This window comes from Haliotis rubra, unplaced genomic scaffold (assembly GCF_003918875.1).
Source record: "Haliotis rubra isolate DU_JTF1 unplaced genomic scaffold, ASM391887v1 Scf142, whole genome shotgun sequence".
In the NCBI taxonomy this organism is placed as follows: domain Eukaryota; kingdom Metazoa; phylum Mollusca; class Gastropoda; order Lepetellida; family Haliotidae; genus Haliotis; species Haliotis rubra.
This window is the reverse complement of record NW_025765359.1, coordinates 1,618,407-1,690,495: the sequence shown is the minus strand read 5'-3', so window position 1 is coordinate 1,690,495 and position 72,089 is coordinate 1,618,407. Positions and strand designations below refer to the sequence as shown.

Below are 72,089 nucleotides of genomic sequence, written 5' to 3'. Positions count from 1 at the left end.
TACATACATACATACATACATACATACATACATACATACATACATACATACATACATACATACATACATACATACATACATACATACATACATACATACATACATAAAGCTCAAAAGCGCTATCTGAGTCCACTGAATAGGTGAGTCTTAAGTCCACTTTTAAAATTTGACAGTTCTATTTCGGAACGAAGGATGGATGGTAGATTGTTCTCCTGTTCTAGAGAATGACCTGTCCCCATATGACTTAGTTCTAGTTTGTGGTATTTCAAGGAGAGACTGGTCTCTTGAGCGGAGTGATCTAGTTGTGGTGTCAGGAGATCCGAGAGGTATTTTGGAGCTAGACCGTTTAAACACTTGAAAACAAGGAGCAGGATTTTGTAGTCGATTCTGAAGCGAATTGGAAGCCAGTGTAGGGTTTTGAGGGCTAGAGAGATGTGTTCAGTCCAGTTAGTCTGACCGATCAATCGTGCGGCTGACTGTTGTGCCTTCTGTAGCCTGTAGAGGACATGTTTTGGTACACCAGACAGCAAAGTAGTCCATGTATTGTCCGTGCGTTATCTACAACACTGGTTATTCATAGGCCTGATGTTCACGAAGCCGTTTCATCACCTGGGTTAGAATTGGTCTTCAGCAACCCATGCTTCTCGTAGGGGGCGGCTAGCAGGATCGGATGACCTTGTTGGCACACGTCATCGTATCCCAATTGCGTAGATCGATGCTCTTGCTGTTGATCTCTGGATTGCCTTGTCCAGACTCGATTATTTAAAACACGGTCGCCATATTGCAGAGGGCGGCGTTAAACAACAAACTAGCCAACCATCTTCCTTCAACCTTGCACCTATTGTTTGGAAAAGTCGTTGTCCAGTTTAATAGTTTCAACACAATGCGTCATAGGCATTAACAATAATAAAAATGGGATATTGTCAGAGCTTGAAAATAACGTAAACTGGCAGTGCAACATTTGACCGGTGTAAACACAAAAATGCTGCAGTATATGTGTATTTGTGTTCTCATTAGCAATGAATTGTCCATATACACCAAATATACATAAAATAATTAATTATATGAGACGCGAGAAATAATTAAACACGAGAAATGGGCTTCGCGCATTGTGCTCATGTGGGGACTCGAACCCGAGTCTTCGGCGAGATGAGCGAACGCTTCAACCACTAGACTAGGCTCCCCCACCGCCCCTCGCAGCAGTTGGAACAGTAGGATCCATTACTCTCAATGTACAGGTTTTAAAAGACTGATAAGTGTCGGGACCAACTTTACACTCTGCTGATTCTTAAGTTGAAACCAATGCAGTAATTTATCGGGAATCAGTCCATAATTGCACTAAGCAATATTTCATGCATATTTGATGACGGTCTCTAGACAATTAGGTCTGGACCAGAGAAACCAGTGATTTTACATCATGAGCATCGATTGTCTACGAGGTGAGGTGAGGTGAAATTGGGTTTATATATTTCGCTCAAATGACGACGTGCATGCGTATGTGCGGCTGATTGTACTAGCCCAGACTTAAGCTGGTTTTATAGTGCCAGCCCACTGAGATACAATGCCGCAGTGAAGCATGAATACCCCACTCAGACACATTATACTGACTCCGAGCCGACCAGGCCTTGTTGTACCCATTAATGCCGAGCGCCAGGCAGGGACCAACAAGTACCATATTTTAATGACTGTTGGTATGACGCGGTCGGGGACCGAACCCTGACGCTGATTGTCTACGATAGATACAGGTACAGATTAGTTGAACACAAACCAGACTAGGTAGAACTACTGATATGTGTACAGTTGTCAAATACGTTTTTACATTATGTGTTTACTGCTCAAGTGCATAGGCGTTGATTGTTCATGCACTCGGTGTAAATATTATCGTCTCTCTGACTTTTGAAGACCGTTACAGACTTCACACTCGCTTGGGCGGTGGGGTAGCCTAGTGGGTAAGGCGTTTGCTCGTCACGCCAAAGACCCGGGATCAATAGCCCACATGAGCACAATGTGTGAAGTCCATTTCTAGTGATGCTGCTTGAGTAGTGCTAAAGCTAAACTCATTCATTCGCTCACTCTCCGCCGACTCTATAGAATACTAAGCCGTTACCAGTGTTCTTAGGACACGAAAATGTTTATTTTCGGAGAAACGGATGGGTATATGTTCTACAATACAAGTTGCTCTGAAACCCCAAATTGTATTCAGATAGAATGTTGATTCTAAAGTAATTTGAGGTCCTAGCTGATTCTAAAAGAATGAGCCAGTACTCTCTAAGAGCGAGCGAGTGAGTGAGTGAGTGAGTGAGTGAGTGAGTGAGTGAGTGAGTGAGTGAGTGAGTGAGTGAGTGAGTGAGTGAGTGAGTGAGTGAGTGAGTGAGTGAGTGAGTGAGTGAGTGAGTGAGTGAGTGAGTGAGTGAGTGAGTTAAGATTAAGAGTCGTATCGGCAATATTGCAGCCAAATCGTGACTATAACAATATATACTTTAATAACGAATACACTTATTTCGTTGAACCTGTCTGTCAACAAAGGACAGTAAAACAAATAGGTTATCACAGATAGAAATTCAAAACTATCATGTACACAGTAAAACATTTATTACAATACAGGACAATACAATTCAAAAACCAGGTAGGTAGATCACCATATGGTACTAGAGACCATGGGGACTTACAGTACCTCTTCTACCTGCATGGACACTAGCTGATTTTTGCTTCTCTCTACGAAGGCTGTTGTGTGTCAACAGTTCCAACAGAATGTGCTATCACTCCCAGTATACAGCTAGAAAAGTTTACCTGTCAAGTGTTGATTCCCACGTTGAAACCAATGAAGTCAACAACCAGGTATCAGTCAGTTAAAATCGCCGTGGGAATAAACATAACACAACACTACGCCTTCCGTCCCTGCTCATCGAGCTTAGCAATATTCCACACAGAGATGATAAACCTACTACTAGTTTTTATCGTAGCATATATGTTATTTTAATTTATGGTGAGATTATCTAAACTTGCCAGTAGCTGAAGGGATGGTGTAAATCCAGCTAGGGTCCATGCAGGAAGAAGATGTGCTGTAAGGCCCCATGGTTCTGAGAATGGTGATCTACCTTCTGTTGTTCGTAGTCTTTGGCCTGCTTTTTTTCATCCTGTATCATCTTGTATAGTTAAAATGTTTTAAGTTTTGTTACTATTTTTTAAATTAACATCCAAGTCAAAACATTGATTACAATGTTGAGTGGGTTCCGTCCTATTGCGCAACTTAGTACAATAACCAGTCCAGAATTTCGAGACCAATTCATTTAACTGGATACATAAATATTAATCAGTATTATTTGATACATCTAAGCACTTGTATATTGCAACACTACGCTCCTTATAATCCTTGCAAACATGTCGAGCAGCGTTCTCTGTCGTACAGCGAGCACTGACAAACAGAAACCTGGAAGTCGTGGAAATCTCAAAAAAGAAATGTTTGGCGGTCTGGTACGGACATGATATTATATCAATCACATTGTGCGTTACAGAACTACACTGAATAAGCGCAACAGAACGCATGACAGGTGTAACCAGTGAGCCAGATGCATTGGGAATCATTTTACGTCCTCATCAAACAGGGGCAGTCTGTGACGTTTTAGTTAAGGTCATGCTGCCTACACCTCGCCATAACATATAGAAATACGATGTTATTAAAGTTTATAATTTATTTGTAACTACAGTTTTCTTATGAAACAAGAAATTGGAATTCAGTGTAATCATAGTTGTTTGTGATGTCTATTTTCACTTTCACACGAGCAAATTCGGCTGAAAAGTAGGTCATTGTCTGAATAGGTTAATGAGACTCCTGTTTCGGTTTGGTGATAAACTAGTTGTTTTACTGTTCTTAGCTAACAGGTTTTTTTTAATTTACCTACAATTATTATATTATATATAACTTGATATAGTCACAATATGGCTGAAATACTGACTTAAAAGTTTACAGAGATATATTGTGTGGATGATATGAGTGTGGCTGTCTATACTTCTCTATGCTAGCGACGTGGTCATTTAGCCCCAACAGAATAGCTGCAGCGAATGTTGGAAGTACTTGCAACCTGGTTTTCAAAATGGCGTCTAAATGTTAATGAAAAGAAACCGAAAGTTCAGTTTAGAAATACATCTGCACTATGTACAGTCAATATATACTTTAACCTGTGATATTGAGACTCTAGACTATGCCAATACTTATAAATATATTGGTTTGTCCAAGCCCCCATGGTCCCTAGTATGGATATCAGCCTTCCGTTGCTGGTGATCTATAGCCCGATTTTATTTTGTGCTGTTGTGATTTATTTTTATGATAGCGTACTAGTTTTAAAGTGAAAACTGTGATACTCTAGTATTTCACTGTCCTTCGATGACAGGTTTTTATGTTCTCAATTTATTGATTTTAATATTGAAATGAATTACATTTTTCTCGTCATGATATGGCTGAAATAGTGCCGATGATACGCTAAATATTAACTCACTCACTCACTAAATGTGAAATACACGATTCGTGAAATCCCTAAAGGTGCTGACCGTGCTTTATCCCTCCTGATCTTCAAATGCTACAAGTGTGGTGACATGGCTTACAGTGTATTCACTTAACTCTACGAATCTACAGTCCAAGCGATTTTACACTATGGAGCGCCAGTCTGGGGAATTTGCAATCAGAGTGAGATTAATAGGTTACAGAACAAGGCCTACAGATTCTCCTGTAGTGTCTCCAATACTACGTCAAACTGTGCAGTTAGAGACGACATGGGATGGTCCTCGTGTTCAACTTAACAATGAATTACAGACTGATTACAGAAGATTACAGGCTGTTTCACAGAGTTTTAGAGTATAGCAAAAGGAGAAAAAGATCGTTTATTAATATTGTTGATCAAAATTGCAAGTATAATATACATATTTATCTTGCCTCACACATAAATGTCGTTTTCTGTCTGACTGAGCGCTGTTCTATTATTTTCAATGTACCCCGCTTACAAGCGAGTAACATTTTCTATGTACCCCGGTGGGAATGCCGAACTCATTTGGTACTTCGTAGTAGTAATTCTTTATCTCGAATAACATTGAATCATGTATGATGTACGGAAATTACCGATGTTTTGCGAATGCATGTCGATGAAAGGGAGATAAATCTAAATTTGTTTTTCTTGCCATCGTGATCTGATCTGATACCCGTACGTTAAACAGTTCCAAATTACCCTTGAGGTGTTCGGTAAGATAAATACGTTGTTCACTGGTCTCGAGGGGCACATGGGCTGATGTACCCTCGATGTTTGTTTATGTTCCCTGAGCCAGAAGAGGTGAGTGAGTTCAGATTTAAAGTCACATCGGCAATATTTCAGCCATATCGTGACTAAAACTAGTTCTAAATTCGTAATACATACATATAATATATAATACCTTGTCAACGAAGGACAGTAAAATTACTAGATTATCACAAAATGAGGCAAAACAAGCTAGCATATATCTTTAAAATTAAAAAAAATAAATCTTTGGACAATACGATGTAAAAATAGGCTATCGATCGCCAACAACTGAAGGCAGATCACCATACTTGGGACCATGGGGACTTACAGTACTTTTGCTACCTGTATGGGCCCTAGCTGGATTTATATCATCCCTTCAGCCACTGGCGACTGTAGAAGAATTTAGTCATACGTTAAAATCACAAAGATACTATGCTTAAAGAATCTGGTAAGTTGAGATTGACTTTAAATGTTTAGGGACTTACGTACCCTCTCAGGAGGACAATACTTTTAAAGTACTGTAAACCCCTTTGAGGGTACAGCCACTAACAATCTAAGTTACTAATCTAAACTACCAATCATTAAAATACATCTATCTACAGAACATATTATTCAAAATTCATCTATTAAATCAATTTCTTTTAAAAAAACAATAATCAAATGAAAATTAAGAGTGTAATAAGATCCTTAACTGTTTTCACATTGAAATATTTATCTCTTATGATGGATCGGGACCAGTGAACAACTTATAATATTATAACCTGGGGCATTATAACCAGGGTGCACTGTACGGGATTTAATACTCTCCCAGGACACAGTGCAAAACATTACCTCAACTTCAGCTGGGTTTCAGATATTCGGAACGACAGCCAACACCCCTACGTGGAAATATACTACGGCATTACTGTTTGTTTAAGAAAGATATGGTTTCTGAACTGTATGTAGAAACTATTATATCCAGAAAACTAAGAAAGTACCATGCTCGTATGTGATGTGGAAGCCTCCTCTTACATTGCTTTTACAATGACTACTTAACTTGTGACACTGCCATAAACTATATCCGTCTGTCTGTATTTTACATTACCGACTTGCACCAACCGCTTTCTATTTTCTAAAGGCTGCCCTTGAAACAACAACAACATGTAACTAGGTATTTCCAGTGCTCACAAACGTCAAAGAGAGGTAAAATATATTCAGTCTGACCTTTGATGGCCATTGAGATTAGAAGGCGTGTGTCTGTACTAATTGTTTGATCAGTGTTCCTGAAGTTGCGGAGTATTAATACGACATTATGGATAACAAGTTCTTGTTATTGCAAAGAACGACGTTTATATTGATTTAACATTCAGATCATCAAGTGAAAAGGTTAATAATGCACAGGGACAACGCATTACCATAGTTTGGTCATCCATAGCAGGTCCCTTGAGGTTGAACTTTTCTTTTGAAGTCCGGCTTTATCGCGTTTTCTGTAAACCAACACTCAACACTCAAACCAGAAACAATAGTCGCTGAAACATGATCACCCTCATCGGTGTTCAGTTTACACAGTCAACAGATAGCCATTCCATATGGTGTATTCAGTGGTGTAAATCCACAAGTAAGGCAACCGAATGGTAAAGCTCAAGTTTCAACCTCACGATCGTATCCCCAAAGAAGTGGAGTCTTACAGTCTTAATATTGATGAATGTAATATTAAACACTCGGCAAACTTTACGAGTACATTTCAAGACAATAGGATTTTCCTGGGTGAGTTTGGCAGCAAACAAATAAATATATTAGACATTTAATACATAACAGGCGTTGATGTCTCACTCAATATCGTCGTTACTTTCATCAGAAGAAACACTATAACCTTAGGTAAAAAGGTTTGGCTATATCCGTCAGTTGACAAGATCCCTTGACGTTTACTTGGTGTGCAAGAAGATAGAAGGACTGATATGTGTTCAATAGTCAAACACATTTTTTTCGTTACGTGTTTACTGCTCAAATCCATAGGCGTTGATTGTTCATGCACTCAATGTAAAGATTATCGTCTCTCTGAATTCGACGGGAAGGCCGTTACAGACTTCCAGCTTGATACGTTCCTTCATGTGGAGATGGCTGGGTTATGCACCCAAAGGTGTTCAGAGGACCACAGATGTAGGTCCTACAGGTACAACACCAGGACGAAGACATGCTATACCTACGGTGGTGGCTTCTCCATTCCTACAAAGACTCTGAACAACGTAACTGAAGATGATGGATCAAGACTATATGCGTTATGTGGAAGTGAGTAAAGCAAGAAAAGGTTGTGTTACAATGTTATGTAATTGAAACATTGTGGACATTTGACAGTACTTATAATCTAGAAAAGTCATTGGTGTTCCTTTGGAAATCGTTATTGATTCAGTCATCTTCAGCCATACCTTACATGGTATTATGTCCCAAACTAAACAATTTGATCAGGACCGTTCGTATGTTGTTTTGTGTTTCTTATCTTCAGCCAGAACGAGAAAAGTAGGGTGATTGATCAAATATATAAAGATAAGAGTGATTTTCACTAATTATTTTATTTATTTAAAACTGTATGAAGTTTTGAAAATTTAGATCATTTGGTTAAATACTTAAAATTGATTTATCATGCAGATTCAGTCACATTGTTTCTGAAGCATTTGAAAAAAAATTAAATGTAACTTTTTATTTATATTTTATTGTCTCGTATCATAACTGTTCAGTGGTGGGAGAAACTGATATATTTTCTTACATTTAACTAATACGTTTATAACGAAATGACGGGCATAACCTACTGTTTCTATTGTCCCGTCCGCTTTTAGCAGGGGCGGTGGGGTAACCTAGTGGTTAAAGCATTAAGTCGTCACGCCAAAGGCCCGGGTTCGATTCCCCACATGGGTACAATGTGTGAAGGCCATTTCTGGTGTCCCCTGTAATGATATTGCTGCAGTATTGCTAAAAGCGCCGTAAAACCCAACTCACTTACTCACTCACTCTGGTTACGCGTTGCTTGGTATGATCTGTTTGGTCTGTAGAGATTATCAGCCGCAAAATTCAATGAACCTGGTATATCGCGAACCTTGCCGATCTAAATCCAGACGGTTAATTTCTAGCATCTAACATATTTTTACCATCTCAAAACATAAAAGCATTAAAACCTCTTTATCGTAGAATATTATGCTTAAGTACTTGAAAATAATAATAATAGCCTGCAAATTTTGCTTCTGCCTTCTTTGTCCTGTCATAACCGTACTGAATACAGCGTGTATTCGTTTTAAACATGCTTTATTGAGCAAGAAGACAAAGGGATTGGGCACAACATCCTCGATAATCTCCAGGGTATACGTTACTATCACTCTCCACTATATCCTGGATTCATCCACGGCTTGGCCCGATAATTATATTACCTGCATTTGCTGGCTCCGCATTCTCACAGTAGCCAATCAGCTAAGCCGCCGTTACATCCGAGCTTGCCAGTGTCAACAAAGATAGCGGTCGCAGTCGCGAAGGTTTGTTCGCAGTGCCACTCAGATGTTTGGGGAAATCATACAGACAAATTGACAGATCTGAAACTTTAAAAAAATATATGAAAGAACTCCTTCTACCTCTTTCAGAGTACCTCTGCATCAACTGTGTTGCTAAGTTTAAATGGTCAGATAACTGTATTTCTTTTCTAAGATCACCGATTTAATACCTACTGACGATTAATCGAAGGCAGAAAACAAGCAGGTGAGTGAATGAGTTCATTTTTTATTAATTTATTTTTTGTCGCGTTTAGCAATAGTCCAACAATGTCACAGCATTGCACACCAGATATGGGCTTCACACATTGTACACATGTGGGGAATCGAAACTGGGTTTTCGACCTGACGAGGGAACGCTTTAAGCACTAGACTGTAACACAAAGTAGGAAAACGACAGTGTTGGTGACCTGAGTTTACGTGACAACATTGACGTGCCTGTCCCCTTAAGTCAAGACGCACGTTACCACGAAAACAAATGATACACAGTTTGAAGACGGTTTATGTTAGGGTTAAATATCTTCTCTTCATTATTTTAACTAAATTTAAGATTATATTTAACCATGTGTGGATATATCCCGGCTAACACAACACGTTTATAAAACGATTTCTAGTGGTTTCGCAGGGAAATGTTTCATGAAAACGTTTTAATAATGGTTCTAAAACGTGTTTTTAACGTTATTTTGAAACGTCATGAAAAAGTTCGGAGTGACGTTATTAAAACGTTACCAAGAAACAAAATCCAAACTTCTACACACCAACGTTATTGAAACATTGGCGAAGGTTTCCCTAAAGTTTGATTGAAACCAAATCACAACCTGGTAAAATTGATATTGAATCAATTTGAGGTAAATATTTCCTGATAAGCATGTCTCCGTTCACTGCAGGAATGCATATTAACTTGAAAATAATGGTTATGCAATTACACCTGCACATAAATATTTGTGAGAATTATAAGTTTTTGAAAACTGTTCTGAACATTCTGCAAAGTGGAATAATATGTCATATGTTTCATTACAATGACTCATTTTTGTACTATACTATTTACTATTTACTTTTGATCCAACATTTTATTGTAATCACCTGATTACTGCTGTGCATTTAAGTTCAGCCTTCTCTGCGTGGACAATTTGCTATCTCTTGTATCGGTGTCAGCTCTCAGAAATTTTCCCAGATACTTTATACATCATGTCAGAGCAGGAACCCGTGCATTCAAAATCGTACTCTGTACATAGCCGGCGGGAAGTTCCACCACACGTAGAAATAGTGGACTGTCCATTTTACTCTTGTGACAAGACGACAGTTTTATTAAAGGAGGTATGTATATGCACATTATTGTTCTAAAAACATAAATGTGTACAGTCAAATTGATACATCATCACTTAGACTTTCAGACAAATCCTATGTCTTGCCTTGTGAACGTTCATTCTTTGTTTGTAACAGTACCTATTCCCATGATGTTTTCTCAACATATGTGATATATATATAAATTGTGACATAAAATCAGTGTGACGATTAGTATAAATTTACTCCTAGTGTTAGCATGAGTGTTTTTGTTGACTACATGAGCATCAATGTCCACGAGATCAAAATTGATAGTACAAGCAAATGAGAAAACCTGTTTTTTAGGTTTGTAGAGTTGTAAATTAATAAATGCACATTCATATCCAAACGATGTTACAGTATGTCTGTGTTTGCAAATAATATAATGTAGAGTCATGGTGATATCAATTAAATTGCAAACAAACGTCGACAATTAACCTAACTATGATAGTACCATTTATTAAGTGACCAAAATGTAGACCTGTTTTCAAATGTAGGAATTTTCCGTTTCCTCTGTCCCGTATCCAATCTGCTGACACAAATTTAGTCACGTTGACACTATCATAGACGCTTATGTGATGTACAGGAAATCAGAGGATAATATTACATTCGAGTCTGTGGCTCCAGTAGCGTAAACAATACGTCACTATATAGCGTAAACAATACGTCACTTCCCTAACAACCAGACTATGATTCCTCAACACAAATGTCAGCCCCCTCATAAGTAAATATAGTATGCGACTTTTAAACAAGAAATGAAGATGTGTCAATATATTAAATTTTGAATAAGTGTTGTGCTTTAATACTTTGTTTGGCATGTAGATTTGCATGAACTTTCAGAAATATAAATTAACCTACTACTGTTAAAAGTTATTAGTTTTCACATTCTCCTTGTTTATATGGATTTAATTACTAGCTTTAAATCTATATGTTTGTGATAATTGTCAGTTGTTTAAATATGTCTTTTTAAATAAGCAGGTAATCTAGTTGTTTATATTTTTTAACTTTGTTTTTATTCAATGTACAACGTTTTTAGTCAATATATGCATGAAATACTGCCGATGTGACTTTAAATCTTAACTCACAAACTCACTTGTGTATGATATGTAATGGTAACATTTGCATATATATTATATTGTGTCTGTTACACAGCTTTTTGACTGTGTTAACAATACTACGCTGAGCTTTAATGGATTGCAGTGTCGTAATATCAAGCGCATTTCCACCATTTAAAAGTACCTTGCTAACGTATAGCTCACTAAATCAGCAGCTTCAAGTGATTACAATTAGCTTTCACTGCCTGCGCATTTCACTCCGTTGGTAAATTTGTTTGGCGACAAGGTCATGTTGGTAATCCATGGCGATATACTGTTCAAACCTACAGCTAAGCACATGCAAATTTCAGCACTGATTGTACTATACATGCCACGGCCAGTGCAACCACTCTTGTGTTCTAATCTGCAATGGGCATTGGAACATACAGGTCAATTCACATGCTATGCAAAAGAAAAGTACCAAGCACATCAGTACATCAGTCTATCAGTTACTATCATCGGAAAAGGAGTAAAGGATCCAGCTCATGCAATGTAGTACTCATTGGCAAATTTCAGTTATATCACACGCCTTTGTAGAAAGGCGTAAAAATTAAATTAGCCCATACAGAAAAAATCATATAAACCCACATAACATTACATGCTAGTTATTTCCACTTGTAAATATTTACAGGAGTTTAATTTATGGTAAATTTCATGTTTACAAAATTGTAAATGTCTAGTAAATATCATATTTACTGTATTGGAATCAGTTGTTCAGAGACATTAAGTTGAGTGCAACTCGCTGCTCACAGTAATTTTGGTATCAAGGGGAATAACTCTAATTGGGGACGTTATGAGCGGAGGTTGACGGTTAAAGGAAAGCCGCGCAGTCTGCGTCACGAAGTGATAACTCTGAAGGTTTGTTTTGCAGAAAAAGGCAGGTTAAAGTCTGTATTCGCCAGGAAAATTTCACCTCACGTTTCAAATCACTTTCATCTAGGACTATGCTAGGTTATGCTTGAGTTTCAACGCAGTGACATCTATTTCTCATGAATGTTTCATCAAGTCGGAAGTGACTTTCATCTATGTGTTGGAACCGTGTTGTAACAGTGGATTTCTGGATTAAACAATTCGAGTTGATATTCCATGAATACGAAGACACTTAGCCATACACCCACATCGCAAAACAATACATTTACAAACTTGTAAAAGTCTTGTAACTCTCATATTCACAAATTGTAAATGTCTTGTTAAGAGAAGATTTACAAGACATTTATAATTTTTGTAAATATGATATTTAGAAGACATTTTACAATTACTAGCTTGTAAACCTAGAATTTGTTGGCAGTGCACGGAGTTAGTTGTACTGTAGGAGACTGTACTCGTCATTGAGCATAGCCATGCATTGTGATGTCGGTTACCAAATGTACGTTTGATTACGAGGGGTTAGATTACACTGGTGTAGTGGCGTAATGGAAAAAAGTGTAGTTTATCGCCCGATAAAGGCGGCGAAGTATTGTCGTCGCCTTTATAATCTTTTAGCGAAGCATATTATAATCAAGTGTAAATCTGGACGAACACACTCCGAGCTAAACGAACCGAGGAATCCTTTAGGGAATTCTTTCAAAATTCAGCTGTGGATGCAACAAGGGACAGAAAATGAAGGCGTCTACAAGCATAGATAAGGAAACTGATCCTACTTGGTTTGTGTCCCTGGGCAGTTGTTTCAAAGTTTTAGCTCATAACAATTATCCTCTTTGTTTCTCCAGTCCCAGTGGTTAATTCCGAGTCGATCCGACACTATGTGTGTTTGTAAACACTGAAAGTATTCCTTACTTAATCTTTCATATTTGAATATACATGGCCCTACCGGCTAGTGTGTGTATCTGCTGAGTTTATGATATTCTTGAAGACAGGGTTGGCTGAAACATTACAAACCTTTCTTGAAGGTCCGTCGTTTGGGATGAAGTGCGTGACGTCATCAAATTGCGCCTTCGGAAACTCAACATGCGTAGTCAGCGTCTGTGCATGCGTGATGGGAACCAGTTATGACGTCACAACTGGTGACTGTCTGATTCGTGAGTATTTGGTATTAGCGTGGTGGTTTTGAAGTTGATAATGATATCGAGCACAGAACCCTCCAAGATCCTGTATATGCTGATCCAATTTCGTTTCCCTAAAGCAACTCCTTGGTATGTATTATAGGTATTACTTGTTACCTCTGCTCTGTGAGTATATGTATTGGCCCTTGCTGGCAATGCCCATGACATGTCGTGCAATGAAATTTAAAAACTTCAACTCCAACGAATCACTGGTCTTGGTACCTGATTTTTAAAACGTAGTATTTTTGTTCTTTTAAAGTTGACTAAATAGTTCCTACAATCGCCAGCGGCTGAAGGGATGGTGTAAATCCAAATAGGGTCCATGCAGGTAGCAAAGGTACCCCGTGGTCCCTAGTATGGTGATCTGTAGCCTATTTTTATATTGTATTGTCCTCTATAGTTAAAATGTTTTAGATTTAATAACTAGTTTTACATTTATATCTATGATATTCTAGTTGATTTACTGTCCTTTGTCGACAGCTATTTAACTTGATTACCTTGTTTTCATCTCTATATGGCTTTAGTATTGCCGATGCGATGTAAATTTTTAACTTACTCACTCACTCACGGGTCATGGTTCCACTGAGCTTAAAATACAGTACAGCGATGGAACTTTTAGTCACTGAAAATCTTTAAAAGGTATCTCAGATATACGTTTTTTACATATAGGTCAAGGTGGTGTCTAAACTGTAATACGTGTAGTAATAGTAATATTCCGCTTATATGGCGCTCATATCTAGGCACATTGCCTGCTCACGGCGCTACGTACATTACTATCCCCGGTCATAGTACACTATCGTACTTTCCGATACTCTGTCAACTCCTTGGGGAGCATACATCCATGCTGCCTGTTAGGCACAATGAACTAAACATTCGCATTGCCAGCATATCCTCAGGGGTACCCATTTTACAGCTGGGTGAACTGAGGCAATGTGGATCTAAGTATCTTGTCCAAGGATACTAACCAAATGGACCCGAACATAGGTGCCTCCACCGGGGATCGAACCCGGGCCTTCAGCGTGATAGGCTGACGTCTTACCACTGCACTATTGCGCTCTACGAATACTAATCACAGGAATGTGGCTTTTTACAAGGGTACATGTATTGAAGGAAGTAACATTTGAAGGTAAATGGCCGCAATAACACTCATGCCAAAAGAAAATTAAATTCACTCAATTATTTACAGATGAACTTCCTCGATAATTCTACTTTCTAAATAAGATGAATGGTCTGAATGCTGACATACTACTGTGACCACGTAATCATGACTTTCCATTAAAGATAAACCTACGCTTGAATGGTTGTATTTCAGATTGCACCTCATACGGCAGTGAAAGCAGTACTTATCAGAATTCTTCAATAATCAGCTGCAACGCCGCCATATAGCTGGAATATTGCTGTAAACCTGTACTCACTCACTCGTGGATGTGGAAACGGTTTTGTCGTCTCTATGTATGTTTGTATGGTTGTTTTTCAGGTTGCACCACATACGGCAGTGAAAGCAGTACTTACCCCGATTCTGGAGTAGACGGCTGCAACACCAACATCCTGACAACGTCAACAATGCAGGCGTGCATTGCCGCATGCAAGGCAGAGACTGGCTTTGAGTGCATCAGTGTGGAGTATCACCACGATGATGGCACATGCCACCTCTGTGACACACCCGCTCTAGAGCTCCCTGAGGGGTACGTTATTTCTGGTACCGATCTTGGCTGGTCCCTGGCAGTACGACACTGTGCAGACTAACAATACTGCGCATACTGTGTCGATGGATTAGAACGAACAGCAAGATACTTTACACCAAGTTACAGAGAGGGAGACTATTCACATTTATGTTTTAAATGTCAGTGTCCTGATTTGTCTTTTTTGACAATGGTATTCACTTCCAGGTCATGGGATAAGCGTTTCATAACTTGATAAGATAAAGTTGCTGTTGTGACAATTAGAATCAAAGTCGTAATGAGTATTTCAATTAGTACCAAATCGATTAGGCACTGGGTAAGATGAACGGTTGGTCGCATAATGTGCTATTTCATTGCATCGTTTGTGACTGGGTTGATATAAACACCATGCTCACCGAACTACGGAGAACTGAGCAGGCGTGAATGTTAGGTAGTTGGTTCGATGACCCTTCAACCTTGCACCTGTTGTTTGGAATTTTTAGTAGTTTCACACCAATGCTTTCATAGGCATTAACGTGAACAGTTCGTGAACTGTTGATCAGACCCAAGTAGATATAAATTTCATTCTACAGCACAGACGACTCCTCCTCACATATTCCACAGCACAGACGACTCCTCCTCACATATTCTACAGCACAGACAGCCCCTCATCCCATATTCTACAGCACAGACAGCCCCTCATCCCATATTCTATAGCACAGACGACCCCTCATCCCATATTCTATAGCACAGACGACTCCTCATCCCATATTCTATAGCACAGACAGCTCCTCCTCACATATTCTACAGCACAGACAGCCCCTCCTCACATATTCTACAGCACAGACAGCCCCTCACCCCATATTCTATAGCACAGACGACCCCTCATCCCATATTCTATAGCACAGACGACTCCTCATTCTACAGCACAGACAGCCCCTCATCCCATATTCTATAGCACAGACGGCCCCTCATTCTACAGCACAGACGACCCCTCATTCTACAGCACAGAACATAGATCGAGAGGGATACGCGTATGTTTGAAAGAGGTTTCCGGCTATATTTGAATTACGGTTTGCTTAGTGTCACAAAAATTGGAACAGTTAAGAAAGGGTGGCGTGACTGAATGATACTCAATGCATGGAGTACTCTATATATAGAACAGCTATGAAAGGACAGCGTGACTGGATGATTCTCAGGGGTAAACGTTTGAACAGTGTCATGATTAGTCATCCCTTTACATTCTTTAAAACACCTGATGACTCAGCACGTTTTCAAAATCTACCAATGAGCTATGATGATTATTATCTATTAGCCAATGACATGGTTTGAATTCACCGATAGGTGTGCGCACGCTCGCACCCATCTACTTCCACTGCTTACAGAAATGTTATTTGTACTGACTGCAAGCAACAGATAAGGTGTGCTTTTGCTGAACAGATATCATGGGAACAAGAGTTACAGATCGGTTCGTATTCTTTTATACAAAATCTTCGCCATTTAGTCAACATTATCCTGTTAGGATTGAACTTGATGGTAAAACCTTCAACTGTGCTGAGCAGTATTACATGTACATGAAGGCAATGACGTTTAGTGATGTGGATACAGCTCAAAACATTTTAAAAGCCTCTTCTCCTGTTCAACAGAAGAGATTGGGTAGATGTATCAAAAACTTTATTCAACATAAATGGGATGTGTTGAGCTACAGTGTTGTGAAGAAAGTCACCCTGGCTAAGTTTACTCAGTGTTCCGCTCTTCAACATATGTTAATAAATACCTCTCAAAAAATATTGGCTGAAGCCAGTCCATATGATAGACGGTGGGGTGTTTGACACTCCCTTCACAACCCAAAGCTATTAAATCCATCTAACTCAAAGGGACAAAACTGGTTAGGAAAAGCTTTGATGGAGGTCAGGCAAGAGCTTATGAACAAGACTGTTGTGATTGAAAAGTGTTAATTTTCTGTTTACAGTAAACTGAATGATAAAGCATCTTTCTACTCATGGAAGCAGGTTCTGCATCCATCACACAGCTTGAACGAAACAGTAGTCATGCAGTCTAATGAATGGTTTCAAGATCGCAGTGAATGTGTCAAGGATGCTAAGAGGAAGTTTCAAGATGATTCTAGAACAACTAAAAGAATCATCATCAAAAAGACGAGAAAGTTCTTCTCATCATCAAAAAGGTGAGAAAAATCTTCTCACTTTGTGTTACACTTTGGAACTGTCTAAAATTCTTAGACGGCTGTCCTGTGATTTGTGTTTTGGATGTATGTTCGATTCCGAGGATGAACTGATCCACACATGTAAGGATATGTTAGAACAGGATCAAGTTGATCGTCGTTTCATGACTGCCATGTCTGAACTCCATGATGAACACGTGATTGACAAATGGGTGGAAGTGTTTAGTGGTGATCCATTTCTGAATCATGTGAACATAGTTTCATACCGCTCTAAAGACTATCGGGACACCCATTTTAAAACATCAGACTGGATTAATGAACTGAAGCAACGTGTTGTTAAGATGTTATTGTTAGAAAATCGCTTTCAATAATTGTGAATGTAATCCTATCATTGTATATCTGTGTAGTCTAGAATTCTATTAATTAAAGTATATGTTGTATAATTATTTATACCTTCATGTTATATATTGCTTGATACACCTGGTTTCAATAATTGAGAATGTAACCCTATCATTGTATATCTGTGTAGTCTAGAATTCTATTAATTAAAGTATATGATGTATAATTATTTATACCTTCATGTTATATATATATTGCTTGATACACCCGGTTTCAATAATTGAGAATGTAACCCTATCATTGTATATCTGTGTAGTCTAGAATTCTATTTATTAAAGTATATGTTGTATAATTATTTATACCTTCATGTTATATATTGCTTGATACAGCCAGTTTCAATAATTGTGAATGTATCCCTATCATTGTATATCTGTGTAACCTTGAATCTCTATTAATTAAAGTATATGTTGTATAATTATTTATACCTTCATGTTATATATTGCTTGACACAGCTGGTTCCATTCAGTACATTGTGAGTTCACAAAAGATGAACAGGGTATTGACAGAGAAGCACGAAAAAGCATTAGAAAAGTATTATTATGATCCTCACAATCCAGGAGCCTATTATGGACCATCCAAACTTCGACAGGTATTGAAGACGAAACCTCAACCTGATGTTAAGCTCAGAAAGGTGAAATGGTTTGTCAACAACCAAGATGCTTACAGTTTACACAAGCCAATCAAGCATAGATTTAAAAGGATGAAAGTCAGAGTGAATTCCATTGACGAAATGTGGGATGTGGACCTTGCCGATCTTTCCCGTTACAGCACAGAAAATCAGGGTATACGTTATTTGCTTGTTGTGATTGACATACTGAGTAGATTTACCTTTGTCCTTCCTTTGGAAAATAAGAAGCCAGAGTCCGTGTTGAAAGCCTTTAGAAAAATACTTCAAGAAAGGAAACCAAGAAAGGTACGCGTAGATGGTGGTAGTGAGTTTAAGGGAGTGTTCAAATCTTTTTTGGAAAAACAAAATATTATCATTACTATCGCACGCAACGAAAACATTAAAAGTAATTATGTAGAACGTTTCAACAGAACACTGAAATCGTTGATCACGCGTTACATGACACGCAACAACACCAAACATTATCTCAGTGTTCTACCTGATTTAGTGTACAACTACAACCATACTATACATTCGTCTTTACCCCTTTTATCTCCTGCTCAAGTTAATAAAAGCAATGAATTGGAAGTATGGCAACACTTGTATGTCAAACCTTTGTTAAAACTAAAGAAAGCAAAAAGTTCAGTGATAAAGAAATACAGATATAAAGTAGGTGACCTTGTCCGTATCCCATATCTGAGGAAACCTTTCAGCAAAGAACTTGATCTGAAGTGGACAGAAGAACTCTTTAAAGTAACAGAACGTTTCCAAAAAACAAGATATACCTCTGTACAGAATCAAAGATTTCCACGACGAACTTATTAAAGGGAGTTTTTACACTGCTGAACTGCAGAGGGTTAATAAAGAAGAAGATATTGAGTGGCAAGTGGAAAAGATCTTAAAAAAGAAACACATGAGAGGAAAGACATACGTTTTGGTTCGCTGGTTAGGTTGGCCTAGTTCTTTTGATTCATATGTTGAAGAAAACCAACTGAAAAATCTATGATGGAGAAATATGTTTTTCTCAAGAGCTCTGACACACAAAATTCTTATTTCAAGGATAACACCCCCTATCATTTTCGCATAAAGCTTAGTCAAAGATTGGTGTTTGATGGATTTTGGGTTGTGTCTTTAACTGAGTTAAACTTTGGAAAGCTAGACCTCACTCATGTGAACAATCCTTATGTAGATGTACTGTGTAACTTGTGTGTATAGTTCACAGGTGGGGAATACCCAGTTACCTTTGTTAAGACGCATTTACCTGAGGAATGGTCCCAACTTTTCCTTTGCCAATGAATACAATATCCACGTAATGGTCAAAGAGTCACCCGACATTGAAATCTGTATAAAAGCGAGCAATGGAATACCATTGTCATTCTTGAAAGAGGAGACTCATGCAACACTTCACTTGAGGCGTTATCCCTTTGCTGATTGAACATGGATCCCCTCCCTCTGTATATCCCTGATTATAGCAAATGGCAGAATTACTTCAAAAAACACATGACAGGTACTTCTGGTGTTGTTAACGGAAAAACTGTCCCTAAAGTTATTCCATCTCTCCGACCTGTTGCTCAACCGGGAGAACCCAAAATCGAACTGCAGATAACTTCAGAACCACAAAGTGTGGTGGAGAGAGCGAATGCTAAAGGGAAGCGTCATAGATCTTTAAAAAGAGCTGCAGGTGAACAGGTTATCACAACCAGGAAGATACGTCAGACAGGCAACATTCCCTCCAAGACAGCTAAAGTACTCAAGTGTACCCCTGTGAAAGAAAACGACATCTTCAGTTGAACAACATGTCTTTATTGAATAAGAAAGATTTTGAAGAATTGATTCCGAGGTCATTAAACCTATTTACTCTGCCACCATATCAGTCCAGCATCCAACAACACTATTTTATAGATGTAGGCCCGCTCAGTCAAATTAATGACTCCTCCCCACTGGAATTTCACATATCTAATTCGGACAGCAATTACATCGATTTGAAGCGAACAAGATTGCATATGAAACTCAAAGTCACTCATTCGGATGGTACATTATTGGATAATGATGAACACGTGGCACCTGTCAATCTGTTTGTGCAGGCGTTGTTTTCTCAAGTTTCAGTGTATATGCAGAACCAATTGGTGTCTTCGACTAACAATCATTATGCTTACAGAAGCATGATGAAGACATTGCTTAACTATGGAGCCGATGCCAAAAAGTCCCAAATGACATCACAGCTGTTTTACAAAGATAAGGGTGGAAACAATAGTGCCATTGAATCAACGAATTCTGTCACTGGAACCAATTATGGTTTGACTGCACGTGGTAACTTTATCAAGAAAAGCAAAGAACTGACCATGTCTGGTCCTTTGTATGAAGATGTGTTTGGTATGAATAGACATTTGATCAATGGAGTAGATTTGACTTTGAAATTGTACAGATCATCACCTGCTTTCTGTTTGATGAGTGGTAAAGCTAAACAAGAGTATACCATTGAGCTACTCGATGCATATCTCCAAATATGCAAACTCAAAGTCAACCCGGCACTGATCCTAGCTCACAACACCCTATTCCAAAATAACTCCAATGCACTCTATCCTTTCACTAAGTCTGAGGTCAAGGTCAACAGCATCCCCGTTTCTCAACTGACGCACCCCATTGCTAATTGCAACTGCTACATCGTTGGCTTTGTGGAAAGCAAGAGTTTGAATGGGGCATATGAAGGGAATCCTTTCAACTTTCAATCGAGTATGCTCAAAACTGTCAGCCTCTATGTGAATGGTGTCAGTGTACCTGGTCGTCCAACCCGTGCTGATGATGTGAACAGCTATGTGAACATGTTTGATGGAGCGGGGCTTTGGAGAGAAAATCAAGGAAACTGTATTTCTAGAGAAGAGTTTTTGTTAGGAAATGCACTGTTTGTCTTCGAGCTGGAAGAAGTGTGTGGAGAATCTGAATACCTCAATCTGGTGAAATCTGGAAATGTGCGGTTGGAAATTGAGTTCAAAACTGCACTAACCCAAACCTTGAGTTGTATCATTCTCAGTGAAAGAAACTCCATCATAGAAATCTATCAGGCTCGAAACGTCTTTATCAAGTAAACACAGAGATGAAAGCTTCGCAGTTGATGTGTGCCCTTCAGTGTGATTCAACCCTACAGAGACATGTCTTGGGGGTGTATGCCAGAGATACACTTCCTATTATCACACCTTTCATGCAAAGACAAGGTGTAGGACTTATTGTGAATACTGAGATCAGACAAGACAGCGGCCGTCACTGGATTGCAATGTACTTTAAACACAATAGAGCCGAAATCTTCGATAGCTTAGGAGATCCTGTTAATGTTAAATTTGACCACTATTTAAAGGTTTATGCTGGTTCTTACTTACGTAACAATCACCAGTTACAATCTGTAGATTCAAATGTCTGTGGGTTCTATTGTTTGTACTATGTCTAATGTAAAATTAAAGCACATCAGAGTCTAAACCATATACTTCATCAGTTTGATATACATAACTTCATGTGGAATGACACCTTTGTATCTGAATATGTTTGTAATTATTTCAAATACTGTACTCCTTCTTGTCTAGATTGTAATTGATACTATTTATGTATGCACCAGAAGAAAAGAAAATCAATAAAATTAGTGTAGATGAGATTATGTTTGTGTTGTGTATAAATACCTTTGTATCATGACATTTAGTGTAGTTCCGTGATAAAGGGCAATACGGATACATCATGGAGGAATGTGCGTTACCATTTCAAACCCCCACCACAATATCGGTTGTGGGTGGTTCTTCAAGTGGAAAAACATTTTGGGTTGCACGACTCTTAAAACAAGCTGGTAGCATGTTCGATCCACCACCCAACCTGATTGTGTATTGCTATGCTGTGTGGCAAGATGTCTACAGTGAACTTGAGAGGGTGATTCCCAACATTCGATTTAAAGATGCACTACCTACGGAAGAGGAGTTAAAATCATATTCCTTAGAATCTGATAAACGGTGTGTACTGGTAGTAGATGACTTCATGCAGGACATTTGTAAGAACCCTCTGTTTTTACATCTTTATACCACACTATCTCATCATCTGGGGATCACAGTCAGCCTTTCCTAAAGGCGAATGTAACAGAACCATGTCTTTAAACACCCATTACTTTGTTCTGTTATCTAACCCACGTTCAGCGCATGAATATCAAATTTTGGCATCGCAAATATTTCCAGGACAGAGCAAATATTTTACGGAATCCTTCCAAGATGTAGTGGGGAGAAATAAATATGTGTATCTTGTTTTGGATGCTTCACCCTATGCTGATGAAACCTATGGACGTTTACGCACAAACATATTTCCTGATGAAGCATGTACAGTCTACTTACCGCAGTCATAGAGTTATGTCCAAGATGATATATATCCGTCTCTCTATGGGTGTTTTCATCATTTCACTTTCATCACTTGAACTGAACAGAACCATGGATGAGTGTGGGCGCTTCAATGATGTGTTCCCAGATTGTGTTGAAATAGAGACACACACTGAGAGCTATGGAGAAAAGTTTAGTGACAGACTGAAGTCATTCAGCAAATGGCCTGTTCAAATGGAGCAGTCACCAAAAGCCATGGCTAAGGCAGAATTTATTTACACAGGACAATATGATAAAGTCTACTGCTTCAAATGCAAGCTTCGCCTACATCAATGGTTACATGATGATGATCCCAAGACCGAACACTTCAGACTGTCTCCTCACTGTAGCTATATGCTCATGGTGTCTGAACCCAAGAAAGGATAAAAAGTAATAAAATCCTGTTGACTATCCTATACTTGTACATTCGAAAGTGGTACATCGAACATTAAACATTGCATCATGAGTGAACTACTAGAAAAACATTTGAATTTTCTTCTGATGTTGGAGCAAGCCGGTGTTGGACAAAGAAAGGCTTTGTTAATACATGCGTCACATGGACAGCTTATGTGGGTGATTACTCTTATATTTAACATTCTGAGAGGAATCATACCTCTACCAGACAGTGATAAAATACGACTGACACGCTACAAGAAGTGCATTCGATCTTTAGCCAGCAAGACAGTTAGCAACCACGAGAAACGTGAGCTGATTCTGATGCATCATTCGGTTCTTCCCATTTGCATAAGATCCTATCAAGCATACCTCTCATCGATTCATTATGAGCAAGCCTATGGTTCTTCTAACAAGAGAGACCTACCAGAGGTTGATGAACAATCAAGAAGAAAAGATTCCTCCTCAGACAGTGAATCAGACACCGATTCAGGATCATCTGACAACGAAACAAGATCTGAAGATTATGAACCATAATAATAGATCTAGTAACAGCGGTGAGGAAGAAACACATGCATCTGTTGTGAAGGATAACATAGACATCATGCTTTGTGTACCTGAACAGATCATTAGAGGTATTTCGTCTACAAAAACCATCGGCAAGTTAATGACTTTGTGGATATTTGTGAACGAAAACATTCTAAACAGACAAATAGGACTGACAGAAGATTTACAACTTGTGTTACCTAATGGTGCGGTGTTGCATGGTTCGAACATAGTAGACTTGATCCGTTTTGTTATCATGAAAGCAGGTGTTAAAAGTCGCCGTCCAGTAGGATTTAGTGACTTTTATAAACTTTTAAGACATTCGCATGTTCCTAAACATCTCATGAAAAGCAGACAAAAGAAAGACAAAAAGAAGAAAACTGTAAATACTTTATATTTAAAACGCAAAGCATCTGACGGTGTGCCAGGTACAGCAAAAGTAAGGGCAATTGAGCCTTTTTAATGTACATCCATCATTCTATACATATTATGTACAAGGAAATAAAAAATGGATTACTGAATGATTAGTTTGTCTTGTTTATGGTAAACTCATGTTGAGTTTGGTTAGCATCTCTAGTCTCTCTTTTCCTATGTTGGAAAGCAAACCAGAATTCAAATAATCAATGTTTTCATAACAGACCGTATGTCTGTCATGGAAGTCTAGTCTGAGTTGTGTACGTTGTTGTCGTGCTCTTTCTAAAATGTTCTGATGAGGTATTCCGCTCAGAGCGTCCTCAAAATAGAGGTCCACCTTTTCAGCACTATCCATCATCACACACTGGTGGTGAATTTGAGACTGACTGACTGACTGAGTTTAGTTTTACGCCGCTTTTAGCAATATTCCAGCAATATCACGGCGGGGGACACCAGAAATGGGCTTAACACATTGTGCCCATGTGGGGAATCGAACCCTGGTCTTCGGCGTGACGAGCCAACGCTTTAACCACTAGGCTACCCCACCGCCCCTGGTGAATTTGAGAGGGATGATCAACTTCACATCCATAACAATTGTCTTGACACAGTTTTGTAACACTTCTCTGGAGTTCATTCAGGTAGAGAGTTTCCAGAATAGACTCAAACTTCCGACGATTTTTTCTCAAGTCACGTGCACGCTCAAGAGACTGTCTTGTGGTGGAAATTTCATGCACTTCCATAGGATACACAGTGTTTGCAACACCTCGTTCCATTAATCGTTGTAGAACCCTCTGTGCTGCTTGGTAAGCTGCCATACGTGTTCTTCTTAAGGTTTGACCTTCGCGCAGCGTTTCACCATTGACATTTATCAACCTGTATACATATCTCTTCATATCCATTTTGATGCTGAAAATGGACAAATGAATAAATTAATAATTAAATAAATAGATAGATAAATGAACAAATAAATATATGTCGAATGAGTAAATGAAGTACATACCTGCTGACTACTGTTTTCCAGTGAAGATGTCTTCACATACATAGGGAGTATATACAAAGTTTTAGTTCGGTGAATATCCATATGGGACGCTGTGAATAGCATCATCTAACAGATACCGCTTGTTGTCAACTGGTGTCAATGCCACTTTGCTTTGCCTCTCTGTGTACAAAGTGTTATTGTGTGATCGAATCAAGTGAAAGGAACAACTGAACCTCTTCTGATCAAATAATGATTGTTTATACATATCATGTCTGAGAAATTTCTTGATGACAGATTTCTTAATGCCTTTGGCTGTCTTTTTTTCGATGACGTTTTTTGATTTTTGCATCAGGAAAGAGTACATTTTACTTTTTAACCCTACAAACTCTAATATGATGCTCCCACCTGCTTCATCCTTCATTTTACCAGTCACCTTGCGATTTTTATTCGAATATAACCCTTTGAGGTCATCAGATGCATAGTTTGAAGTGTCAAACAAATGCGAATTGAGTTTCATGAACACATAAGGATCCAAAAGGAGCTCATGTGGAGGTGCATGTACATGCATGAACAAACTGTCCGTGTCTGTCATCAAAAGGTCAAGTCTTTCTGGTCCATACTGTCTTTGCATGACATCATAAAAGAAGGAGTAAATTTCATATTTGGCTAAATCCAAGATGGTGAAACCAACTGCAATGGGCTGGTCTAAATGTACGGATAATTTCTCCAACTCTACCACAGTCACGTCTTCTGAAAATATTTTGACCTGCTTGAAGTTACTTTTAGCTGCACATTTTCGAAGTTTGGACCTCTGTGTCACCAACTGAACTGTTTTATGTTTTCGTTTATTCATGCAGAACCGTCCAAACACACAATTGTTCATAAGTTTATACCGATCTTTATCACATTCATCCTTGGCATTTTTGCGGTTAGCCAAATTAAGATCAATGTAAGGTTTCAGCCATGCTCCTTGTCTAAATTTGAGCACTCTGTGTATTTTTGTACATATCAATCCATGTCTCAGATACAGCTGCAACGTTTTGAAGTGAACCACGTAGTGGGAACGATCTTTCAGAGTAGTGAAAAGTTTTTTACCGGACGATTTCTTGGCTGAGTTCAAATGTGTTAACAGTTCCTGGTGAGCAGGTGAAAACTCATCGTAGGGAATATCATCATGTGTAGGAGCCACTGGAAAAGCGGCATGAGCTTTGTGTAACTGTTTGGGATACAACAAATCCACTTCAAGGATGTAGCCTGTATCTCCTTGTGTATCTACAGTTGACCAGTCAATGCTGCCATACTCCTCAGAACTGATAGTTTCCAATGGGGAGGGGTTGTAACATGACAGTTGCATAGAGGGAGTTAACATCAAAGTAGAGAAGAAAGGAGGTGTCTATCATAGGAACAAAATCTGATAGGTGATGATTGTTAGCAACTGCATATTTCTTGCTAATCATAGACACACCACCACGAATGGAATTTTCAATAAAATTGTAAGTGTCAACATCAGTGAACAAATCAAGTTTGGCATCTGTGATTTTCATGGCAGCATCCAGACAGAACCCAGGCATGGAGTAATAATGACAAATGTCAAGACCATAGTCTGTCAAACACCCTGTTCTGAAAGTCTCTATGATGTCTGTTAATAGCAGCACATCAACACTCACATACAACCGAACAAAGTCTCTCATGGATTCACAGTCAAACTCCTTCCATAATTCATGAGCAAAGGTATAGTTTTCCTGATCAATATTTTCATCAGACAAAGAACTGAAGAAGGATTCTTGGGGAGGTAAACAAACCTCATTCAATTTTTCCCAGTCATCCATGTATTCATAAGGAAAGGGAAGTTTCCTTGTTAACATGTTTGCATGATGAGGAAAGTGTTCTTTCAAATAGGCAAATGAATCTACACCTTTGTTCAATTGGTTTTGAGTCAGTGCATCTAATGAACTTTGCAGAAATTTGTAACTATCCAAAAAGACCAAATTGTTATCTACTGTAAAAGACAGAAACTGTTCTGAATTGTGAGGGATGACTGTAATGTCTCTGTCGCCAAAGTGTTGTGCTACTTCCAGTATTAAGTGAGAATCATAACGTTCAGAGTTATGAAGCATGACAACCACTTTCTTGCGTAACTATAAATTCAGGTTACATCTATTATGCAAGACTTGTCGAAAACGTCCTGTCAGGTGGTCATGGTCTAACACTCGGTCAGTACTCAAAAGTTCTCCACACAAGCCACAATCAGTAGCATTGGCGATGGTTATCCTATCTTGTTCACACAGTTCCATTGGTTTGATAGAATCCAACAAAGTCTGGATGTTATCATATTCCCTTAAAATACTTTCAATAAAATGTTCAGCCGCCTGTTCTCCTACATAGGTTTGTACAGGTTTAGAGTACTGCTCCTCCGTGCACACCACTTTGTATGCATAAGCACAAGGTACATGTTTATTTAGTCGTGAACTACCTGGGTTGCTTTCTGGAATGAGCAATGACTCAAAATCAGCTATGATAACAAACTTGGCTCTTTCTGTTTTGCTTTGGGAACGTAAACCAAACTGATACACAGCATCCTTCGCGTTAGGCATAATGACTCTTTGTGCCTTGTCATAACAGTAGTCTTTATGCTTATCCAAGCATTGTTGTGATGTATAACACCAAAGACATTTGCGACAGATGAACTGAGTGCGGTTATTACATTGCTTGTTTCTGACTAACCCACTTAAACTGGTAATGAGACAGTAATGTGTATTTGGTTTAACGTCTACGTCCATGGGTTCATATTCTTCTAACCCTAAGATTCCTTCAAAATCATCTGATTCACTTTCTTGCGAAAGCAACAACAAATCAATCTTTCTGTTTTCATCTACGTCTAGCAGATTGCTGATGTACATGGGATACAAAGTATTATCTTCAAATCCATACACATTGATACTCATCTCATTGACTTCTCCAAATCGTGGAATTTGTTTTAAAGTCATGGGAAAAATAAATCCTTCTAAATTCAATCTGTTTAAATAAGGTTGATAATGCACTCCACGGTCTTTGTTATGAGAAGCCAGAAACAGTTTTGCTAAAATGCTGTAGACAAAACAAAGGTTATCATCATTTTTGATGTTGATAATACTTTTGGATTTCTTAACAAGAGTTTGTGGGAGTGGAATATAACTTCCGCCTTTAAAAGGCTAAAACTTTACCACAGTGAGTTTCAAAAGTACAATAACGGAGATATTCAAACCAGAATGAACCCCCTCGTAATCATCCAGTGTCTGAAGCATCTTGTGCACGGCTTCAAGATACTGTTCATTTAAGTCCCTTCCCTCTGTAGCTATAGTCATGACACTTCTGAAATTAGCCTCATGGTAACTTGTACTATCATCTTCACGAATAGGTTTAACCATTCTTATATGGAGACACAACCCCCATTTCACTGCTTTTTTCTCACGAATTTCATCCTCAATTGTATCAATAACCTGACTTTGTTCATTGATCATGAAATTCAGTGGATCCGCGTTATTCCGTCCGTCAAAGTCATAGTCTCTAACATCTCCCTGTAAGGACCGTCTCGAACATGATCGTGAGGTATTATCGGATGAAGGAGGGGTGTTAGGTAGAGGAGAAGTTGGAGGAGGAACAGATAATGTGGCTGTTTTAGCCTTTTTCCTACGTTTGCCTTTACCACCACCTGTCATGTCATGGTTAGTTTTATGTTTGTGCATTCTTAATGCTTTAGAAGTTGGGAAAGATTGATGGCAAGTTCGCCATATATGTTCACCAGCGACAGATGTCGCACACTTACATGCATGCCCTTGATAACTGGATTCACTGCTAAAGTGATCAAAGCAATGCGGACATTGATGACAATAGACAACATTTTTGGAGCAACTTTTAACATGGCGTTTTAAATTGTCTTTCCGATTAAAGGTTCGATGGCAATGGTTGCAGGTAAACAATGTGTTCACTTGCCCACAATGTCTCTGATGTCTTAACAAATAACGTTTTTGTTTGAAACAATGCCCGCAAATTTCACATTGGAAGACAGGACATGTTGTTTCCTCAGACATTTTGTTACCCGTAGTTATTCACCTACTAAAAATTTGAATACGATCCGCTATTGCATGTTTTTTCTTGAAAACTTCTACTTTGTTTATCTGAAATAATAAAAGTTATGATAGAACGTTTCTAACAATGATATGGTTTAAAGTTATAAAAGAAAAAGCTAATGATAAAAATGTTCTGATTGTTACTTACGTGTCTGTTGCTTGCACGTCCGCTGTTAGAAAAACAAAACGTCCTAACACTCTTAAGACAAGAATGCTTTCCGAGACTGGCACAACTCTTCTGATGGTCTGTTGAAGTGTGTTTCCAGTTGCGCATAACCCCATCATTTTATTCCTCAAAAAAGAGTGTTGCATCACGGTTACTCGCTTCTTTTCTGTACGTCGGCGTGGGTAGCTCGGTACTTGTAGACGTATTGATAAAACGTGTTTTGGAATGAAAGAGGGGTGTGTCTACGTTCACGTTTGAAAAGTGACGTGTCAACGTTAGTCACGACTCCTTTTCTGCAAGTCAGTGAGGTTGGTTGGTAATAGTGGCTAACTGTGGTTGGGCATGACCAGGTACAGCACATTTTGTGCTAAATCATGATGTGTTATAAATACAGCTTTCACCAGTGAACAGTTACGAAGTCTGCTCACTTCTTTCATTGCAGTTCATTCGACTGACCATGCTGAAATCATGTCTGATTCAGTTAATGTTCAGTTTGCAGACAAACATTTTTTGTCTATCAATTCAACTTACGAACTGGAATGCTAGACACCAGAGAAAGAGCATATCTATGACATTAGATATCTTCAATCAACTTTTGACTGATGCACCTCAGTACGTGCAACAGGCTGAAAATATGGCGCTAACGATGGATGAACTACCAGACATCCCTCCCACCCCAGAAATTGATACACCAGACGAGATTCAACATGCATCAACACCGCTACTGATGCCACCTCCCCCCACGCAGACAACAACACCGGATATAAGAATGATCAGCATCCCCACTACACCAATGAAACAAACTGGGAGAGTTACTCCAATGTTTGTGAAAGCAACCACCATCAGAAGCATGCCATATGTTCGTGGTAAGTGATACATCAGTTTGATAATGTACAAATACTTAAAATCCTGAAAATTATTCTTTACCGGCAAGCTGTCAAGGAAGTGAGGTAAAATATTGTATGCGTAAGCTATCAAATCAATGAAGTGATACATAACTGTACCGCAAGCTACCAACAGAGTGAATTGTTCTAAAATGTTTAATATCGTGAGCTAACAACGGAGTGAAGTGATGTAAAATATTTTGTATCGGAAGCTAACAACTGAAGGAAGTGTCGTAAATTATTTGTATCGTACGCTATCAACACAATGACGTGTTGTAACTGTACCTCAAACTATTCTGTGCTTGGAAGGTTCTTACAGCCTGTTAACGCAATTTTCATTGATGTTGTAAAAATCACTTAACTTTAAGGTGCTAACATCACAGTGGCGCTGGTTGGGGTTAAAAACTAGGTTAAACAATTAATGTTAATGTATGACTTCAAGAGTATGCTTGCAAAATATATCAGTCACTTAGACTTGAACATACCATCACATAGACAACGTGATCAAACCAGGAGACCGAAACGCATGACTTACACGGTTTGGATAATTAGACAGCATATGGGTTGATGTTGTTTTAACAATCACCGCCAATAAAAACCAAAAACAATTTCTGTTTTCCTATTATTATTTTATATTGTTCCAACGTGCTCGCCTGACCCACGTTCACAGAATTTAGAAAAGTGAAAACAACACCATAAGTCCATAGTTCTCAAAAAACACATTACACCGAGGTTGTTGGAACGTTCCTCATCTCCCCCCATCCTCCTCAACCGTGTTATTTCCTCTCGCAGCTGGATAACAGTTTGCAGTGGATCTCTTCGTTCACCGTGGCAGCAGGGGAATTTTCTGCGATAGGCTTGGATGATAATACCTGCGATGAACGCAGTGATGCTTAGCACAAGGAGGGAGAGCACAGCCTTACTCACTCGAGACACTTCTGAAATATTAAATTTATAACAGTTTGAACAGAATATTAATGTTAAGAAATATTGCGATGGAAAGGAACGTGATTAGTCAACATCATCAGGGGTAGTGACGTTGCGCTAGATGTGTGTTTCAAACTGATGTGCGAATACCTTGGAAAAAACCCATGCTTAGACTATACACACTTACATTACAAAGTAATCTATTTATATCACAGACTCCCATAGTGTGAAGTTGGCTTGGTGTACGCGTGAGTAAATTCATCCATAAGTATAACAAAGTTTGAGGAAGGTTTTAGAGAGATCGCTATCACAAGCTAAACGTTAGAGTTTTTAATACTAGTGGGTGTTATGGATATGTTAGGCGTGATGGTAGAGGGGGTGGTGGTGTTATCTATTGCACTAGTAGTAGTAGTAGTAGCAGTAGTAGTAGTAGTAGTAGTAGCGGTAGCAGTGGTGGGTGTTATGGATATGTTAGGTGTGACGGTAGAGGCGACGGTGGTATTATCTATTACAGTAGGGGTAGTAGTAGCAGCAGTAACAGTAGTAGGAGTAGCAGTGGTGGGTGGGAAGACGGTAGTACTAGTTAGACTGTTCGTAGTAGTGGAGGTAAACGCAGATACTGTTTTAGATGAGGAGGGGTAAAATAAGCATTTGTAGAAGTAGTTTTATTTGCATTAATAGAGGTAGGGGACGTTGTAGGAATAGTAGGTGTATCGCTTGGGATAGGAGTAGCACTGTTAGGACTGCTTGTGGTACTAGGGGTTACAGTGGTATTAGCATTAGTGGAGTTAGGAGTGAACATAATTACGTTTGAAGAGGTTGTGTCAACTGAAATTGATCAAAATAAAAATTAAATAAAACACGCACGCACACACACACACACACACGCACACACACACACACACACACACACACTTGCAAGCGACTAACTGCAAGTGAATTTAGTAGTGAAAACGAACATAAAATATTGTTAAACCATGTCAATCCCATAACCAAATAGCGGCTCGTACCTGTCTAGAAGGATTTTATATTGATGCATAACGTTTACTTAAAACATGACAAAAACTTTATAATGACAAATATTTTCACAGAACATATATCGAGAGGGGTACGTGTATGTTTGAAAGAGACGTGCGATAACAAATGTTTAACACAGTGATTGTAAAATACTATACTGCAGAAAACAGTAACGGACAAGGTTATAAGTGGTGTTACATACCTAAGCAAGACTGATCGTTGACAATCACCTTTCGCGATGGTGGAAGGTGAAACAAGTCGCCGCAGCTTGTCTCGCCTCCTCTGATGAGCTGCAAAATAATTTCACATATGTGAGTGTCATCAACGAAACATTCGCTTGCTACATGAAACATACAATCAGTGAAGTTAATTATTCACAAGTGTATCAAAATGAAATAGCATCGTTATTAACTTAAAGTACATTTGATATCACCATCAACAGTAAGGTAAATTTGATACGTACTTGCAACAAGGGGAACAATGTCACATCAAGAACGATATGTCCTTCTCGTCCATGGAGGACAATCGTTTTAACGGTTGGATAAGGGTCTCCGTGGATGTGTGTCAAGGTGCTTTTCCCGATAGGACCGCAGTCCAACACATCATGATATCGAACATGACACCGGTTGACAACTTCGGTGCTAGATACAATTCTGCTCAACGCAAACAGCATCAAACAAATCATTTTTTGTTGTTGCTTGAATGAAAGGATAATTCGAGTTATTACCTATTATACCATAAACATTTTGATTGACTGATTTCAATCAACCAATGAAATACGACCCACGTACACGCGCGAGAATAATGCACGTGAAAACAGCAACAATGTAACACATGATGTTCAAAGATCAAAGACAGTGGCGACACACCGTCTCGTGTCGGCGACAAGAAAGGAATGTGAGTGAGGGATATTGCACGTACACATTCTGGTTAAACACAAAACGATTTTCTTACCTTACAAACAGGAGGAAACTTTCATTAAAAGTACGTCAATCTCCGACTTCGTCAAGATAAATGTTAAACCTCCGTGGCACAGTAGGACAACACCAGAAAAATGTTTTTGGGAAAACTTTGGAAAGAAAATTTTAAAATTTATACCAATAGTGACAACCTCACTTACTCTTGCCCGTTTCAAATATTTTCCTAAATAATTATAAACGATTTCGGCAGAAAATTGATTTAAGATAATGGCTTCAAATGGTGATGTTTTTTCCGAAATTTTCAAACTCCACTCACCATCCGAATAATAAATTATATCAATACTATTCATTGCTGGTGTGTACCCTGTCGTGAGTGGGTAAGACTGATGAGGTGTGTGTGTGTGTGTTTATATACGTCGCGAACAATGGCTGTGTGAGTTGGGTGATCACGTGTTTCCTCGGAGAAACGACTTGCAAGCACCTTTCATATATCGTTTTAGATTACTTCACAGAATAACTACAGAGATGCCGTCCATCTTAATAAGACATTATGATGCTAGTAGTACTCATTTTAAACGTACATATATTTTAAAACTTGTGCAGAATACGTTTTAAGTTACATTAGTTAAACAATGTGTTTAGGTACGATATGGATGAGATATTGTCAAAGGAACTTTAAATCTTAACACCTTAAAGTAATACGCATGATTTATTTAAATGTAGACGGTAACCTGTTACAATATATTATCCTTAAGTTCACAGCGGTATTTTCCCACATCTTAGCAATAATAGTATATAGCAATAAATATGAAATTATCCTACACTATCGCGATGTGGGAGATATAAAAAGTGTGAGAGCAAGAACACTTTTGTGAATTTTCTCGTTCTCAGTAGAAATTCTTAATAGTTGTTCACGCTCACGAAAAGAGATAGGGTACTGAAACATCTTATTTATATAAATAATAAATATACTCACCTTCTATGAGTTATCTTTAAACTCTTCTTTGAACCGATGTAACTCCACTATAGCATCGGCTCTAATCAGATATTCAACAATAGTTCTCATGTCATCGTTATCCAATATGACAACAGAACTAGTGTCTGTGTTTTGAATGGAAAGTGATTCAAATAAGCGATCGAAAATGAAATGGAAGTTTTGTATAATATGACTCAACAAAAAACACGTCGTTACGTTGTATGTCTTTGTTTTAAAATTTCTAGCTTCTCGGAGAAAGTCGATTAATATCGCTTTTACTTTGGAAACTGTTTCAAAATCTAAAATAAAATCTGAAGTGTTATTATTTCCAATGTTAAGTTCGTACTCTGTCTTTGTAGCATTAAATGTAACGCGAGCACCCATTACATGAAATATTCCAACTATATCCGTTGCGTGCAGTGGTGCGCTTTAAGATGTAAAGGAATTTTGCAAACCCTTAAATATGTTAAAAGCTATTGATGATGTAGCACGTATGCACACTTAAACGAACTGGCGCGGTACTCACAAATTCTTTTCAACACCAATTCTACTGAAACGTAACAGGGAGGGGGGCTTGCACATCTCAGTTCTAAAGACAGTAATACAAAGCGAACCATATTGACCTACAGATCAAGCTACTTGACACCACTTTGACACAATAGGATAATGAGAAAACCGGTGCATGAACGTGACGCAACGTTTCTCTTACTGATGACACAAGGCGAATTTCAGTGTGCGAAATTACTACCACGAGACGGAGTCGTGATGGACTAGAGCGTGTATGTGTCTTGAAACAAAATCGCTAAATGTTTGTGTCTATTATGGAAACTCAACTCAGCCAAGAACAAACCGAAAAACTTTAACACCTCGTGGGTTTCAATTAGTCTCTCATTCCAGTTCACCACCACCAGTGTAGATGTTATCCCCCCGCGAGTGATAGGACAATAACGGCTATGGGTGTCTGATAGAAGTCTTACAATGACAAAGGTTAACCTTGGGTTTTAGATATATAACGAGATAATTCTGTGTGTCAGTCCTCTCATTGTATGATTTGTTGATCTTGGTAAGAGGATTGAACTCAGATAATTATTCAGATGAAGACGAAGTTAGTCAAGTTTGTTAGTCATCAAATAACACGCCGACGTCACCTAGACACCGCCTATGCATGCACTTTCAACATTTACCCCTGAGAATCAACCAGTCACGCCTCCCTTTCATAACTGTTCCAATAGTTGTGACACTAAACAAACCGTAATTCAAATATAACGGGAAACATCCATTCATGATAAATAATTTTCTCATTAAAATCAATCATTAACTCTTCTAGGAAGAAATGTGGGATGAGGGATGAGGGATCGTCTGTGCTGTAGAATGAGGGGTCGTCTGTGCTGTAGAATGAGGAGTCGTCTGTGCTGTAGAATGAGGGGTCGTCTGTGCTGTAGATATCACACGTCTCTTTCAAACATACGCGTATCCCTCTCGATCTATGTTCTGTGCTGTAGAATGAGGGGTCGTCTGTGCTGTAGATATCACACGTCTCTTTCAAACATACGCGTATCCCTCTCGATCAATGTTCTGTGCTGTAGTATATGTGAGGAGGAGTCGTCTGTGTTGTAGAATATGTGAGGAGGAGTCGTCTGTGCTGTAGAATATGTGAGGAGGAGTCGTCTGTGCTGTAGAATATGTGAGGAGGAGTCGTCTGTGCTGTAGAATGAAATTTATATCTACTGACCCATTGCCGTTGGTTTGGATGAGGGGCGGTGGGGTAGCCTAGTGGTTAAAGCATTGGCTCGTCACGTCGAAGACCCGGGTTCGAATCCCCACATGGGTACAATGTGTGAAGCCCATTTCTGGTGTCCCCCGCCGTGATGTTGCTGGAATATTGCTAAAAGCGGCGTAAAACCAAACTCAGTCAGTCAGTGGTTTGGATGAGTTCATGTTTGACACTATACCTACCTTGGTGATCCTTCAATATTGACGCTGAAGTATATAATAGGATATTGTTAGAGTTAGAAAATATAGTGAACTCCGTATTTGTGAATTTGCGTTTTCATTCGCAATCGTCTCCTGGCGGTAACAAAGAACGCCAGGAGACGTTTCGTTCTTGTGCCTATATGACCAACATGTGAAACTTGTTTTAAAATGCCACAAATATAGCTACGAGATAACTCGTAGTGGCAAAATGGGCCGGACATTGATACTACGAGTGCACTCGTGGTGGCAGTCAACGTGTCAACAAACGAATAGTACTGGGAAAGAATATTGGGACTTGTTTTATAATAAAATGTTTTAAAATACCACTGATGTAGCTACGAGATAACTCGTAGTGGCACATTCGGGCCAGAATTGATACTACGGTTATACTCGTGATAGGCAGTCAACGTGTTAAATTATTTCATTTATGTATCTAGCTATTGTAATTATGTTCTGGAGCGGCGTTTATATACGCAACTAGGCTTGTTTGCCTATCCAGGTTTAAGTGTTTGTGAAATAAATAGAGAATGTCTTTTGATATCAAATATATCACCACGAGTTGATAAAGTTACAAATATCCGAGGGTATTTTTACTTTTATCAGCGAGTGTAAAATAATTTTAGCGACGTTTGGTTGGTAAAACACAAGAAGACACTGCAGGACTGCGTATTTGTGAATTGGTGTTTTCATTAGTAATGCTTCCCCCACATACTCAAAATATTTCAAGAAACAAACCGCAGCCATTTTGTTCACCTTAATCCATTTTGTTCCAAATTGTAGAAAAGTTTAGTTATTTTAATTTCTTTGATAAAAACAGTTTCTTACGCCATCATACTACAAAGAACATTCTTGTGACAGTTGGGTTAGCAAGGCTGAAGCGCTTCTTATCTTTGGATGAAATTCGGAAACAAGTTGAAGGTTAGATGAGTGTGATATGCATATGATGGAACATAAATAAAATGATAATAAACATGTTTCATACATAACGTCTTTTGGAAAGTATTCGAAGTAATATTAACAAATATTATATTGGGGATAAACTGTCCAGATCATTTGGGGGTCTGTGTCTTTAGCTGAAACAAATTGATTCACAGAACAATCTTTCTTTGGGTAACTCATCCGTCATTCGGCAACTAACGGGGTTGGGTGGTCAAGCTCGCTCACTTGGTTGATGCATGGCATCTTATCCCAACTGTGTAAATCAATATCACAGGATTGTCTGGTCCAGACTCCATTATTTATAGACCGCTGTCATTTTGCTGGAATATGACCTTTAACATTTAATAAACAAGCAAACAAACGAATAGTCTAATAATGCTATGTTAGTATAGCTAAAATACACATCCACCATTTTGTATGAGGAAATAACATTTGGCAAAATAAAAAAAATGGCAATAAGTTACTGTTCCTCCATATTACAAGTTTATTCCTATATCAAACTTCGAATATAATTCTGGTGGGGTAGCCTAGTGGTTATTTTTAAAGCGTTCGCTCGTCACGTCGAAGACTCGATTCCCCACCTGGATAAAATGTCTGAAGCCGATATCTGGTTTCCCCCACCATGATATTGCTGGAATATTGCCAAAACTAAACTCACACTCTTACTTTCTGCTGACATTATTACTGCGTATAACACAATGCCGTTACCCATGGTTTTTAGGACACGAAAATGTTAATTCTGTTAACAGCCATTCCAGAAAAACAGAGGAAAAACTCTTTCACGATACAAATTGCACTTAAACCCTTCGTATATGGTATGACGATCGAAAGTTGAACAACACGGCGCTGTCAGTCCTTATGTGATTTGAGAGGCTCGCTGGTTCTTAAGGAAAGGGCCATTAGTCTCTTCTCAACCTGTTGTGTGTCGGTTCAATCAATGGCAATGTTTATTGCATGTCTGTCAATTTGTGCGAGCTGCATGTGGCTGTTCCCATAGAATGAACAACCACTCCCAATATATAGTTTAAAAGACTCACATGCAGCAGTATTGCTGACACGAAAACCTTCAGATAGTGCTTGTTAAATATTGAAGAGTTTGTGTTTGTTGCAAAGAGACAGCTAACTTTTAGTGCCAGTTACTGAAGTTAAAAGATGGAGTAGGAAGACGGCTTTCGAAACAAAGGGTTAACTTGAGAAATGTTAAGAAGTTTAAGCGGACGAAGTGACACTAATCGATATTCTCGTATTTTTAATCCAGTTTGAAGCAAACCATGGTTAAACAGGTTTGGTGATAAAAGCATAAATCCGCCAGTCGACAGGATCGCTTGAAGTTAGCTCTGTACGTTTGTGCAAGAAGATAGGAGGACTGATATGTGTTCAAAAGTTAAATACGGTGTTTTTATTATTTGGTTACTGCTCAAATTCAAAGGCGTTGATTGTTTATGCACTCAATGTAAAGATTATCGTCTCTCTGAATTCGACGAGAAGGCCGTTACAGACTTCCAGCTCGCTACACTCCTTCATGTTGAGATCGCAGGATTTTGCAGCCGAAGGTGTTCAGAGGACCACGGATGTAGGTCCTACAGATATCACAGGACCAAAACCCGGATAGTAAACCATTGAAATAAACGTAAATACAGTAGGAAATACATGCCATGACCGGATTTACGTATGTCTTCAGATATTTCCTAACTTAGGGCATATTTCATATGAATCTATACCTTTGAAACATATGCTCATCGTACATTTTCGTATGCACAAGCACCTCGTTCATGTATGCCCTGACCGGATTGTCAATGATTTCCAAACATGAATTGCAAAACAGATACCCAGGTAAATACATGACCATACAGTATTTCCAATGCATTCCTTTGAATTTCAATGGGTGCTGAAATTTCCGATTTTGTTCTAAGTTTACTCGGGTTGGAAACATGTGAATTTAATTAGGTGGGGAAACACATGTAAATTTTCAAATTTGCAAATATTTACACACCTTAGATATTTATGCATCATACCAGATTCCAGGGGTATGTATATGAACGGTTCATACACCTTCATGTTACCCGTCCTCAAGCAAGATGATCATATGTTTCCATCATGTGAATTACTTGGTTCATGTAATTTCATTTTCACACATTTTAGTACGTTTGAAATCAACGTTCACATGACCTCAATATTCTTATCACCAAAATAGCCTGACAAAGAAAGCAGTATTACTCAAGCTAACACGCCTTATTAAGCTGCACTCGCTCTTACTACCAGTATCAGTTACGCCTTGTCTGTGGTGTTGGCAAATCTTGTGAGGTGCATGTTTCGAGGGATTTAAAGGTTCAGTGGTGAACAAAGGGCGATGCGTTGCCCCTTTGTCCTCGCAAGTGTCCCAAGCTGTCCCAATAAAATAGCTCTTTATCTCTCTTGGATCACAGCCAAATACACCACACGTACCAACTCGTAATTTCTTAAGTCTGTTCAGCTCGCGCATCACTACTGTAACGTTCTTTTGACAGTTCATAATTGGAATATTATTGCTCTGCATGTGACCTTCCTTAATAGTCTCACAATGCCTGAACAATGTTATTTCTCCATTCGCTCAGCCTTTGCTGTAATAACGCCATACATAAACTTTAAAGTTGTCCACATTTGCTTCACTAACGCAAAAGTATACGATAACAAACAATGCATATCAAATTATATATTCTGTGAGACATGAAATGAAAAATTGTTTTTATCGTGTAGCGATTATGACCGGATATCACAGGCGGGTGCGTTCTCTGAGTATATCATAGGCATGTTGGATCTCCGTGCCTTTTGAGAAATTCGTCTTGATTGTCCTGTTTAAATTGACGATCCATAAACTCAGATTGCGAGTAAATATCACGGAAGTAATTGTGATGTCGCATTGCTGTAAATTTCCCTGACGGAGAAGTCATTCTCACAAGATATATATTCCCTTGTTTGGAGAAGGTCTATTACGCCCCAGTGTTGCTAAACATCTTGTAGGCCTTTAGTCTGACGCAGACCTCGCATGTTCAAGTTCAGATCTGACAGGGGCTGACAATATCGTTCCGACATGAATACAATATCTCAGTTGGATATTGTTTTCCTAAGTAGGTGGAGTGCTTTCTACAACATTGGAGATAACTGTATCGTTGTCCTTCTGATAACGGAAGTTCTACCCATTTAGAGTACAATGTGTAAGTTACAGAATTGTAGGGAATAATCTTAAGACTTTCTTCTTTGACCAGGATTCTTCGAACTTGTAACAGTCGTTTGAGAAGATCAAAAGAAAAAGGGTAGTATCTGACGCGATGTATCTGACGGACGTATATGGAGAACGTTCGAAGAACTTTATAAATACAATAATAGAAATGCCGGTTATGTTTAAAACGTACCCTCAATCTGATAGCCAGAGGGATTATTGTGAAAGATCGCAGTATGTATCATCATAAACGGGCCAAGATAAAAGTACATGTCATTCATCCCCACATTATATCCCTTTTATAGACACGGGACATCGTTGTTACAGGTGGGACAAACACTTTCTTCTAAAGGTATCTGCCGGTTTCACGCTACATACATGTGTTCAGATTTTCGAGAAAACTAGCGACGCAAGTTCTCCTCCATCACACCAGAGACCATATAATCTATCATATGGCCTTTGATCACACATATAATTGTATAGATACCCAGTGATTATTAATAGCGATGAAGCAGCTTATATAAATGTACGGCCCACAGTATCATCTGCATTACTCTCTTACATAAGGTGACATGTCACAGGGTTGTCATGGTAACGATAATTCGGCATACTATTTATTGTGTTATTCTTAATTCTGCGATTAGAATTTAAATCCCGGTTTTGACGTGAGCATGTTAAGAAAATAGAAGCTGTAAAACAAAATGTATTGTGATCGAACCTATAGGCCTTTGTAAAAGCGAGTTTCAAGCCACCTACATAAAAAACTGTTTTCATGATAAATATCTGCTAATCCTTGGCACGATTCCGACCATATCACGGGCATGTGTTTGTAAATCATAATCAAATAGTGATGTTACAAGGCGTCCATGCCGCGTCAACAACACATGCAAACAGGGGCGTAGCTACCATTATAAATAACAGCTTGAGCTTACAAATGATCTTTGCTAAAAAATAAATTTTCTTCTCATTTTTGCCAAAAATACCTACAACACGTTCCATTTGTAAAGTGGAAATCCCTCTATGAATCATATTGACTACAGTATTCTTTGATTAAAGCATTACCATGTACAGTAAACAGGTTATTCTTCATATCATAACTTTCAGTGATGATTTGTTTTTCCATCGACATGTATGTGGATGTTTTGTTACAGTCATGATTATATGTGAATCATCACAGGGAAAGACTTCCGCCTGTATCCCCCCTTACATTTCATTCTAGTCAAATCATATCACCTGAATATATATTCCTCATCTGATAAGGATGGGTTTTTAACGTGTTTTGTTAATTGTATCTGAACATACTGAAAGACATATTCTACTTCTAAAAATGCCACTCAAAGAAAGTCTTCCTCATCGTTAAAATTTAGGGGGGATGCGGACGGAAGTCTTACCTCGGAATCTAGGTTAAGCTATTTGAATCATTTTTACAATTAAAAGACCCAAACAATGGTTTGTTGTCCACATTTTTGGTTTTCCACATCTTGTCCCAGTCTGTATCACAGTCACAGAACGATATTGTTTCCCCTTCCGTCTCCAGGAAAACTCACAGCAGGGTTCGGGTTATAGAGTGCCATACCAAACACCCACAGCTGGCGGGACCAACTTCTCCAGTAACATTTACATCTGCCAACGTTTAATTCACAAGTGGTGAGGCAATAAGCTAATGAGGCTAACGTTCCTGTACCATGTTTGTGAAATATCTATGATACCTTATATGAAGTCATTTATCTAAGCAAGTCTAGCTATGTATGGCGTTAAGTCACTGCTTGAAGAAAGTCTCCTTTTGAATTTTATTTGGTAAATATTAGTATTCCCATCATATTGGAAAATACATAGACTAACGCCTTGTCTCTGAATATATATAATTTTGATAGTAACAAACAAACCCATTTAAAATGAAAAGGATACCCAGGGAGACCAGAGATTCAGTCCGGACAGCCATGGCAGTTAGATATGTTAATTTGTAACCCGACCCCTAAAGTGTGTTAGGTTTCTTGCAGATGTTAACAGACCCTGGACCTGAGGAGATCTAGACTTACTTCATTTAAGGCTTTAGCATTGCAGAGAGGGCTTGGCAGTGGGGAAAATAATGTGGTTCAGGGACTGTGAGACAGACTAAGCAGTAAGGAAAATAATGTGGTTCAGGGACTGTGAGACAGACTAGAAAATGCATGGCAACCTACACTTCATTGTGACTATGATTAAGGCGTCATATTAAAACACAAGGGATATTTCCTTTGAGTTAACTGACAGGCTTTCGGTGTCAAATTATTTGGAACTCCGGCCAAAGGTGATGTTATGCTGTCTGGAAATATGGCCTTTTTATAATGCTTTGGTTGCACATAATGATAAGTGATTGTTGTACATGTGATGTTTTTGAAGGATAATCTCAGCTGACTAATACTTTGCACGTGTTTCCCCCCATTCTTTCCATACCCGTAAAAGTTAATTTTCCATATATATGTCTGTAAGAAAATACTGTAAAGTAATGGGATGGCTGAATTTGGCCACCTGAGGTAGTGACCAAAGCACTCTGGTTATACTGCATTCTGAGTCACTTTGTTTTATTGACTACATTTCATTCAAATATTTTAGAAAGGCTGTTCAACTGAGAATATTGTATTTTATCACATGATGGCATAACTTTCTAGTGGCGAGAAAAATTGAGATTCTTAAACTTTCTATTACAGTTGATCCAAAAGAACTCTTTACAAATCAGTCCTCAGCTCCTCTGAATATTACATTTTCCACTGCAGTCATCCGCACTGTAGCTATGTCTTCTATTGCTTGTCAGACTGACTTCACTTGGTCAAGTCAGAAAAACCTATAACACTAGCCACTAAATCTACTCGACCTACTTCACCAGTCACTCGGTCTACGTCTCGTCCAGAAAGAAGAAATTCGAACTGATATACCATCAGAGTCATCTACATCAAATCCAGTCAGTGATCAATAACAAAAGAAGAAAGGGGGGAAAATAAGTAGAAAGAAACAACTTACTGTCCCAACACCTGAGGTTCCAACGGAAAACCCATTTGAACCTCTAGATATGGAGATGACTGTCCACACGGGACGGGCGGAGGAGCTTATCCTCCTCACATTCGCATGAACATCTCCGACTTAGCCTCCATGACTCAATTGTCCTCTATTATGCAATGAAATAACAGAGAACTCAAAAATAATTTCAACGAGGTACAATTACTATACAAGATTTCCAACCATCTGCATTATGTCTTCAAGAGATTCAAAGATACAGATAAGTTTAATTTAAGACGGTACAGTGATTATCATTCTTTCTCCTCTGCAGAAGATAAAGCAACCGGAGGTGCTTTCAGTTTGGATACCACAGGGTATTATACATAGCCCTGTCCTTCTTAATGCCAATTATGAAACGTTGTTTGTCACCGGAAGTACTAATGTCTCGCGAAGTGCCGTGACCTACTTCCGGGCCCTGTTTAGGTTTGGGTCTGCAACTTGTCCCCCTGAGAAGATGCGTAAGTCCCAACTCCCAAACCATTTAAGGAAACTTTAAACATACCACATTATTTAATTGTAGGATATATGTTATTTTAACTTAACTTATTCTACAATCGCTAACATCTGCAGGGATGGAGTAAACCCGACTAGGGTCCATGCAGGTAGCAAAGGCCCTGTAAGTCCCCATGGTCCCTGGTATGGTGATCTACCTTCAGTTGTTGGCGATCTATTGGCCATTTTTATACTGTGTTGTCCTAATTTGAAATCCAATTTTAGAGAGAGATGTTAGTTTTAATTCTTGATACCGTGATATTCTAATTGGTTTTACTGTCCTTCGTTGACAGGTTTTTATCATTTACATGCATTTATGGTCAATTTGAAGGTTGTTTTAATCACGATATGGCTGAAATATTGCCGATGTGACTGTAAATTTAACCTCACTCACTCACTCCAAACTGCAGTTGTTCGTCTGACTCTGCATATTGCCGTGACGCTGTGCAGCTTGTATATCCCTCCTTCTTCTGACATCCGACTGTCAGATTTGCAAAATCATCCAAAGCCATGTATTTTCATAGAGGATCTAAACGGACACAACCTGCTTTGGGGAAGTGTTCATACTAATAATAAAGGTGAGGTTAGGTGAGGGGAAATTAGGTTTAACGTGGTGCTTGTGAATATTTCGCTCATATGACGACGTGCATGCGTGTGTATGTGTATGTGCGGCTGATTGTACTAGCCCAGAATGAAGCTGGTTTTATAGTGCTAGCCCACTGAGATACCACGCCGCAGTGAAGCATGAATACCCCACTCAGACACATTATACTGACTCCGAGCCGACCAGTCCTTGTTGTACCCATTAATGCCGAGCGCCAGGCAGAGACCAACAAGTACCATATTTTAACGTCTTTTGGTATGACGCGGTCGGGGATCGAACCCGCGACCCTCCGCTCTCCGGGCGGACGCAATAATAAAGGTAAAGACCTCGAGAAATTTATTTCAGATAATACCACATGTATACATAACGATGACTCTACCACTTGTCTATATCCAGCTACTGGAACATATTCTGCCCTCGATACCATACCTGGCAGCCACACCTGCTGTGTTCAGAAAACAAGCGAACGATTGCCATTCAAGCCGGCAATTTATGCCTGAAATACATACAATTTATCCTACCATACATAATTTGAATAAAGTTAAAATTTTAAGTGCAAAGTCTCGACGCGCATTTAAACAGAATAAGCGTCAGCCTTGGAGAAATTATGTTTCCAAAATATATCCCTCACATCGATTTCAAAAGTGGGGGTATGATAAAAAGGATAAAGAGCAAAGGTTCAAAATCTACTGTTCCCCATCTGAAGGATGGTGATAATTTATTGATAGCTGGGGCTGACATTGCCAATAAAAAATATACACTGTGGTGTCCAGAAAAAAAACTGAAGTACTGTTGATCATGAGGTACGATTGGAATCCTTGCTTTAAAATGCAATAGTAACTAAACAACATGCAGTATCAATTTTCTTTGATCTTTGATTTATGATACAACCTGGCTTTACGTGATTTTGTTTTGAGGGGTTGTTTGCCTATTTTTATATTTAACAGACAGGCAATTCCGAGTGGGCTGAGCCCTATCTGATCACTTTAATCAGGACCAGGGTGTCCCAGGATCAGGGTGTGGATGATATTAATGATTATTGTAGAGGTAAAAATACGCAATAGAGAGGCAGTTGTAAACAAATCTGTCTCAATAAAATTTTAAAATGCCACATACTAAATCCCTTAAAGCTACCTGCCTGAAGGCATATCAGTTAAAAGTCGTTTCAAATTCTTATTGGGGAGGTGACTTAAAGACCTTCCGTCACTCATATAGATTACGGTTCCATTGCACATGGCGGAACCTGCAAATGCAACCTTAAACTATTAGATTTTGTCCATCGCCAAGGCCTACTGTCGAGGCCGATGATCCTTCTCAGATTGCACTATCAAACTCTCCTTGCAGTATCTTCCAATCCTGCATACAACTCTGTTTTTAATCCTCTCTACGAGGATCTATATTACAAAATCTTCACTTATTCCGCCTCTTGGAACACGCATTATACAATTCCTTTCTGCTTCTGGCATTGAGCTGCAAAATATATCTCCTCCCGCATGCATTCTTCTCATCCTTAGCAATTAGTGATGCCACAGCATTTAAAAATCCGAAACTAATGAATTTCAGTATAAACAAGAATTTAGTCAATTAAAAAGTAAATCTAGTAAATACAAATCCTAATTTACAGATGGATTCAAAGTTGGTGGCGCAGTGGCTTGTGTCTCTATATTTAAAAACAAAACAATATCTTCAAGATTACCAGACGACAACTCCATTTTCACATCTGAGGCAATGGTTTATTCACAGCTTTATATATATTCATACACACCCAAAATATAAACAATATATAATCTTTTCTGACTCTTTCATAGCTTCTGGCTATTAAACTTATCTTGCCAGCCTGATAACCTCTTTATCATATAATATCATTCTTAAATTGTCTCTCCGTTTTGCATCCCTTGTGATGAAAGAATCACGGTCAAGCATGTCCTGCTTGACTGTATACATTTTTTCATCACAAGGGATAAATATTTCATTGTTAAAATAGTGAAGGATCTTTTTAGTGTTAACTATCATTTAATTTTTTGAATTTTTCAAAGAAATAGAATTATTAGATGCATTTTGATGATAAACGGTTTGTAAATAGATAGATATTTTATTATTGGTAGTTTAGATTAGTAACTGAGATTGTTAGTGGTTGTACCCTCAAAGGGGGTTGAAATATTGTAAACTTATTGTCCTCCTGAGAGTCCCGAAACATTCAAAGTAAAATTAAACTCTCCACTTTTTTAATCGTAGCAAATGTGTAGTTTTAATGTATGGCTAGTTACATCTAAATTGCTAACAGCTGTAGGGATGATGTAAATCCAACTAGGGCCCTTGCAGGAAGTAAATGTATTGTAAGTCCCCATGGTCCCTAGAATGGTGATCTACCTTCAGTTGTTGGCAATCTATAGCCTGCTTTTATATTGTATTGTCGTGTATAGGTAAATGTTTTAGATTTAGTTACTAGTTTTAAATTTCTACCTGTGATAATCTAGTTGTTTTACTGTCCTTCGTTGACATATTTTTATAATTTACCTCTAATATATATTAATCTATAACTTGATTTAGTCACGATATGGCTGAAATATTGCCACTCACTCACTTTTAACTCACTCACTCACTTAAATTGTCTCGTCACAATCGCTTCTTATCTCCCAGAAACCTTACCAGAACATAGCAAATTTCCGTGAAATGCGTGTGTTTAGAAATATTACGTCATACGTCGGGGAATTGTAAAAAAACAAACATTTTATTTCTTGACAGTGTCATGACTACAGATTGACAAGATAGCAAAAAACAGTTTGCCTCTACCTGCCTTTCAAGCGAGTCCATCTGACCAGTCACGAGTGTAATTGCCCTTTATCCAAATGAAGCTACTCCCACCTTCTTGGAGTCTGGGAGGCATCACGTTTGTCTTGAGTCCGTCCACCTGCCCTGCCATGACGCTTTGTAGTGCGTGCAGAGTGTTTGGGGGTCAGCTGCAGTATTTGGGGATTTCCGGAAGGAAACTGCTTATCGCTTACACATCCGTTAGGGGGCATTTTCAAATATTAACAGAACAACATTGGGGTATCACCACCCGTTTAACCAACAAGTACACACAGCGATCGCGACATAAGTAACATTTCAGGAATTATTTCAGCTAAATACAACTGTGACAAAGGAACCAAGCTAAAGAGGTGAACCAGCAGAGATAAGGGACCGTGCATAATGTATGGTACCGGGGGATGATGATGATTTTTATGGAGATGCATGTACAATGTGAATGACCCCCCTAAAATTTATGTACAAAGTAAGTGACCCCCTAGACTAACAACTAGTCTCTGAAATGAACATATTTTACTGAAAAAAGTTCCTGAAGCTGAGGAAATCTAGGCTTGCCACATTTTCTAGACTTGCGTGGCTTTCTTGGATATATTTGCTTCAGGGTCTGTACGACAGACTAGTGACCCCCCTGTATGTCATGTACAAAGTCAATGACCCCCCCTCCCCCTTTCCATATTTTTAAAGCATCATTTTAAAATATTTTCATGTACAAAATTGATGACCCCCTAGAAACATGTGTACAAAATTGATGATCCCCCTACCTGCCCAGAACAAAATGGGTGACCCCTTAAAATCATCATCCCCCCCCAAAAAAGCCATAAATTTTGAACGGTCCCTAGGGGAAGTGATCCTATTTGGCATATGTTCCTTGGCAATTGTTTCGAAGTGTATATATCTCAAGTTGATCTAAAAACACAATCATCCTACTTGTTTCTCCAGTTTAGCAGGATTTACTCCGACTCCATCGTCATTTGACATCGCCATGTTTGTTTGTCCTTACACGTATTCTGATTGGTTTGGGTCCCTAGTATGGTGATCAACCTTCAGTTATTGGCAATCTGTAGCCTGATTTTATATTGTATTGTCAGGTATAGATAAAATGTTTTAGATTAAATTACTAGTTTTAAATTTCTGTCTGTGATTTCTTACTGTCCTTCGTTTACAGGTTTTAAACTTTTAATCGTAGTATATTTGTTATATTTGCAGCATATGGCAAATGGCTAAAATGCAGCATAAACGCCAGCAGCTGAAGGGATGGTGCAAATCCAGCTAGGGTCCATGCAGGTAGCAAAAGTACTGTAAGCCCTAATGGACCCTAGTATGGTGATCTCCCTTCAGTTGTTAGTGATGTATAGCCCGTTTATTTTGTACTCAGTCTGTCTATACTGATTTAATTTTATGATGGCGTTCTAGTTTTATATCTCTATATAATATAATATTTATATGCTTTAGTATTTATTTTGTCCTTCGATGGCAGGTTTTAATGTTTTAAATTTATGGATTTTAATATTGATATATATTAACTTGTTCTCGTTACGAATTGGCTGAAATATTGCCGATGTGACACTTAATATTAACTCACTCACTCACTTATATACGATATAATGTTCTTGAAAGTAGTGTTGGCTGAAATATCACATACTTTTCTTGAAGGTCCGTCGTTTGGGATGAAGTGTGTGACGTTATCAGATTGCGCCTTCGGAAACTCAACATGCGTAGACGGCGTGTGTGGATGCTTGACGGGAACCAGCGATGACGTCACGACTGGTGACTGCCTGATTCGTGAGTATTTTTAACACATTTCAAACGGAGTCAAATCATCACACCATGATTCCAAGTGATGTCGACTAGGTTTGGTTTTTGGTTCCTGTTTCAAACAAATTTCACATAATAATCACTTTTATGCGAATGTTTGATTGGCAACTTTGCTTTTGGATATGAGTGAGTGAGTAAGTTTAGTTTTACACCGCCCACAACAATAATCCAGCTATATGGCGGCTGTCTGTAAGTAATCGAGTAGTTCCTGCAAAATGACAGCGGTCTAAAAAATAATGGAGTCTGGAGCAGGCAATCCAGTGATCAACATCATGAGCATCAATCACGATGACATGATGGTCAACAAAGTCAGCGAGACTGACAACCCGATCCCGTTAGTCGCCTCTTACGACAAGCATGGGTTACTGAAGATCAATTCTAACCTAGATCTTCACGGGTGCTTTTCGATATGACTTGGTATTTGTGATGAGCTTGTGTGTATGTACAAACTTGGCTCATATTGTCGCTATATGGCGATGCGAGGTAAAATTGACACTCACTGCCGACTGAGATCATGTTAAATAAAAAATAACATGGATAGTCAGAATGGTGCAAATATTACCGTCGCCATATAATCATTACCTTCCATTGTTTGGTTGTATTTCAGGTTGCAATGCATACGGCAGTGAAATCAGTACTTACAAGGATTCTGGAATATATGGATGTAACACCAAGGAGCCCACAACGTCTACAATGCAGGCGTGCATTGCCACATGCAAGACAGAGACTCTCTTTGTGTGTATCAGTGTGGAGTTTGATCACGGAGATGGAACATGCAACCTCTGTGACACACCCGCTCTGGAGTTCCCTGAGGGGGACCTTGAGGCTGGTAGCAGTACTAACTGGACTCTGGCAGTACGACACTGTACATACTGATTATACTGTGTCCATGAATCAGAACGGACAGCAAGATCCTGGACGCTAACTAACAATCGCACCAGTTTTAATTTATCTTCTTTTAACTATGCCATCCGTTTCAACGTCATGAGAAAAGCATTTCGTCGCATAATTTGCAATGTTTTAGCAGCTTTTGTGACTGGGGTAATCTAAACACCACGCTCACTGAACTATGAAGAACTCAGCAGCAAATCTCTAAGCTTGTGTGCCTGGTCTATTTAAATGTCATATTATATTATATAATGATCTTGCTACTGGCCAATATGACATCGTCTTTTGTTGGTTGCCCAGTCATGTTGCAATCACTGGTAACACAAAGGTTGCCTTTGCTGCTAAGGCAGCGCTCAACAAATCTGTATCGCCACTTCTGCTACTATACAGTGATTATAAACCTATAACCAGAAATACTGCCGACGGAACTAAAAATCTTAACTCACTCACACTTTTTAAGTATTTATCTTACATTACGTATATTAATTACTCTGCACTGATATATTTTGTTTAATAGCAGGTACTATATTCATGAGAATAATAAGAGTTAAAACGTCATATTTTCAACTTCCAACATCTGCATCTGGAATGAACCATTCTATACCCTTACTGTTACTTGTCATGTGTTGTCCATGTGTTTCCTACAACACTGGTTATGTTCAGACAACATGCTCGTCAACTGCTAATCACTTGCTCACACCAACTGACGGTAGTTTGGATAAGTTCATGCTTGTCACTATACCTACCTTGGTGACCCCTCAATATTGCCGCTGAATGTATAAAAGGATCTTTATTAGAGCTGGAAAATATAGTGGGCAGGCATTCCTGGAAATGGCTTTGCAAAAATGTAATTTTAGCGACGGTAGGTTGCACATCAAGACACTGCAGACTGCGTATTTGTGAATTTGTGTTTTTATTAGAGTGAGTGTTCTAAATATTCTAAATATTCAAGAAACAAATTGCTGTTATTTTGTTCACATGGAGTTCCACATTAATGAACCTTTTCATCACTTTGATAAATATAATTTCTTGCCTCGTCAGACCACAAAACACATTCTTGTGTCAGTCAGACAAGTTGGGCTGAAGCGGACACCCCCCTCAAAATGAAGCTCTTGTCTTCTTTCATTGCAGTTAGAAAATAGGTGAAGATTTGATGCGTGTGATGTACATATGATGTACCATGATGGCAATAAACATCTTACACACACAATATTTATGGAAAGTATTTGAAGTCAAATTAACAAATGGGAATACCACTTTGTTAGTAGAGTACGAATACCAGTTTGGCTTGTGTTACAGTGTACCAAATGTCATAATAAGGATTGTGTTAGTAGGGTACAAAATCTAGGTGTTTTGGGGGGCTGTGTCTTTAGCAGAAACGTATTGATTCACAGATCAACCTTTCTCTCAGTAATTCATGCGGCCATGGATAGTCCGGGTACACTTGGAACAAAACAATTCGAAGTCACCGTTCATTCAATGTTGAGTATCACAGCGGTGTCAGTCCTAAAGTGACTTAAGAGACTCGCTAGTTCTAAGGAAATGAGTCATTAGTCTCTTCCCAACTTGCTTTGTGTCAGCTCAATCAATGGCAATATTTATTTAATGCTTGTCAATTTCAATCAAATGCGAGCCGCACGTGGCAGTTCCAATAGAATGAACAATCACTCACCACATGCAGTTTGAAAAGACTGACGTGCAACATTACTACTGATGTGAACTTTCACATAGTGCCTTTTGAATATTGAAGCTTTTGTGTTTGTTGCAAAGAGACGGATTTCAGTGCCAGTTAGTGAGTGAGTCAGTAAGTTTAGTTTTACGCTGCAGCTATATGGCGGTGATCTGTGAATAATCGAGACTGTTAGTAGCGTACGAATACCAGTTCGGCTTGTGTTACAGTGTACAAAATGTCATAATAGGGATTGTGTTAGTAGGGTAGAAAACCAAGGTGTTTTGGGGGGCTGTGTCTTTAGCAGAAACAGATTGATTCACAGAACAACCTTTCTCTCAGTAATTCATTCGGTCATGGATAGTCGGGAACACTCGGAACAAAAACAAAAGTTCGTACAATGGTGAATATCACAGCGGTGTCAGTCCTAAAGTGATTTGAGATGCTCGCTTCATCTAAAGAAATGAGGCCCCGTGAAGAGCCACCTCCTCGTGGTAGGTGCTGGGTAACGCTAAGAACTCTTCAATGGGCCAATCTGGTAGAATAATTAAATCTTTATATGATAGTATATGATCCGGGTATCCCTGGTTCTGCAAGTCGGAGATCCACTTGTTTTTAGCATTGTCTTTGTGATACGCCGTGGTGGGTGGAGAGCTCGGATGATGAAATCTAAACACTAAACATGGCTTATGAAACCCCAACCAAAAAAAACAAACGTCCTCTTGACAATGACCCTGTTCACAACGAACCCAGACTGCCCAAACCAACTGATTACTGGCCACGTTTTGTTGTCATTGAGACCAATGATAATACACCATTAAAATTAAATCCTTTTGCTGTGTCTAAGGGTATACAAGTCATTGCTGGCGATGTGAAGAACATTAAAAGATTACGTTCTGGTGCGCTGTTAATTGAGTGTGGCAAGAGACAGCAATCAACCAACCTTTTGAACACTGAAACGTTTGTCTGCATTCCTGTCACCGTCACGGCTCACAAGACCCTTAGCACGAGCAAGGGAAACAGATTCTCCTCAACTTTTCTCGCCCGCTGCATCTACTCAAACAGGAGAATCACTTCCTGGTACATCTCAAACCCAATCAGAGACACCCCTTGACCATGACCAATCTTCTCAGTCATCAACAAGGTCTCGTTAAAACCAAAAGTAAAAAGCCAGATTCTTAAAAAAACTCAATGGCAGAGCCCCAAAAGGGTCAGAAAATAAAATTCAACTATACAACAAATATGGATCTCTTGAGGATATGGACGTGTCCGAAAACGTCCTTTGTAGGGCACACAGCTTGTCGCCCACCAAAAAAGTGCGGGGTAGATCCCCAATAAATCCCTCAAAAGATAGGTTATTAGAATAATATTATACAATGGAATTGCAGAGGATTAAGGACTTATTTCCGTGAATTGCAGCTTTTTAGTCCAGGATTTAACACCATCAGCATCCTGTCTACAGGAGACATATTTAAAACAGACATATACTTTTGACCTGCGTCATTACAAGGCATATCATTGTTTTTCACGTCCGGGTGATAGGGCCACTGGAGGATCTTCGATCCTGGTCGGACGTAATGTTATCCATAGCCCTGTTACACTTACTACTAATCTCCAGGCAGTTGCAGTGCGAGTTACGTTGTATTTCCATTATGCTCTTTGTATATCTCACCATCTTCAAACCTTCAGGAGACTGATCTTCAAATTCTATATGACCAACTACCAAAACCCAGTATTATTAATCGGGACTTAAATGGCCACAACCCACTCTGGGGTGGTGAAACTACTAATGCTAAAGGTAAACTATTGGAAGAGTTCTGCTCAGATAATGATTTATGCATATATAATGGCGGTTCAAACGCATATTTACATCCTGGCACAGGAACTTATTCGGCTCTTGATCTTTCAATAACAGACCCAGACCTATTAGGGGAATTTGAATGGTCAGTCCACGATGACCTCTGTGGAAGTGACCATATTCCAACGGTATTAAAACCTGTAAACCCATCTGATACTACCCCATCCTTGAGATGGAACTTTAAAAAAGCTAACTGGAACTTACATCGAACTCTATGTTGTAACCGACTTCAACCTGAACTCTTTTTAGAGGTTCTTGCTGCCATAAAGGATTTTTCTGATGAACTCATTAATATAGCTGATGAGTGTATTCCAAAATCTTCTGCAATTCCACACATATGAAAACCATGGTTCACCGATGAGTGCAAACATGCTAGGAAGGCACGGAAAAAAGCTGAGCATTATTTCCGTCGCCATCCTTTGGTCCATAATTTCAACATTTTAAATGCTAAGGCACGGCGTACTTTCAAACAAAGTAAACGCCAATCCTGGCGAAATTATGTGTCAAAAATAAATTCACGAACGTCGATATCAAAAGTATGGAATATGATCCAGAAACTAAAAGGTAAGGGCTCTCAATCTAGCATTAAACATCTCAAAGCCGGAGACGAATTATTAACTAGTAAATCTGATATTGCAAATAAACTTGGAGAAACTTTGGCCAAACACTCTTCATCATCGAATTATGTACCTCGATTCCAAATATATAAACAACAACAGGAAAAGAAAACTATTAATTTCAATTCAGATAATGGGGAAGACCACAATGAAATATTCTCTATTCATGAGCTTCATACTGCTCTTGAACAAGCTCATGATACTGCTACAGGAGCTGATAACATACATTATCAGCTCCTGAAGCACTTACCGGAATCATGTTTAGAGACCCTCTTAAACATTTTTGATGATATTTGAACCTCTGGAAAATTTCCTTCTTCATGGCGCGATGCTATTATTGTTCCATTCCCCAAACCTGGACGTGACCATACTGATCCTTCCAATTATCGACCGATCTCTCTAACTTGCTGCGTTTGCAAGAGCATGGAACGTATGATAAATAACCGACTTGTTTGGTACTTGGAAACCAATAACCCTATAACAGATATTCAATGTGGTTTCCGTAAAAAATAGTAGTACCATCGATCATTTAGTTCGTTTAGAATCATTCGTTTAAAATGCCATTATTCAGAACCAACATGCAGTGTCGATATTTTTCGATTTAGAAAAGCATATGACACTACTTGAAAACATAGGATTTTAAGATATTTACACGATTTTGGATTGCGAGGCCGTTTGCCTCACTTCATATCCAAGTTTTTAACTGTCAGGCAATTTCAAGTCCGCGTTGGTTCTACCCTGTCTGATCATTACAATTAGGATCAGGGTGTCCCACAAGGCAGCATTTTGTCTGTCACACTTTTTGGTATAAAGATAAATAGTTTGTCCAAGGTTTTAAATGATTCAATCGATGTGTCGCTGTTTGTGGATGATTTAAATATTTCTTGTCGTGGTAAAAACATGCATACTATTGAACGGCAACTGCACAAAATAAATAAATGGTGTCTTGAAAACGGCTTTAAATTTTCTAAGTCAAAAACTAATTGTATACACTTCTGTAGAAAATATAAGCCAAATAAGGACCCAGAACTGACTGTAAATGGCACTCCAATCAAAGTTGTCAAAGAGGCCAAGTTCTTGGGTCTAATTTTCGACTCCCATTTAACTATTCTGCCGCCTATTAAATCCCTTTAAAATAAATGCCTGAAAGCTCTGGATTTATTGAAAGTAGTTTCTAATTCAAAGTTGGGAGGGGATCAAACTACCCTCCTACACCTATATAGATCACTAGTCCGCTCCAAACTTGATTATGGCTCCATCCTATTAAAACTATTAGATTCTATTCACCACCAAGGCCTAAGACTTTGTTTTGGGTCTTTTAGAACTTTTGTTGACAGTCTCTATGTTGAGGCCAATGAGCCATCACTTAACCAACGTCGTATAAAATTATCCTTACAGTTTATAACAAAACTCTATTCTAACGAGTCTAATCCTGCATTTAACTGTGTTTTCAATCCTCTTTATGAGGATTTGTACAACAAAAGGACTTCTCTTGTTCCACCTCTTGGGCTAAGAATTAAACCATTCAGTTTTGCTGCCGGCATTGAGCTGGAAAATATAGCTCCTTCCCGTCTCCTTTCTTCTCCTCCTTGGCAACTTGTGAGGCCTGAAGTTGACCTAACTCTAACAAAGTTTAAGAAATCTGAAACAAATGAATTACAATAAAAACAAGAATATAATCAATTAAAACCTAAATATGATACATACAGGTCCGTATTTACAGATGAGTCCAAGGATGGTGGCGCGGTGGCATGTGTCACTGTCATTGGATCCAGAACAATATCTTCTAGAATACCGGATAACAGCTCTATTTTTACAGCATAAGCAAACGCCATATTAACGGCACTTAAATATATTCAAGGACACATTAAACATAAACAATACATAATCTTTTCTGATTCTCTTTCGTGCCTTCGGGCTATTAAAAATCTTTCTTGCAAACATCCACTTATAATAGAAATTATTGAATTATATAATGATCTTGCTACTGGCCAATGTGACATCGTCCTCTGTCGGTTACCCAGCCATGTTGGCATATCTGTGACACCACTTCTTATGCAGAAGAAGTGGGACACTCAAGTAGGTATTAATAAATTACATGCAATAAAACCTTATATTGGTTATACTTACTTGGCTTGTCAGTCCAGATTTGAAGAGGTCATCATACGACGATGTCGTATTGGCCACACAAGATATTATTATTATTATTATTATTATTATTATTATTATGTTTTACAGATTAAAGATAGTATGCAGCAGAGAGGGTTCGGGTGATCCTGGCACAGTCAGGCTGGTAAGGCTCATCACCAGCTCAGGGCCCTTGCCCCCTCTACACGCAGCCCAGACAGCGAATGGGACTTCTCCCAGGAAACACTGCCTAGTCGAACCCACCAAGAACTTTCCGGAGAATATGAAGGCTCCCCAACACTGCAACCTTCTGCATTACCCAGAGTGTCAGAAGGGCTGTGCTCCCGGTGGAGAACCTGGGCACTCTCCTGATCTGCGCCAAGAGATCAGGATGTACTAAACCAAGGGCACCGAGAACAATGGGGAGCCTGACGACAGTGTATTTGGGATGCAAGCGAGACATTTCAAAGGCGAGGTCTGCATATTTATCATGCTTTTCCTGAATCTTGCCAATCACATTGGTGTCAAAAGGGACAGAAAATTCAATGATATATATAAATTCATTGGCTTTATCAAAAGGACAAGATAAGGTTTGTTGGCTGGAATTCTTCTGAGGCTGTATATGGGCCTATTCCACAGAAGTTTGAAAGCATCATTTTCCATGACGTCCTGGACATGTTCAGGGTCGTACCATGGATGGACCTCGGAGTCAAAGCCACAGGCATGTCGGAGACGGTAGTAAAAGCAGCGAGCCATGCCATCATGTCGTTTTAGATATGCTGTTTGTGCCAAGGAAGGGCATCCACTGACAATGTGTTGGACAGTCTCCGTGAATTCATTGCAAAGTCGAATTTTAATATTGATATTTTCTTTAAGAATCACATTTAGGCGATTGCTAGTGGGAGTGCCTAGTCGAACCCACCAAGAACTTTCCGGAGAATATGAAAGCTCCCCAACACTGCAGCCTTCAGCACTACCCAGAGTGTCAGAAGGGCTGTACTCCTGGTGGAGAACTCGGGCACTCTCCTGATCTGCGCCAAGAGTTCAGGAGGTACCAAACCAAGGGCACCGAGAACAAGGGGAGCCTGATGACAGTGTACTTGGGATGCAAGCGAGACATTTCAAAGGCGAGGTCCGCATACTTAGTATGCTTTTCCTGAATCTTGCCAATCACAAATATTGCCGATGTGACGATAAATATTAACTCACTCACTCACTCTAAAGGAATGAGCCATTAGTCTCTTCCCAACTTGCTTTGTGTCAGTTCAATCAATGGCAATATTCTTTTAATGCTTGTCAATTTCAATCAAATGCGAGCTGCACGTGGCAGTTCCAATAGAATGAACAATCACTCCCAATATACAGTTTGAAAAGACTCACGTGCAATAGTATTGATAATTTGAACACATTTAACAACTGCATATTAAACATAGAATGGTTCATTATACTCAATGGTTCTCAGTGAGTTAAATATTAACGTCACATCAGCATTATCCCAGCCACGTAGAGGCAAGACGAAGTTTACACTGCTAGGTGGTGGTACTAAGTAGTTTAAACTAATGGAGCAGTTAACACATGGTGAGAAAACGAACGAACAACAAAGTGTTTTCTAAAATTAACTAAGGTTACAAATTAATACATGTATCATGTCTTGCATGACCAATGATTTCGCATTTTCTGAACGTTAGCTGCTCGAAACAACAACATATGACCATGTATCTTCGATGCTGTCATGCGTCAAGGGAGAGATAAAATATACTCAGACTGACCTCCCATGAACATTGAAATTAGAATAAATATGTCTCTAGTGGTTTAGCCTCCAGATGATCAAGTGATAAAGTTAATAATGCAAAGGAACTACTATTATAATAGTGTCGTGTCATCCATAACTGGTCCCTTGAGGTTGTGCTGTTTTCTCTGGAAGTACAGCATTATAGAGTTGTCTGAAAAAAAGGAAATAATAGCCAGTTAAACTTGATCAACTTCTTTGACCAATGTAGGTTGGTAGTTCATGGCCTCTAACGATGCACTCAGCGACGCTCCGGGTCTATGACGTTGTCTATACACCGGACAAACCACTCAAACCAGATAAAAGAGTCATTGATAATAGACTAACGTCATCAATTTGTAAACCACAGGATACACAGACAACCGGAGGCATACAACCTGGTCTATTCAGTGAACTATTTAAGAAATACAGTTCGCTCTACCACCATGCATAGTGTAATAAAGCACACTTTCGCCCTGAACTATTATAGTTATAAGCACGAGGACGGTTTACGATTAATCTTAGGCAGAAAACAAACGACGGTGTCGGTGACCTAAATTAAGAATCCTCGCACAGGGCTAACAGGCGCGCTGTTCTAATGATATGTCTGGCCCCCTACGTTAAGAGGAACGTTACCAGAAAAAATACAAATGATAAACAGTTTGATGACGGTTTACGTTCGGATTAAATATCTTCTCTAAATTATTTTAATTACATCTCTGATTAACGTTAATTCTAAGATGCTTCGGTGAAAGATGAAAGGCGCGGACAGTACTTTATCAGACGATAATGTGCACTTTTTGCATTAGTCATAATGTATTGACGTCACTGCGCCATTCTAGTCTGCCCCCTCGTAATCGAACAATTTTGCGTTACGTCACAATGTAAGCGACGTCACAATGCATGTCAGTTTTCATCAGCCTCCTACAGTAAAATACTCCGTTGCATCCCGTTTCTTGGTTTGCAGTTGCTTCACGCAGCTAACATCACTGGTGGAATCATTACGTTTATGTTTTCCGACGGTTAAAATGTGTCAATTCGACTCACAAGTTTTCAGCGACACGGTAACGTTCGCAATGTTTACATTCCCACAATGCAATCGTGGAATGTCGCTTGGTTACTCAGCTTCATCTGGGTGTACTGATCTAAACTTACGTTGGTAGTAGAAATGCGACGTTCATATTACAACTGAGACAGTTGGATGGGCAAGCTCAATTTGCTTAAAGCTCACAGTTGTATCCCGGGAAGTGGTATCTTACACGCGTTAATATTGATGATTGTGGCGGTCACAATTTTGGTCATCAAAGCGTGAATCCGTCAGTGGACCGTCGCTTGAAGTTAGCTCCGTAAGGTTGTGCAAGAATATATCTTATAGGCATGAAATTATAATATTCATAAAGATAGAACTTAGAGAGTGAGGGCACACTCTTGGTCAGAAAGGGGGTCGTATTACAGGCATATAATTATGATATTTATTTACATAATTGATATGAAGTCTAGATCATCAATATTGGGAATTAAGACGTAATGGGAGACAAATTATATCATGATTAATAACATCTTCAAGGTAGAAATTCAGCAGCTAGGGAGAAATCGTCGGAGACTGGAAGTTAAGTTGGTGCAGTTGTAAGCCAGGCCAGAGAGGTGATTCTAGACTTGTGCCAAGTGAATATAGGTTAAGAAGATGGTTATATAATCAGGGCTGGGCACCTCGCTGATAGTAGGAGCAGCAATTCTTGGAATCAGGGAAGATCTAAATGGTCATAGCTAGGGAGAGTAATATTCTGGGATTAGACTTAATCCTAATTTAAATAACCTTTGGGTAATTAATACAAGAAAAAGACTAGAAATTATTAATAGAACTCTAGGGAATTGGAGGAAAAGAAAGTTGACATTAATAGGGAAAATAACTGTTATTAAAACTTTAGCACTTTCATCATTGGTGCATGTATTCACTTCACTCCCAAATCCTCCAAAGGAATTCATTGACAATTTAAACAATATCTTTTATAAATGCATCTGGAATGATAAGTGGGATAAGATAAAGCGAACGACACTTATTAGAAAATATGAAGAGGGGGGACTCAGAATGGTTAATGTACTGGTATTCATAAACTCTTTAAAACTGTCAGTTTTACATAAATATCTTCAAAATAATAGCAGTTCTAGCCCTAGTATCTTTCCATTTAAAGATATATTTCTGCTTGGAGCCAATATTGAAAATTATGTCAGTATTATGAATCCCTATTGGAAAGATGTATTGGCTGCATTGGGAATATTCTATAAAACACATAAAACTGATTTTACAGATATTGATCAAATCTTATCTCAACCCCTTTGGTTCAATCACCAATTCCAAAATAGAAATTTCATTATAAGACATTGGCATCTCAAAGGTATTCACTCTATAAGAGACTTGTGTAATGATCAAGGTATTTTGCCATTTAGTGAACTTAAGAAAACTTACAAAATTAAAGGCACAATTCTTGACTATTATCAGGTTCTTTCAAATATACCCCAAAAATGGAAAGAAACTATAAGAAAGAATTTATTGATTGTTCATAATCATTATCTTAACACATCACTGATAGATTTACTTTCAGCACCAAAGAGATCCAGATATTTCTATGATAAACTTATAACTACTGAAAACCTACCATCAACATGTGAAAAATGGCAAAATATCTTTGATATTGCAATTCCATGGCAAGATATTTTTAGAAAATATAGAAGATGTACAAATGATACGAAATTGATTGACTTCCAGTTTTAATTTATCCACAATATTGTCTACACAAAGAAAGAATTATTGAGAATGAAATTAGTAGATGATGAACTTTGCTCATTTTGTAATTTAATGTCAGAACATTTTTATTGGGAATGTGAGTGTGTGAAAACGTTCTGGCTGAAAGTGAAAGAATATATTGAAGGTAAATCATCAGAAAATTTTACCCTGACAAAATATACAGTCGTAATTGGCGGATATAATAACGACCTTATGAATCACATACTTCTTGTTAGTAAAAAATATATCCATATATCAAGTATTAAAAAAATAAGTTATCACTGGATACATTTGTAAAAATATTGAGTGATATCTTCAAGACAGAAAAGTTTATTGCCAGTAAGAATCAAATATATTACAAATTGACAGAAAATGGTCCTCTCTACTGCACATATTCCCAGCCTAATGAAGATCCAATATCTGTAATGCCAACCCATATGAATTTCTGTTCTACGGTGTACAAGTGTTGTTGCATCATGTACTTTGTATACATGTATCTACTGATTTTGAATGAATAAAAAAACTTTAATAAAAAATAAATAAATAAATAAAAAAAAAATATTCTGGGATTCCTGGAATTCACCTCACAGTCTTGGTATTGGGGGGTACAGACATCGAAGGTGGAGACTACTCTGCAGCGTTGGGGAAAGGTTACCGTCCAATAGAAAAACAAGAATCTTGATGCCTGTGACGTAGGAACCCAGTTTTAAGCTGACGCAAAAGCTCACGAGGGAGAACGGGTGTGCGCCTCGAGACCTCAAGCCGAGAGTGTGGTGTGCTCCTCGGAACCCCAAGCCTGGGGTCTAGGGCGCATCAGCACTCATCTGATTGTCACTATCATTCGTACTAAGAAACAAACTCAAGACACCAGCAAGTCTCCTAATTATGTGACAAATAGAGTGGATCAGCAACGCAGTGGTAATATAACTGTGAAACGAAGATCATCGTCTTGTGGTTGCTGGAGGAACTACGGTAAAGGTCCAAAGGCCCTCGGGTACTGACACTGTACCTCTCGCACATCCCTTATCGTCAGGACCGAAGTACGAGGGTATACCGTAGTTCCTGTAAAGAAACGCCATCCCTGGTAGCAGGTAAATATCATCTACCTGTCAGGTAAAAGGGCGTCGTAATAAGAACCCTTTGGACATATAGAGGTACTGATATGTGTTCTATAATAAAATACTTTGTTTTTATTACGTGTTTACTGCTCAAATTCATAGGGGTTGATTGTTCATCCATTCAATGCAATGATTATCGCCTATCTGAATTCGACGGGAAGGCCGTTACAGACTTTCAACTCGCTTCGTTCCTTCATGTGGAGATGGCTGGGTTATGCACCCAAAGGTGTTCAGAGAACCACAGATGTAGATCCTACAGGTACAACACCAGGACGAGGATGTGCTCTACCTTTGGCTGTGGCTTCTCCCTCCCTTCGAAGACGCTGAACCCCGTGACTGAAGAGGATGGATCAAGACTATATCCGTTCTGTGGACGTAAGCAAAGCATAAAACCATATGTTATGATCATTGAATATGTATTATAGACATTTGACTATAGTTGTCCAGGAACGTCATTGACATTCCTTTGAAAAGCGTTATTTCCGTGGCACGTTTGACCCAGTCGTACGATCCTTTATCGTAGGGTCATCTTGATATTCTAATGTTTCATGTATGTCAGCTTTATGAAACTGTTTATAAAACGAAAGTCTACCTGAGAAAGTAATATACATGACTTGGTATTATGTCCCAATCTAAAGGATACATATCAGGTCCATTGGTATATTCTTATGTGGTTAACATATCAACCTGAACCAGAAAAAGAGAGGGCAGGCTAAACTTTCATGAATTGTTTTACTTGTGTAAAACCTATTTGATGAAATTAGAAAATTTAGATCACTTGGCAAACGTTCTTAAAATTAATTCAATATTCAGACTGAGTCACTTTGTTTCACAGAATTACATTACAGAAACGTTACCAAAACATGGCAAATTTCCGTGGAACGCGTGAATTTAAAAGAAATAGCGTCCATACATCAGGGAAATGTCAAAGGAAACATGTTTCTTTGACAGTGTCATAACGACAGATTGGCAAAATAACAAAATACATTTTGTTTCTATCTGCCTTGCAAGGCAGTTCATCTGACCACTCGCTAGAGTAATTGCCTTTTATCCAAATGAAGCTACTCCCACCTTCTGGGAGTCTGGGAGACATCACGTTTGTCTTGAGTCCACCTGCCCTGTCATCACATAATGAAGTGCGTGCAGAGTGTTTGGGTCCTGCTCCGTGGATTTCCTGAAAAAAACTGATTATCGCTTATGCATTCGTCAGGAGGCATTTTTAAATATGAACAGGACGTGAAAAGTATGGTTTACAACAACGACAGAAAATGAAGCTTTGTCCTTTGGAGCCGTCGTGTTCTTTTTAGGCGGTACTTAAATACATGTAGTAGCCTAGCAGGTGAGTGATCACGTGGCATACCTTATTTGGACTGATTGCTACGAACGTTAATTCACTCGAAGTGCATATTTGGTTAATCCATCATTATTTATCTTTGGACGATAAGTGTTATCACTTTTCAAGAATGTTTGACAGTAAGATCATGTATGATGATGTGTGTTAATTAATAGTGATAAATGAGCTAAATTTCTAAAGGTATATAAATAACAGACTGGCGTCTAGACATAAGTTGTATGCTTATCTCGACCAAGTTCTGATATTTTGAAAATTACATTTTATAAGATATATTTCGTTTGCCCTGTTGATCCTGTTTATATGGACACATCACCGAAGCAAAGAAACAATTATTGAGCTGTCTTTGCATGGAAAGTCTTCTCGTGGTTTTGATCTGAACATGCTTTAATGTCCAAAATGAGTGAGTTAAGATTTATAGTCACATCGGCAATATTTCAGCCATATTGTGATTTAAAAAATTATAAATTGATAATAAATGGAATTAAATTACAAAGACCTGTCGACGAAGGACGGTATAATAGCTAGATTACCACAGATAAAAACAAAACCAGTAATCAAATCTAAAACATTTTAACCATAGAGGACAACCCAATATAAAAGCAGGCTATATTTTGCCAACAACTGAAGGTAGATGACCATACTAGGGACTTACAGTGCCTTTGCGATCCTAGTTGGATTTACACCATCCCCTCAGATGATAGTAATTTTGACAATCTAGCCATTACTTTAAATAATATATATACTGCACTTAAAAATAATAGCATGTTTAAATTTACTTGAATTGTTTTGGGACTTATGTACCCTCTCAGGAGGACTTAACCTCCAAAGACTCAGAGGGACCATTTATTATTGATTGTGTAGAGTGAGGTGTGCACACAGCCACCGCGACATAAGGAAACACACTAGCATTTCGAGGATTATTTAAGCTAAATACAACTGTGACAAAGGAACCAAGGTGAAGAGGTCCACCGGCAGAGTTGTCGTGAGTCCCCTGGCAATTGTTTCAAGGTGTATACATCTCAAGTTGCTCCCCAAAATGCCTCAGCTATGTCTCACTGATGTTTAGTATCCTTGAGGATTGTTTTCATCCTGATAACAATTATCTTAGTTATTTCTCCCAATTCCCATGGCCATTTGACAAAGCCATGTTTATTTGCCCTTACACGCCTTCTGATTGGTTTGTCGTATTTTCGCATATAACAATCATTGAGAAGGGTGGTGGAGAAGTTTTCATGGCGGTTACAGAAAGGGGGAGTGGTGACGAATGCTGTAGATTTCACGTTTGTTTGTAAACACTGAAAATTGTCCTTTCAGTATTTCCATGTCTATCTATATATGGCCCTACCAGATAACGTATGTACCCATTCGCTTTATGCAGCCAAGAAACCAACTCTTTATAAGATAACAATAATGTTCTTGAAAATAGAGTTAGCTGAAATATTACAAACATTTCTCGAAGGTCCGTCGTTTGGGATGAAGTGCGTGACGTCATCAATTTGCGCCTTCGGAAACTCAACATGCGTGGACTGCGTCTGGGGATGCGTGATGGGATCCAGCTATGACGTCACGACTGGTGACTGTCTGATTCTTGAGTATTTATCACATTGAAAGGGAGTCAAATCATCATCCCATGATTCCAAGTGATGTTGACTAGGTTTGCTTTTGGTTCCTGATTTTAACAAATGTCACTAATAATCATTTTGTGCGTGCAATGCAGCATGCAAGGCAGAGACTGGTTTTGTGTGTATCAAATGTGGAGTAATACCACGTAGATGGCACATGCAACCTCTGTGACACACCCGCACTGGAGCTCCCTGAGGGGGACCTTGAGTTTGGTACCAGTGTTAGTATTAACTGGTCCCTGTGCACACAAACGATACTGTGTCCATGAACCAGAACGGACAGCAAGATGCTGGACGCAAACAACAATCGCGCTAGTCTTAAACGTCCGTGTCTTGATTTATCATCTTTTGACTATGGTTTTTGCTTCAACATCATGAGAAAAGCATGTTGTCGCATATTTTGCTGTTTTGTTTTGCAGCTTTTGTGACTGGGGACATATAAACACCACACTTTACCGAACTACGGAGAACGTAGTAGCAAATCTCTAAGCCTGTGTGCCCAGTCAATGTAAATATTTATCTTATTTGTAAAAGTGACCTACATCAGTTCCCCTGCACTAATGCGTTTTGTTTAATAACATGTACTATATTGAGGTGTCACGAGGATAATAAGAGATAAAACATCATACATTCAACTTCCAACGTCTGCATCTGGAATAATCAATTCTATACCCACATTTACTGTTACTTATCATGTATTGTCCATGCATTACCTACAACACTGGATATGTTCAGGCGCGTGAACTTCAGATAGCCGTTTCGGTCAACTTGCACCTATCTGATTTTTAATAGTTTCAAAACAATGCGTCATTAACATAATCACCATGCTCGTCAACTGCTAATCACTTACTCACACCAACTGACGCTGGTTCGAATGAGTTCATGTTTGTCACGACACCTACCTTGGTGACCCTTCAGTATTGACGCTGAGTGTACAATGGGATCTTTATTAGAGCTGGAAAATATAGTGAGCAGGCATTCCTGGAAATGGCTTTGCAAATTTGTAATTTTAGCGAAGGTAAGGTAAACATATCAAGACACTGCAGGACTGCGTATTTGTGAATTTGTGTTTTTATTAGAGCGAGTGTTCTACATATTCTAAATATTCAAGAAACAAATTGCTGTTATTTTGTTCACATGGAGTTCCACCTTAATAAACCTTATTAATTACAATTTCCTGTTTCGTCAGACCACAAAAGCACATTCTTGTGTCAGTCGGAAAAGCTGGGCTGAAGCGGACATGTTCCTTAAAATGAAGCCCTTGTCTTCTTTCATTGCAGTTCGGAAAGAAGTTTAAGATGCGTGTGATGTACATATGATGTACCATGATGGCAATAAACATCTTACACACACTTTTTGGAAGTATTGGAAATCAAATTAACAAATGTTATCTCGAGGATAACACTTTGTTAGAAGAGTACAAACACCAGTTGAGCTTGTGTTCCAGTGTACCAAATGTCAGTGTTATGGTTAATAATTTGCCGTGAGCCGTGAAACAATGAGCAAGCTACAATGGATGACAAATCAGATTTCTAGTACAATGCAAATGTTAAAAGTCTGTGTCGCTAACTCAACAACCAGCCTTTATATAGCTCTTACACAGTTCTCGAGCATTCCAGCAAAGCTAGGTTGTATCACTATTCTCTCAGAACGTTATGACAAAACAAAATAAACATGCCCAGGGAGGCAATTCTGGAGCGCTATCAAAACGGTGTGCCGCTACAAATACTATTGCCTACACACAACACTTTAAACATTGTGACCCATAATAACTATCACTTTATCAATGTGATATTACAAATTACAAAAAACACTCTCATAACAACAGGGATAACACTGTGTTAGTAAGGTACAAAATCAAGGTGTATTTGGGGCCTGTGTCTTTAGCTGAAACAAATTGATTCACAGATAAATCTCTTTCTCGGTAATCCATCCGGTCACAGATAGTCTGTTACAGTTGTAACATTTCAAATTAAAGTTCATTCAATGTTCAACAACACAGCGGTGTCAGCCCAGAGGTCATTTTAGATGCTTGCTGGTTCTAAAGGTTTTGTGCCAGTTCAGTCAATGGCAATGTTTATTTCATGTTTGTCAATTTCAATCAAATGCGAGTAGCACGTGGCAGTTCCATCAGACTGAACAATCACTCCAATGTACAGTGAATGTAATGTGAACTTTCCCATAGTGGACATTAAATATATAACGTTTCATCAACGTTAACAATGCATAGGGACACTTATTTTCCATAGTGTGGTGTCGCCCATAGCTGGTCCCTTGAGGTTGTACTGTTTTCTCTGGAGGTTCGGCATGATGGCGTTGTATGCAAACCAGAAATAATAGTCAGTGAAACTTGATCAGCTTCTTTGACCAGTGTAGATTGGTAGTTTGTTCATGGCCTCTAACGATGCAATCAGCAACTCTCCGGCTCTGTGACGTCAGACAAAACACTCAAACCAGAGAAAATACTCATTGATAATGGACTAACGTCATCAATTTGTAAACCTCAGTATACATAGACAACCGGGTGCATACAACCTGGTCTATACAGTAAACTATTTCCTCGTAAAGCAGGCTTGTGTTGCTGGGTGGGACATTCTAACCCCGTTATACATCTCCAGCAACCTATGCTTGTATCTACAACTGAGGCAATTCGAGGGTCAAGCTTTTATTCTTAATTTGCTTGAAAGCTCACAATTGTGACCACGGGGAAGTGGTGTCTTAAACGCGTTAATATTGTTGAGAGTGGCATTAAACACTCAAAACACTTTGGGGAAACCAGTATATTTTCAAGACACCTGGATATTCCCCCGGCGAGGTTTGAAACAAAAGATCAACTGGAGAAATTGTTAAGTAGTTTGGGCGGGCGTTAATATTTAAATCACTGGTAACCATTCAGTTTAATGAAGCTGTTTACATTTAATATGCACTATATGAAAGTGGTTCATGTCAGCAGTAATGGAGCACGTGAGTCTTTTCAAAGTCTTTGGGAGTGATTGTTCAGTCTCTTCGAACTGCCACGTGCAGCTCGCATTTGGTTGAAACTGACAAGCATGAAATAAACATTACCGTTGATCGTTTTGACACACAATACGTTGGGAAGAGACTCATGGCCCATACCATTGGAACCAGCGAGCATCTCAAATTACTTTAGAACTGACACCATTGTGTTATTGAACATTGAATGAACTTTGAATTGTTACAAGTGTACCTGACCACCCATGGCCGCATGAATTACTGAGAGAAACATCGTTCTGTGAATCAATTTGTTTCAGCTAAAGACACAGCCCTATAACCATGGGCAAAAGGTTTAGTCATTAAAGCGTACGTCCGCCAGTCGACAAGATCGCTTGAAGTTAGTTCTGTATTGTTGTGCAAGAAGATAGAAGTACTGACATGTGTTCAGTAGTAACGTATGTTGTTTTTATTACGTGCTTACTTGGGGTTGATTGTTCATGCATTCAATGTAATGATTATCGCCTCTCTGAATTCGACGGGAAGGCCGTTACAGACTTCCAGCTTGCTACGTTCCTTCATGTGGAGATGGCAGGATTTTGCAAATTTTTTCGCGACATGATTGAAATATGTATTTTGCTATTTGCCGACGATGTTATTCTAGTATCAGATACTATTGTTGGACTACAAAATCAACTTAACATCCTAGAACCTTATACACATGATTGGAAACTGTCAGTTAATTTTGACAAAACAAATGTTGTCATTTTTAGAAGAGGAGGCCCTGTTGCAAAAAATGAGAAATGGTCCCTAAATGGAAAGTTGATTACTATTGCTAATCACTATACTTATCTGGGTGTACTGTTTACCCATACAATGAATTTCAAGAAAAGTGTTACTGATTTGACATCACGAGCCAAGAAAGCATTCATCAGCCTCATGACTGTATCCCAGAACTTAGGCGTTTTAACACATAGTATATACTTTAAATTGTTTGATTCTCAAATTCAACCCATAATGCTATATGCCTCAGAAATTTGGGGGTTCCAAAAACATGATTGTATTGAGAAATTGCATCTTTTAGCTTGTAAAAGATTTTTATCCGTTGGTAAATCAACGCCAAATTGCATGATATATGGCGAGTGTGGTAGATAGGCTCTTTTTATCAAAAATAAGATGCTTAAAGTATTGGTGTAAGTTTCTCGGAATGCACGAACGACAAATTCTAAAATTAGCTTATAATATTCTTCTCAATCTAGATAATATTGGTAAAACAACATGGGCGTCACATATAAGAAACCTTTTATTTTCTCACGGTTTTGGGTTTGTCTGGTTAAATCAAACAATTGGCAATGTTGCCCTATTTCTTAACCAATTTCGAGAACAATCAATCAACATGTATCATCAAGAATGGTATTTCACATTAGAAACAAGTTCACGTTATGATCTATATAGATTCTTCAAGAGTTTCATTCAACCAGAAAAATACTTATCTGTGCTAACATCCAAAATTCTCAGGCGCAATTTTATTCAGTATCGACTTGGTCTTTCAGACCTATTCGTAAATAAGGCTAGAAGATTGCCAATAGAGAAATGTTTAAGATTATGTCCTTTATGTCATTCAGCCATTGAAAACGAAATCCATTTTACATTTTTCTGTCCATTTTATGTTGATCTAAGAACCAAATATATACCAGTGCAATATCAGTCAAAATATCCCGAAACTGCCTTTGTGTCAATTTTATCCTCAAATAATGAAAACGTTATTCTCCAACTTGCCTTATATGTAAAACATGCTTTATCTTTAAGAAATGAACTGTTAAGCATTGATTAACTTTATTCCTTTCATCCTTGTATTATTGTGAGTATTTATATATGTATACCATGTATTCTCCTTGTATTATTGTGTGTATTTATATATGTATATCATGTATTCTCCTTGTATGTGGGCCGGAGGCCTTAAATACAATAAACACTTTGACTTGACTTGACTTTAACGTTGCACTCAGCAGTATTCCAGCTATATAGCGGTAAATGATCGAGTCTGGACCAGACAATCAAATGTTTCAGCATCATGATCATCAATCTAAGCAATTTCGTTTGCCCTGTTGATCCTGTTGATATAGACACATCAACGAAGCAAAGAAACAGTGAATTGCCTTTGCATGGAAAGTGGGGACCTAAATAATCCAGTCTTCCGGTGGTTTTGCTCTGAACACGCTTTAATGTCCAAAGATACAAAGGGATTGGGCACATGTGCACCACTTGTTATTGCTTGTGTAGAGTGATATGTACACAGCTATCGCAACATAAAGAAACAAAGTAACCTTCCAAGGAATCTTTTCAGCTAAATACAGCTGTGAAAAAAGGAACCAAGGTGAAGAGGTCAACCAGCAGAGATAAGGAAAGCGATCCTATTTGTCATGTTTCCCCTTGCCATTATTTCAAGGTGTACATATCTCATGTTGCGCCTAAATGCCTCAGCTGTGCATCACTTATGCTTAGTATCCAAGAGGACTGTTTTCATCGTGATAACAATTATCTTAGTTATTTCTCCCATTTGACAAAGCCATGTTTGTTTGCCCTTACACGCCTTCTGATTGGCTTGTCGTATTTTCGCACATAACAATCATTATGAAGGGTGGTGGAGAAGTCTTCTCGGGGGTTACAGAGAGGGGGGAGTGGTGACGAATGCCGTAGACGCCACGTTTGTTTGTAAACACTGATAATTGTTCTTTCATATTTCCATGTCTATCCATATATGGCCCTACCAGATAACGTATGTACCCATTGGCTTTATGCAGCCAAGAAACCAACTCTTTATAAGATAATAATAATGTTCTTGAAAATAGAGTCGGCTGAAATATTACAAACATTTTTCGAAGGTCCGTCGTTTGGGATGAAGTGCGTGACGTCATCAAATTGCGCCTTCGGAAACTCAACATGCGTGGACGGCGTCTGTGGATGCGTGATGGGAACCAGCTATGACGTCACGACTGGTGACTGTCTGATTCGTGAGTATTTGTCACATTTGAAAGGGAGTCAAATCATCATCCCATGATTCCAAGTGATATTGACCAGGTTTGCGAGTTTTTCTTTGACAAATTTGATTAATATGAAATACGAAATTTACAAGTGTCTTACAGTCCCGTACACCCTTTCAGACCACCGTGTGACGAAATTATCAGCCCTTAGATCTCTAGATTTAACTTATCCTTAAAATCCAATCATTAAATCCTCGGCAGAATGAGACGCAAAACGTTTCGCCATGATTTATCCTGATCGGTCATAAAGGGAGATTACTCGGGATGGCTTAGTTTATGATAAAAACGATGGAATTTGAGGTTCTGTTAACCACACGTGAAATACAAAAACATGTTTTTTATATATTTGTATTGATACAAACAAGTAAGAAATTATGGCTACAATTGTATACTGAACAACAAAAGTTTAGCACATTTTTGTAACATTTATATACAAAAGAATGATATGAGACAAAATACTGAAATTTTGCCCCAACGTGAACACATGATGACACACTTGAGTGCCATCAAACTTTACTCGATTGTTGGACCGTTGTAAAAACCAGGATGGTGCACGTGAATATCGTGTTTATGCCCATCGGCAGAAAAATCATGCAAACTTGGGTGTATAAAATGGTTGACATGACACACTGGAGTAACAGTGTACAGAAACCTCAAAGACTTGTTCAGTTTGAAGCATGGGTCGTCGGCCTAGAATGCCAGAAAATCAACGCAATGAAGCCCTCGGACGACTACGTGCTGGCCAGCAAGTAAGAGACGTCGCCAGGCACTACCAAGTGCATTACAGCACAATTATTCGTCTGTGGCAACGGGTCAACAAACGACAAGTTAGAGACCGACCAAGGTCAGGAAGGCGACGGAAGACTGGCACATTGTGACGTCATCAGACGACACAGGTTAACGAGAGCCCCACGTCTGGCCAACGTGCTGCGGCAAGCTACGGGTACGCGGCAAGCAAGCTGCGGCAAGCTACGGGTACACGGCAAGCAAGCTGCGGCAAGCACGTGGAGCCCACACATGCTATTAACTCGTTTTTGTCATTTGGAACGTTTCACCCCTACCCTACAATGTGTAACGTCAGCTTGACGTCCTGGATTGAACACGTCTTTTGACACTTCAATTGTGCTGTCAAATGGTCACTCTATTACTATGCGTAATGAATTATAGCATCAAGTGTTACTTGTTGAAAATTATATACAATTTCCAAAATGTGCTAAACTTTTGTTGTTCAGTATATTACTCTGTTTATGCTCATAATCGTATTGCTCCAACCTCTGGTTTCTCAATCAAAAGTTCATCAAGACATTTCAGGCAGTACTACACTATTCTGGGTGACGGCCATAAACAGAACAGTTATGCATCGTATGCAGGATTCCAACCATGGACTATTTTTCTGTGTTGATGGACACTCAGTCAACTTGAGTGTACTTTTCATCGTTGTTTGCATCGCTGTGTCAATGTAGTTGGATTTATATTTGTGCTGATTAGTAAAGATACACTGATCACCTTTATTCTCTTGTGAAGAATGTCACTGCAACTGACTGACTGACTGACTGAGTTTGGTTTTACGCCGCTTTTAGCAATATTCCAGCAACATCACGGCGGGGGGACACCAGAAAT

General features: G+C 38.7%; 1 protein-coding gene, 2 long non-coding RNA genes and 1 other non-coding gene across 4 annotated transcripts; 2 read left to right on the top strand and 2 right to left on the bottom strand.

The window, feature by feature from the left end:
* Positions 1-14,223: 14,223 nt before the first annotated feature.
* Positions 14,224-14,291, bottom strand: Trnad-auc. The gene has a single exon. It is a non-coding gene; the product is annotated as a tRNA-Asp (tRNA).
* Positions 14,292-20,252: 5,961 nt separating this feature from the next.
* LOC124269105 (uncharacterized protein F54H12.2-like) lies at positions 20,253-21,173 on the top strand. The gene has a single exon (XM_046704123.1). It carries the CDS (start codon positions 20,253-20,255, stop codon positions 21,171-21,173), a length of 921 nt encoding a protein of 306 aa, XP_046560079.1.
* Positions 21,174-35,924: 14,751 nt separating this feature from the next.
* LOC124269116 lies at positions 35,925-44,451 on the top strand. Its single transcript, XR_006896426.1, has 3 exons — positions 35,925-36,031; positions 36,274-36,279; positions 44,441-44,451. It is a non-coding gene; the product is annotated as an uncharacterized LOC124269116 (long non-coding RNA).
* LOC124269115 lies at positions 37,289-42,947 on the bottom strand. The gene is made up of 3 exons (XR_006896425.1): positions 42,937-42,947; positions 42,762-42,766; positions 37,289-37,361 (listed from the first exon to the last, which is right to left on the bottom strand). It is a non-coding gene; the product is annotated as an uncharacterized LOC124269115 (long non-coding RNA).
* Positions 44,452-72,089: the final 27,638 nt, after the last annotated feature.

What these genes read in the sequence shown, in the direction of transcription:
- LOC124269105 (XM_046704123.1), top strand. Translation starts at nt 20,253, where the DNA reads ATGAAGACATTGCTTAACTATGGAGCCGATGCCAAAAAGTCCCAAATG.